The sequence below is a fragment of the Archocentrus centrarchus genome, chromosome 11, assembly GCF_007364275.1.
Source record: "Archocentrus centrarchus isolate MPI-CPG fArcCen1 chromosome 11, fArcCen1, whole genome shotgun sequence".
Lineage (NCBI taxonomy): Eukaryota > Metazoa > Chordata > Actinopteri > Cichliformes > Cichlidae > Archocentrus > Archocentrus centrarchus.
Window position 1 is genome coordinate 13,361,851 of NC_044356.1, and position 71,556 is coordinate 13,433,406.

At 42.3% G+C, this 71,556-nt stretch overlaps 4 protein-coding genes and 1 long non-coding RNA gene across 5 annotated transcripts in view; 2 read left to right on the forward strand and 3 right to left on the reverse strand.

Annotated features, from left to right (window-relative positions):
- Window positions 1–717, forward strand: part of chrna11 (cholinergic receptor, nicotinic, alpha 11) — a 16,043-nt gene extending 15,326 nt beyond the window's left edge. The window contains 5 exon segments of the mRNA XM_030741331.1: window positions 1–20; window positions 23–72; window positions 74–295; window positions 297–350; window positions 352–717. The exon segment at window positions 1–20 is cut by the window's left edge and continues 26 nt beyond it. Coding sequence (XP_030597191.1) covers window positions 1–20; window positions 23–72; window positions 74–295; window positions 297–350; window positions 352–717 — 712 coding nt within the window.
- A 16,314-nt stretch (window positions 718–17,031) lies between these two features.
- On the reverse strand, window positions 17,032–36,381 carry snx27a (sorting nexin 27a). The gene is made up of 13 exons (XM_030741592.1): window positions 35,866–36,381; window positions 32,882–33,107; window positions 32,412–32,604; window positions 32,104–32,168; window positions 23,731–23,835; window positions 23,524–23,602; window positions 23,084–23,247; window positions 21,454–21,543; window positions 20,542–20,691; window positions 20,206–20,334; window positions 19,878–19,937; window positions 19,666–19,714; window positions 17,032–19,063 (listed from the first exon to the last, which is right to left on the reverse strand). Exons 1-13 carry the CDS (start codon window positions 36,174–36,176, stop codon window positions 18,969–18,971), a joined length of 1,716 nt encoding a protein of 571 aa, XP_030597452.1. The 5' UTR covers window positions 36,177–36,381; the 3' UTR covers window positions 17,032–18,968.
- Window positions 36,382–40,284: 3,903 nt separating this feature from the next.
- LOC115788833 (ictacalcin-like) lies at window positions 40,285–42,350 on the reverse strand. Its single transcript, XM_030742006.1, has 3 exons — window positions 42,239–42,350; window positions 40,806–40,951; window positions 40,285–40,600 (listed from the first exon to the last, which is right to left on the reverse strand). Exons 2-3 carry the CDS (start codon window positions 40,941–40,943, stop codon window positions 40,457–40,459), a joined length of 282 nt encoding a protein of 93 aa, XP_030597866.1. The 5' UTR covers window positions 40,944–40,951; window positions 42,239–42,350; the 3' UTR covers window positions 40,285–40,456.
- Window positions 42,351–47,214: 4,864 nt separating this feature from the next.
- LOC115788149 (protein S100-A10-like) lies at window positions 47,215–49,039 on the reverse strand. The gene is made up of 3 exons (XM_030741089.1): window positions 48,911–49,039; window positions 47,594–47,743; window positions 47,215–47,471 (listed from the first exon to the last, which is right to left on the reverse strand). The coding sequence occupies exons 2-3, from the start codon at window positions 47,720–47,722 to the stop codon at window positions 47,310–47,312; spliced, it is 291 nt and encodes a 96-aa protein (XP_030596949.1). The 5' UTR covers window positions 47,723–47,743; window positions 48,911–49,039; the 3' UTR covers window positions 47,215–47,309.
- Window positions 49,040–60,756: 11,717 nt separating this feature from the next.
- LOC115788480 (uncharacterized) lies at window positions 60,757–61,625 on the forward strand. The gene is made up of 3 exons (XR_004020589.1): window positions 60,757–60,892; window positions 61,049–61,191; window positions 61,550–61,625. It is a non-coding gene; the product is annotated as an uncharacterized LOC115788480 (long non-coding RNA).
- The last annotated feature ends 9,931 nt before the right edge of the window (window positions 61,626–71,556 follow it).

Sequence of the window (71,556 nt, forward strand, 5' to 3'; positions counted from 1 at the left end):
AGCATGGTTCCTGCGGATGAAGCGCCCGGGGAGAGTGACGACCCAGAGCGGCCACCTTGTGCCCCCCACCTGCCGCCGCTGCTCCTCGGGCTCACAGAGTGGAAGCATCCCTAATCCTCCGGACCCCACCCTCCACCCGTTGCACCCGCAAAACTGGCTCCTCTCCAAACAGGGCCGCTTCATGCGGGGCACCCTCAACCTCCTCCAGACTCAGACCAGTGCTAACAACAATGGAAATCTTCTTTATATGGGTTTTCAGAGCATGGATGACCCTTCAGTGCTCCCGGACACTGTCCCAGAGAAATAACATCTCCACAGGGCCTCCACGAGTAGCGGGAAGCCCACCTCCAGCACCTGCCGTCACAGTTCTGCAGCTCCCCTCCGCCTCCTACTCCTAATATAGATACTGTAGGGTGTCCCAGCACTGTCTCCAGTGGTGGGGGCTTTGGAGGGGGAGCAGGAGGTCTTGGAGGGTGCTCCACCGTAGGGATGGGAGACCCTCAGCTGCAGGCCATCCTGGAGGAGGTGCGTTACATGGCAGACCGTTTCCGGGAGCAGGATGAGAACGAAAGCATGGCAGAGCAGTGGAAATTTGCAGGCGCCGTGATTGACCGCCTGTGTCTGGTAGCATTTAGCGTCTTCAACATCATATGCACCATCTCAATCCTCATGTCTGCTCCCAACTTTGTGGAGGCCGTTTCAAAGGATTTTGTCTGAAAACAAAGAAGAAAAAAAAAAAAAAAGAGGAGGAGAAGTGTGAAGGAAAGGATGAAAGGAACTAAATATGGGATAAAAGATGGAGTGGGCCCCAATCCAAGGAAACCCAATTTCCAGTGGACTGTAGGCTCGATGATTTGTGATTGCAAGGAAATGTGAACAGAAAAAAAGGGGGGTTTTCTTGCAGTACATTCTGTTTTGGAACTGAAATAAAAGAAGAAACAGATGAAGAAGGGGATGGAGAGTGGAGTCAAAATGAGATTACAGTGAGCAGGGTGCTTTATCAGATTCTTGAAAAGGTGAAATGGATTCTTGTGGTTAATTCAAAGACTTTCCTCCAAATTAAGGAGAGCACTGAGTCAGAAAGGGATAAAGAAAGGGAGGATTATCAGTCTAATGCAACCTGAAGTAGAAAGCTCTTAGAGCAAGAGAGAGATTGAAAGAATAGAGAGAGACGAGAGAGGCAGATAGATAGGGATAGATAAATGAGAGACATTTTACTGTTTATTTCTTGAAGAGAGAAGACAGCCCCAGACTCCCACATGTTGAGAAAATACTGCATCATTCAGAGTGATGTGAAGACGAGAGGGCGGGGAGAGGAGACAGAGACTTTTACAAGGACAGACAACAAAGAGCCGTCGTGAAGGAACGAGACTGCCTCTCCATGACACTGGCACAGTTAGGCGCAGTAAGCGGCTTGATGCTGGATATACAAAAGTGGACCGAGGATCAAGAAAGCACAGAGGAACAGAACAGGATCTCATCTATTATTCAATCACACCCATCTAATGACCGTCAAATTGAAAGACCTCAGATAATTTTCAAGACTAATAAGCTTTTAAAAGATGAAGCCCCTCCACTACTCGCGAGCCACTTTAAATTTTTGAGGCCTTATCTCTTTGAGACGATTGCCAATCTGCCAACAATCAGCAGAGATCAAAGCTCCTCAGCAGTGTGCACAGTGTGCGGTGCTAATCATGAACGGGAAACTGAATTAACTGGTCATCAGCGATGCAGTGGCCGTTAGCTGCACCGCGGCAGAGACCTGAACCGATAATAACTTACGAGGCAGTCATCTAAGTGGATCTGGCAGCTCGTAATAGACCAGCGAAACTCATTGGATTTCATATTAAAAGGTTAATAACTCAGAGGGGAGATCAGGTTTTTAAAAGAACACGAGAGGCAGAAAAATAGGATGAGACCATTCAAAATAAAAAAAAAAAAAATATTATGCAGAAGAAACATCCCATCAAATTTCTGTATGATCTCTTGAGAGGTTTACAACCTCCTCAGTGATCTAAAATGAGATAAGAGAATTTAATAGGATCACATTTTCATGAAATACACTGCGGTGGCGATTTGAAGGTTCAAAGCCAAAACACAAACTACACTATATGGACAAAAGTAATGCGGCACACCTCTTAATCTTTGAATTCAGGTGTTTTCAGTCAGACACCGGCAGACAGTCCCGTTTGTGAAATTCTTCCCTCCTAGATATTCCATGATCAACTAAGCATAGTTACTTTCAGCTGCTCCCAAGGGTTCACTACAAACGGGGAGCTCCGTGTTTTACGCCAGATACCCTTCATAATGCAGCCCCAAAGGGGATTTGCATGTCTGGCTGGAATCAACTATAAGTTGTATTATTGCAGGGTGGAAGTGTTCAGGAAACACAGCAACTCAGACCGCATACAGTTACAGGGGGGGGGCTGATGAATGCTGAAACACAGTGTGCAAAAGTCACCAACGCTCTGCAGAGCGGCAAATGTCCTTTGGCATTAACATCAGCACATAAACTGCATGCCAGGAGCTTCATGGGATTGGTTTACGTGGCCTAGCAGCTCCTGTAGGTGTAATGTACCAGTACTTTTGTCCATACAGTGTGTATCTGGTCAGATAACAAATGACTTGTCTCCATAGAGCACATATAAAAGATTAACATAGTCACCAAGACATCATCCATTGGTTAGCAAAGTCCCATTCTGATCCAGAGCCTGAGCTGAGCATGCTGGCTGTTGCCATCTTGACATTTTGATACTGGAAGTAATGAGGAAGGTTGATGCAAACGAGAAACTGAGGGATACTGCATGCTCATAGGGTAGCAACTTGTCAATCACAAGGTAGGCACGCCCCAATGCAACACCCTGCTTTATATACCTTAAAGACAGTAATGTGGATCATATTTTACAAAATAAACACCACACTGTATTAACCAAGACTAGAAAGTAGCAATCATGACCATAATGTCATCAAAAGAGTGTTCACTGAGATCACAGATAAAGTGAGTTGGGTGTTTTCCCCTCATAGACTTCGATACAATCAAATTTTAATTGTTTTATTTTTTATTTTTGCAACCAGGTGAAGCCCATTGCTGGCTAACAGTAACAATGCCGGTCTGAGACAGTTATACACTGGCTGCATTTTTTTAGACTCTGTAGCTATATATGCTTTATGTTTGGGTGTCTGCTGGCAGTTTGAATGTATGAAGAATGCAAAGCTAGTTTAACATAGCCCAGTTTACAAATGTCTGTAGATTAATGTAGCTTCTCCTCTCCGGTCTCGTCAAAGAAAGAGCTGAAGTATTCCTCAGCAATTTACAGTAAAAAGAGAAAAAATATATAAAATGTTCCATTGTACTTCAGTTCTACTTGCACAGGATATATCTAAAAGTGTTCCCTCTTTGTTATATAATACAACACGAGTGCACTTAACAAGTCCCAGAACTGAATGGCAATGTAACATTGTGAAAAATATTAAAGTTGTGTGACTCTACACTTAGTCACTGACAGTGTAGATGGAAAAGGATAATTCATAAGTGTCTGAGATCTCAATTTGCTGCTCACTATGGAGTAAGCTATAGCAAAATAATTGGAGTTTAATGATGCAGGGATTTTGAGCACAGCCAAAGATTACAAGAGAAGGATGAGTCATTCAAACAGCTAGGAGCGACAGGAATCAAGCTGCAAGTACAGCCCACCTTTAACAATTCAGAGTCTGCCAGTATTTCACAGATGCTATTATCTAAGCATTTCAATGTGAAATTTTATGCGACTTCAATTGTAGTACACAGAAATATGTCAGAAAAAAATAGTTGAAAACTCCCCCACAACTCTGAATTGGATAAGTGGTTAAGAGAATGGATGGATGAATGGAAATTGTTCAAACTAGTCTGTGTTATCTTTTGAAAAAGATAGTAATAGTGCAAGTCCGTAATTTGTTGGTCAAGACACAGTTTTTGTAGTTTTGCCTCTATATGCTACTACAGTGGATTTCAAACCAAACCATCAAGATGTGACAGCCATTGTAATAAATATTCCCCCATTTTTGGAGGTTCAAGACAAACTGGACCTGTAAAAAAATTCTTTGGACAGATGAAACCAAGATGGGCAGAGAAAAGCATGGAAAAGGAGAGAAACGGCTCATGATCTGAAGCATACCATATTATCTGTCAAAACATGGTGGAGTTCTTCACAGTGCATATAGATGATGACCCCAAGCATACTGCAAAAGCAACCCAAGAGATTCTCAAGGCAAAGAAAATGAATATTCTTCACTGACAAAGTCAGTCGCCTCATCTCAACACAACAGAGCATGCTTTTCATTTATTAAATACAAATCTGAAGGAAGTGAGATGTCTCAAGAGAGGAAATTCAGCATGGGTTATAGACTCAAGGCAGTCACTGACTGCAAATATTTTTAAAAAAAAAATTCTGTTAATAATTCCAGTTAATTTGAGCCTCTAAAAAAAACAGGCGACTATAGATGAAAATGGCTGTAATTCCTGAACAGTAATTCAAGTAATACTTGAATTAAAACTGCCTGTGGTGGTGTACAGAGGCAAAATATGGATCACTGTCCAAACACTTAAGGATTTCACCGTAGAAGTGCTGAGCCTTAAATCGCCCACAGAGTAAACTATGGATAAATTGTGTTTTCCTGCAACTGAGGGGCAGGTGTTGGATCCCACCAAGCTCACTATTCAAGCATACGTTCAAACTGTAAGCAGAGATATAAATGATTTTCATTCAGTTGACCTGACTGTTGTGTAGGAGAAAATCCTCAGAAACTAAATAACCCACTGATGGATGAGAGCAGAGTTTCTCTGTATTTTTTTTTTTAGTACTGCCAACAAATCCCAAGGTTAAAGTTTTTTTTTCTTTTTCATTTGATTTGAAAAACAGCTAAGCAGTGTGCTTTCTAGCAAACATTTTACCCTGTCAGCATCAGATTAATGCACATTTGATGCTGTTTTTTGCAGCAGCAGAAATAATGTTTGTGGGATTTGCCCAGATAAAACAGCGCCTGTGTTTCTCGCAACACACAAACATGATGCCCAGTGCGAAGTGTGGCTCATTTATGCACTTCTTAAAATTTTATAACACAAAGGGAAGGTAGGAATTGGCCGATCAGGCAATAACTTCAGTAGAATTTTTTTTTTTTTTTTTAAATAGGAATTGGTGACAATACAACACATTCTACTTTATTCTTCTAGGATGAAATATGTTTACTGCATTACATTCCTGACCAGAACTGTCTGTCTCTAGTGGCAATGCACATGTATTTTCTCACTGTGAACTGCTAAGAGTGTAGACACAGTTTGTACAAGTTCTTTATAACTTCTCTCTACTTGCCTTCATCTTTTTGTCTCCTCTCTCTTCCTCTTTAATGTGAAGTCTTCTAGCAGGCAGAAAGTAAACTTCCTGCCAGAGGGTTTGCGAAAGGATGTTCTCCTTCGAGCACATACTGACACCTGAAACACTCACATCTCTGTACAGAGCGTTTTCTCATCCTGAAAATAAAACACTCTTTTTTTTTTTTCCAACTGCCTTTGGTCTGGTCTGCTCCCTATCCTTCCGTGTTGACAGTGGCTGGCCGACACCTGAAAAGAAGATAAAAATGACGGCAAGGGATAAGAGGAGGAGAGAAAGGGCTGACACACACTGAGCGCTGGACAGGGCCTTAATTGATCACTCGTTCAGGAAGGAGAGAAGGGGGGGAGGGGAGGGTTAATGGAGGAAAGAGGGAGCATGCTGGGTAATTCATTGGATTTATGATGGATAGCGGCAGGGGAAATAGGCCCACAGACAAGTATAGCCCAGGTCACAGACATCAAATGAAAGGCCACTGCGCTATATCACACCGCAAGGAAAAATATATACATATTTAAAAAGAAAAATGTGTGAACCCTTTGGAATTACCAGGATGATTTCAATAGACACACGCATTACATTGATTACAGGCAAACACAATCTCACTAAACTAACTGGACATAAACAGGTGCAGTTTTAATGTCTTCATTGACACTCTTGAGTAATCGCTCTCAGTAGAAATAAACTTACTAAAAAGTAAGGAAATTTGTTTTGGGTCGATTATTTCTTTGTTTCTTTGTAACAATGTTTCTTGGTAATAAATCATATGCTGTTGGAAAGCCTTTGCATTTCCTCTTAAGAAGTGCCTTATTTGTAAGGAAAATGCATTTGTGGGTTGAGCAGCAGAATTGAGTATGTGGGCTCCGCCCGTGAAAAACTTGCCAATCTTCTTTGCCGATGCAGCTCATTCTGCTACTGACTCTTATTTTGAGTTGTTTATTGGATTGGATGATTGAACTCTGAAGAAACAAGACCTTTGGCAGTTAAAATTGTATTCGCTCAGCAAACAGGGGACAGAGAGCCATACGCATTGTCATCTTAAGAGGAAAAAAATAGAGTTCAGTCCATAATGTGGAGAATACCGTGATTGCCAGTGGTGGCAGAATCTCCAATGCTCGGTTGTCTTCTCTGCAGTGTGACTGCCTCCAGTGATGACAAGCCTTTGTCATCATTGTACCAGAAGCTAAAAACAAGATTCAAGTTATTCATGGGTGCAACTTGCATACTCAACTCTGCTGCTCAACTCACAAATGGCATTTTTTCCTTACAAATAAGGCAACATTTAAAGGGGAAATAAACAGGCTTTCCAAAGGTATACGATTTATTGCCAAGAACCATCATTACAACAAAGAAAAAAAAAGACCAAACAAATTTCCTTACTTTTTGTGCTAAGTTTATTAATTGGATGTTTTTACCAATGACCTCTAGGAGAATACTACTACTCAGGAGTTCCAAAAAAGTATCTGTTGCAGAGGTGTCCCTCCTTAAAGTCTGGTCTACTCCTGAAAGACTATTTTGGTGTGAAACAAATCTCTATCACAACGGCTTGCATGGGATCTTAGAAGAAGCATTATTGAGATGAACAAAGCAGGAAATCCTACAGATGGAGGTCTCTGGAGCTTGAAAAAGGCGACTGACTTCTTTTGTTTCTGAAGACGTTTTCAACCTCTCATCCGAAAGGCTTCTTCAGTTCTCAACCAAATGGTGGAGAGACCCAGGTATTTAAACCCCTGTGGGCGTAGTCCACAGGGGTTTAAACAGGGGGTATTTAAACAGGGGTTTAAATACCTGGGTCTCTCCACCATTTGGTTGAGAACTGAAGAAGCCTTTCGGATGAGAGGTGAAACGTCTTCAAGAAACAAAAAGAAGTCCAGTCGCCTTTTTCAAGCTCCAGAGACTACTATGACCTGGATGACTGAGAATCTACACAGACCTACAGATGGAGGAAATTCCGAACAGTTGATGCACTCCCTAGGAGCAGGCGTCCTGCAAAGATCACACCAGGACCATATGCAATCCTCTCACCCATCAATAAACAAAAACACTTGTAGAAATCTCTAAACTCACGTGGTCCACCATGTGTCAAGCTTGCAAAAGACCACCTAGATGTTACACAATGATGTGTGGAGAGATTTGATTATTGGCAAAATAGTCCATGAGGAAAAGGGCCACTGCGCCCAACAACCAAATCTTCATCACGACTGATGAGTACGGAGGAAGGAGCATCAAATAAATGACCTGAAGCACACAATAATAAGAAATCAAACCAGAACGAGAAAAATGAAAAAAAATTCATGTTTCGTATAGGCAAGCCAGATTCCTGACTTTACCACCCCCCAGTTCTGATGTTGTGGCATGACCCTAAGGCTGCTGTTTAATCAATACATCCTCAAAATATTGGTGAAATGAAACAGTTTTGCTGGGAGAATTGTCAAATATTCCTCCTCACCTTCTCCTATGTCTCATTAAGCAGCTGCAGGGCAGCTACAGGGAATGCCTGCTAAATGAGATCACAAGTTGCTGAATTCTGTCTGGGTTTGGGTGTTTGAGTCAGTCCACTCCACCAGGTTAATGATTCATCTGGCATCCTGACATAAAACAGAGGTTTTTTAATCAAAAGAATTAATTGGTCCAGTGAGCCACAGCAGGAAGACTAGGAATCAGCGCCATGGGTGGGATTACCATCATTATCAAACTGTGGTCAAAGTATGGTCTGTGACAGGTATCTTTTAAACTGCTAGCAGCCCCCTGAGGCATTGTTCCTGAATGACAAATGAAGGAACATGCTGAACACTTTTTACTTTCTCTCTGCTACACTTTTAAAACCCTGGTAAAACCACTATTTTGGCATATCAGTGCATGAGTGTCGACTTAAAATGATCTTAAATTCAGGCAAATGTGTTTATTCTCTTGTAATTATTTGGGAAAAATCGAATCCCAGCCATTATGGAAATAAGCTGTAGTGGAGGCAATCTGAACAAATGTTTTGCAGAAATCCTGACAATTCAAAGGGTACTGTGCTTAAAAAAAATAACTGGCATGTATTTTTAATGCATCTCTACACTCATCAAAAGGGACTCTGATGTGTGCTTGTGTGAGGCCTTCAGTGTCACTCACTCAGTGTGTCAGACCTAGTAAAGAGTCAGGGGTGTATTTATAGTAGTATGCTGGACCTTATTCAGCCCAGGCAAGGCTCCTTGCTTGATGAGCCAACTTGAGGGTCGAAAAATGTGCAGCGCTAGCAATCTGGCGGCACTTAGATTTACTGTGTTCACTCAGATGGAATAAAAGAAGAGCGAGTGTGCGAGGACTGTGTGTCCATGGGGAAGATGAGCCTCGGGGTTCGGGTACAGAATCAATCGTTTTTTTCTTTTTGTTTTTTTTTCTCTCCTGATTCTCATTTAATAAGGGCACAAAGACCTAAAGGTTTCTCTCAGGCTTCAGATTTTACCAAATGGATGATTCAACTAAACCTCACTAGAGGCACATTTGCCCTCGCACAAGCTCTGTGACTGGATATGTAAGCTAAAAAAGATGCAATTACTGCCATGTTTGCAAATCAAACAGAAAGAAAACAAGTTAACCCAATTAAAAAAAAAAGAGACTTAAAGCAGAATATCTTGCATGAGCCAAAAACTCGCTGCACAGAAACGATTGAAATTTACATGAGCGCAATGTGGAAACACATGCAAATGCACCCACGCATGAGCATGCACACCTGTTCTTTCCGAGTGTCCCACTGTGCTGTGCTGCACGACTGCATCCCAACTTGCAGCTGAAGCCAATCAATGCCTTTTAATTAGCAAGGGCCCAAAGCACTGGTCGATACAGTGGACGAGAAGCAGAGAGAGAGAGAGAGAAAGATGCTCCAGACTTTGATTGATGCTCACTCTTCCCAGTGAGCCTACCTACAGATGTGTCGGTAGACTTGATTAATCCTGCCAAGCCACATTCACTCACTTTACAGACCGCCATTTAACCAGCCGGGCTGCCTGCGGTCACAAGATTAAGTGGACATGAGGTGTCTGCATGAGCAACACAGACCTCCTAACAAATAAGTCAGTGGTGGCTGATTGCTCTTTATAGTACTGGCTAGCTGCCTGTTATCCTCTAATTCTAAGCGCACTGACTGGTGGGAGATGCATTCAGCATGCCGAACCCAAAATCCCTCCCAGCAAATTTTTACTCAGTGATTATAAAGCACTGAGAAAGACATGAATCCTTGGAAGTTTTACTGCTCTTTAAAACAGGAGTTAGTTATCTTTGAATAATGGACTAAGACTATCTCCTTAAGTCATCTTTTTAAAGGTGTTCTCCACTGATGTGACATTTCACTCTGATGAAGTTGGGAAACCAATAAAGAAAAAAGAAATCTAAACTTAAAGCAGCAGAAGCAAAGTAAACAACTCTTGTCTTTTAAATCTCATATGAAAAAACTGTAATGCAGGCTCCTGTTGAAAATATCCTGTATTCAAGCCTCGGGTCAAGGTTTGGAAACCTCTGTTCAGAAAGCCACAGAAAGCATTAGCCACCTCTAGAGAAAGACCTTTTTTGGGACAGGTAAAGTAAATATGCTGATAGTGAAATTAAAAAAGTCCAAATAACTCACAAGCTGAGCTTTAATGCACTTTAATATCATGTGATGGGTGATAAAATGCAGTGAGGCAGGTATTCTGACTTGTGGTGAAGCATACCTGTCAAGAACTGTAATTTGATGCTACACTAGAAAATCTTTTTAAGGTAGCAACAAGCATAAAATTGCATCTAAATCTCATGGTACACTCCTGCAATTTGTGGGATATATTTATATCTATAACAAACTGTCTTATGTTTAGTTGCTGCTCTCTGGAGAATGCTGCAGTTCACTGCAAACTGAAATAGGTTTACTAAAAGAGGAGAGACAAACACAGAACTTCTTTGGGGTGATTTGAAATTCTTATTGCTTTGGATTATACATTTCATTATTATATAACCTTAAAAAAAAAAAAAGGTATGTCAAACTCCAAAATAAGAAGAACACTTAGATTCAAAAAAGCTATTTATGTCGCACATTGGGAAACACACACACACACACACACACACACACACACACACACACACACACACACACCACACACACACCACACACACACACACACACACACACCACACACCAGAACAGACACAATAAAGAATCAATCAAAGAGTAAAGACCTCTGCAGATGGCTCTGTGTTAAACTGAGATTGGCACATTGAAAAGACTCCCACACGTTTCACTGAAGCTTCAACACAAGTGGACATTAAGTGGACTGAACACATTTTCCCTCAGGTGTGACCACAAGATAAGCAGCCACTCTGCGGGTCTGAGGACATTATTCCAACCTGACAGCTAAAGTGGCTCGACTGTTCAGCAGCACAGGCACTCAACAAGAGGGTTCCTCCTCCTCACCACATGCGATTGATCAAACCATAGCGCCGGCTCAGCCCTCAACTCTGGCCTGACTTTAGTCTGTTCAGACTGCTTATTGATTGGTGAATTTCAGTACGTGGTGGTGGAAGAAATCCTTTACGTGAGTATCAGTGGTCAATCAATGGTTTAAAAATGTTGCACTACAAAAGGTCCACTGCTAGTCTTTTATTAAATATACTTAAAGAAGACTCTGACTTCTGCTAAACAGGAGTAACAGCACTCTTCCTCTTTCAGCTGCTCCCTCTTCGTCTCTGTCACACAAACTCTCTACATGTCCTCCTTCACTACCTTATCTGTGGTCTTCCTCTTTTCCTCCTGCCAGACAGCTCAATCTTCACATCCATTGTCCACTATCCCTCCTCTGCACATGATCAAAACCATTTCAGCCTTGCCTCTCTAACTCTGCCTCCAACCTGAGCTCTCCCTCTGATGTACTCATTTCTTATCTTGTCCATTCTGGTCACTCCCAATTTAAATTTTTACATCATCAGCGCCAACTTCTGTCTTCCCGTCAGTGCCACCGTCCCCAAACCATACATCATAGCAGGTCTCACCACCATCTTGTAAACCTTCCTTTCACTCTTGCTGACACTCGTCTCCACTCACTTTCACTCTTTTCTTCTTCTGATGCTTTGGATGGTTGACCTCAGGTATTTAAATCCACCTCTACTCCTTACATCTTCACTGCTACACCTGCCTCCCTCTTATTCACACACATGTATTCTATTCTGCGTCGACTGACTTTTACTCTTCTCTCCAGAGCGTGCCACCACCTGCTCCCTACTCTCATTACAGATCACAATGTTGTCTGTGAACATCATAGTCATGTCGATCCTTACCTGTCCTCATCTCTTAACCTGTCCATCACCACTGCAAACAGCAGCAACTGCACGCAATTATAATTATCAATACTAACTTACAGTTTAGCAGAAGCCATGATTATGTGCGTGAGTGACTCATTATTGTCATCTATACTTAAATTTCACAAACCCAAGTCTGTATGAAAGACACTCTTGAGCGTATGGAATTGGGAAAACTGTGTTTTACGATTTATTGATTCAACTTTTAAAAGGAGGACTATAATGATTTTCCTTATTCCTTATTCCTTATTTCCTTGTTCATATTAAATTTGGCCAAAGTTTCAAATAATGAGGTCAGCATATATACAGGTAATCACTGTGAGCCAAAAGTTTAGTTTCAGACAGTTTTTTCAGCTCTTGGCACTGTATGTCATCAGTAAAAGCAGAACACCCAAACCCATCAGCTGTTCAAACCTTCTGTTTGTGCGGGGCAGCCAATCAGAAGAAAGATGGCTTTATGGGAGAGGAGCTAAACAGCTTATTTCAGACAGTGGATGAAATTAAGGGCCGCACAAGGCCCAGTACATGACAAATAATGATGGGCTGTGAATAAAGCAAAGCTACTCTATCAGAGTCCAAGAGAAAATAAAAATATAGAACTGGATCAATCAAAGTGGTCCACTTTAATACCTCACACTCTTTAGGGCTTTTGTTAAGTTTAAGTGCAGTAAATACAGCCCTGTGCTTATTTGTATCAAATTAATAATTAAAATGACTAATATTTTAAATAACTAGCCACATATGTCTATGTGTTTCAGTACAGCAATATAGAAACGAGGCATCAGCAGAATAATATTAATACAGTACAAATTTGTACTCACTTATAGTCCTTGAGTACATGTTCTTTCCTCTAAGTGCCAAACTGGGACTTTTCAGTACAAAATACTAAATTTAAATTTTGCCAAGTTTGTTTTTAAGAAATTTTCACCATCGCTAACTTCTACCCAATTCATGTACCACATACATGCCTTGACAAATGTTGACCCTCAAATCCTCATAACAGTGCCTGCTGAGAGTCACTTCCAACATTTAATTAATTATCAGATAAGGCCTATAATAAAGACAAAGTCAATTATTGAGGTTAGAAGAAAGAATATTAAGTTATGGAGCAAAATGACATCCCAGTTGTTAATTTTGGCTGCACATAATCATCTGTTTAAGTATTAAATATCTTGTGTAAACTGCCAGTAGCAGTTCATATAATCTTAATTAGGATTAATGGCAGGCCAGCATTAAAATGCGATAGATAACGAGCATTGCCACTGGGGAGGTGGACACAAGAAAAAATGAAGTTGTGAGGGCAGGTGGTAAAGTAGGGGTGACAGCCTGCAGTCAGCACGTAGCGCCCTCATGAGATGGTTCTAATGAGATGAATATTTTCACCTCAGCAGTGCCAATACACACAACATTTTATGGGCTCCGTTCCACGGGGTGCATTAAGAGACCTTGTATTTTGGTCTGAATAATGCCTCACCTCAAGTCTCCCCCTGCCTCCCAACGACCTCGACAGCTCCTGTTGAGCACAGTGAACAACATTAAGATCTGAGCAGCATGTGACCATCAAAATGTCACTGTGCTCGTTTCTCTGCCAGAGTATGTGCCTGTGGACTTGTTAGTGGCTGCCTTGGGACTTGTAACATGCTGCACAGGCCCTCTCCTGTTCCTACAAACCCAGGGCTAATTTGGAGGCAGGCCTTTTTTTTTTTTTTTTTTTTAAATATGAGTACAAAAAAAACAAACAAGCCCTGCAACACAGACATTTGTTTAAAAATCCAAAAAGTGTGACATTGTACTTACTATTCATCGGAGACCTCCTCATGTTTCCTGCCAAAAAACTGTCACATTTGTTCCTCATCATGACAGGCCTCCTTCACTTCATATCCACTGCAGAATATATAGACAAAAGTTGCTGTCAGATCAGCTTCAGCCCCTTAACTCAGTCATTCTGGCGCCGAACTATTTTGCTCTGAACGTACCATTTACAATCAGCGGCTCAGTTTGGACTGAAGTTGCATAAATGCCACCCACACATGCATTGAAATTACAGGTTTCATTCCTCCGAATGGGGCAGTTAATGTAAGCCTGAGAGATGAATAAAAGGAAACTCACCTGAACATCAGCGGCTGGGCGCTCATGGAAAAAGAAACACTTATAGATGTCTTTAACATATATCTTGAATAATATTTTGACCAATCTAAATGTGAAGAAATTTAAAAGCCTCTCAGCAGCCTCATTTTTTCCCTTCAACAGGATAAGGCCTGAGACGAGTACTGCTGTTGCGTTTGTTTTTATAGCTGGACGGTCCTCGACATTAGCGAGTCTTACTGAACAGGAAGAGTTCATACATAAAAGCAGCCTGAGAGCCATTTTATTTATCATCAGTGAAAGTCCTCCTGGAAGCTACTTCAGCCACATAAAATAAAACATGTTCATGCTCTCACAAGCCACTTCATAGGTACATCACACTACTCTTTAATGCAAACTTTTAAATCAGCCAATCACACCGGCAGCAACTCAATTCATTTAAGCATGCACCTAGCACCTTATTTAATCTACCCACAATGAATTAAAGAAGCTGAGAAGGAAAAATGGGTCCAACTCAGTGTTAGCAAGATTGCCTAATAAAGTAACCGGAGTGTGTATGTGTGTGTGTGTGTGTGTGTGTGGGGGGGGGGGGGGGGGGGGTGGGTGGGGGTGGGGGGTGGGGGGGTGGGGGGGTGGGGGGGGGGGGGGGGGGGGGGGGGGGGGGGGGGGGGGGGGGGGGGGGGGGGGGGGGGGGGGGGAGGGGGGGGGGGGGTGGGGTGGGGGGGGGGGGGGGGGGGGGGGGGGGGGGGGGGGGGGGGGGTGGGGTGGGGGGGGGTGGGGGGGGGGGAATCCAGAACAAAGCATAATGTTTCCCAATATATAGCTTATTTTTAAAATAGTGTTACCAATTTATTACTCTACACAACATTTTCAAAACTTTTTTTTTTGTTTCCCTTTTCTTACACTGGTTAGTAAAACCTTCATTGATAATTTTAGAGTATAAAACGCTCCATTTTTTTTTTTTTTTTTTAGAGCCTCAGGTGGTTAATGATGTCGTTACACACTTAGTAAATGAGACACCACTTCTCTTTTAAACACTTTTTCTCCTTGTGTGTTTCACAGCTGTTCCCCCTCCCCCGGCACACACACAACAATGAATGATCAATGGTGGCTCTAAAATTGTACACTATAATTTCCCCAATCTTTTATAGTTTCTTTTTTGTTTTTTTTAAATAAATAAAAGTTCTGAGTTGGAGAAATAAGAGTGCATTTTTTTTTTTTTGTCAAAGGATATTCTTTTCTTTTAAAACAGCTATTTACAGATTATGCTGGGAGATAAACAAGGCTTATGTTTGTAATCAATGTCGGTGTCTGCTTGCAACGAGAACCCCCACCCCCCCCCACATCTTTCAAAGCAATGAATAGAAATTAAATCACACAAAGGCGAACACTTTCTGAACAGCACTACATCCACCCTTCAGATTAGTCATAGGGAGGACACATCAGCTAAAAAAAAACAGACAAGCCTGCAGCCAGATGTTCGTTCCAAAAGGTCCAAAGACAGCCATGTTTACATAAAAATGCTGCTGATGACTCCAACATAGAGGCTCTGAATGAAGCCACGGCATCAAAAAAAGAAGAGAGAAAGAATAAAATCAAACTTCAGACAGACATTCACTGAGTGAAATGCTGCAGAGTTCAAACAAGCAGAAAGGCCTTCATAAAATATCTGCCACTAGATGTTATGAAAATCAGCACTGATTTGGCACACAAGACCCAGAAAACGGATGTGTTACTATAGCAACAGTATCATGTAGATGAGCGTTTCAGTGCTGGTTAGTGACGAAGACAAACTTTCAGTCCTCATGGACAATTTTTTTTTTAAATTCTGCCGTCACCACGGTTTCATTCACGTCATCTGTTAACCTCTCACAACCCACCAGGTTTCTGCTGACCCATGTAGGGTTGGGATCAGGGGCCACAGCCACTGAAATGGAAAAATCTTATAGCAGAGAACTCTGAGGGGCAAAAATTAATGTATGAGGATCAATTTGAATGTTAATGGTTTTGCAAATGTGCTCGTTAGCATGCAACTAAAGTGCAACCAGGTCCCCGGTGACCTGCTGGATGCGAAAAGCTCAAGTCCTGTGTGAAGAAATTTCATCTTATCTTCATAATTAATCGCTCACCTTCAAGCACAGGTACAAATACACTGACAAACAGAAGCTGACAAGACACAGACCAACTGTACGAAGACATGCTTCTTAACATTCCTGTCATCTCTCAGCTGTCATCTACACACCGCTACTATGACATTTAGCTCACAGAAGAAACGGCTGAAATGAACAACTCACAGGGTGCACACCTGCCTGTGACTGAGTTTAAGATGGCACCTGGCGCAGACAAGACAAACTGAACTAGAGAGGAAAAAACTAAACAGAAAGAAAAAAATAAAATGAAATTTAAAAAAAAAAAAAAAAAAAAAACCCAGCAGCTTTCTAAAAGCTTATTCACAGCAGCACGAGCCACGGGGACGGAGAACAAACATCAAACAGTAAAAAAAACACCGCTTTGAATACATTATTGGGAGATTGAGTCAGTTGGCTGACAGGAATAAAGAAACAGAGGCTGCACTGAGCGTGTGGAGACAACGTGGTGCTGCCACGGCAACCGCAGCTCCTCCGCTGATGGGAGACCAACCTGGAGAGAGTACGAGCAGCGGACAGACAACCCGCACACACAATCTGGGTACCCCTCCACAGCTTTATAAGAGCAAAACAAAAAACAAACATAAAAACACCCAAAACATGGCTGAATAGCTTTGATTCTTGTCATCCATCTCTAAATTGGACTATACTCTGCTGTCAAAATGGACCATCCTGCATTGCAGTCCCCCCCCCCCACACAATTGAGCTACTTGGTGATGTGTTGTAAAAAACACACAACATGCTACTCTACACTGTTATGTATTGCTATAAACTCCTGAATAACCGAAGCCTGTGCTCAGAAAGCACAATTGGGACTATAATTAAAATATTTTGTGATGCTGCACTTAACAGTTTTGTGAGAGTAGCAGGAGATGGGGGGGGGATGTGCATTATGCGTAAAAAGGATGTGAGCGGCAGGAATGTTAGCTAGACAATAGGAGACTGTTCCCCATTTGTCTCTATCTGTCTCTTGCTGTCATACAGATATAAAACCCCCCCCCCCCCCCCCGACCCCCCCCCCCCCCCCCCCCCAATCTTCATTTGCTGGCTCTGACAACCGCAGCTCATCAGACCGTCCAATCACAGCCTAAAATCTTATCAGCAATGTCAATGATAACACAGAGGACAACACCAGTGCACAGCACACGAACATGCCCCAAGGTACCGACTGAAAGAAAAGTGTGTGACTAACCTAGTGTAAAAATGAACATTTATTTTAGCTGAAAACCTAAGCTCAACTATTCAGTCTGAGTAAAGCAAAACTTGGACCCGTGCTAGAAAAATTAGTGTCAAGTTCAATTAGAATGCCCCCCCCGCCCCCAATGCCAAAGCACAACATTGAATCAGTACGAAGTTTGCCAAGTGCAATTGGTGAGATAAACAAAACTTAAATCAATACATATATTCACAGTGTATGCATTCAGAGGGTTTTGTCAACAAGGTAGCAAGCATGCTTTCCACACATTTCAGGTGGGAGAAAAAGGTTAAACCAAACTTCTACAGAGATAAAGAGACACACAAATAAACCCCACGCGTGAGAAACGTAGATAACTGTAAAATAATCATGAAATTATATGCTATGTGCATACACACACACAAACTAATACTGTATTCATTTAAGTGCAGAAGGAAGGAGAGCAATGACTGCACCATGTATGCTGATGGCTGTGGCTACAGCCACACAACTTATGCACCATCTACTTTCTGCAGCACAAACACACACACGCAACTATCCTCTTGACTCTTGGTTAATGGACAAACTGCAGTGGAGTGATACTTTTGGGTGAGTTACAGAGCCAGAGGGATCAGTTTTTAAGAACCTCTGAGAAGATTTCTAGAGCTCCTCATACGTGTGCTCTGCTGCTCCCTGCTGCCTGTTCAGGAAACTGCAGGCATTACACTCAAAATTCCCTCCCAACCTTCACAATCTGTCGGCAAGACAACCCACATATAAGGTGTGAAATTTCAAAAAGGCTTTGGCCCCGTCAACCTTTTGTTCCAGAAATTACTCCTGCACAGTAGCTAAAAATGGGAAAACGCCTCTTCTGCTGAGCTCTAAAGCTCTGCAAAATTCACCACAACAAAATACTTGGAGGGGAATAAATATCCATACTAACATTAAAGGATGACTGCCAACAGATGTTGCTCTGTAGCCCAGGTTTAGACCAGAAGACAAGGTGAAAAATGGAGATTAGTTTAGAGCATCTCGAACGAAATTCAGTTAGTGTTTCACTGTGTTAGATCAAGAAACCAATTATTACAGCTCTTATATTAATCTATATTTTATCAGAAGCAAGACTGTTAAACATACAAATAATTACAAACACATTCTCAAAACATCGTAGTTCCATTTGTGCCGCTTATGATTTCCGACAAGCAGAGGATACTTACGACCCCAGAGACAGAAAACAATTTCTGTGTTAATGTCCAGCATTGGTGTAAAGCATGATTTTACTTTCCTTTATCACAAGCGTGAAAGAAGTAGAAAGCAGAAACCACCCCCTTTTTTCTTTTTTGTTTCCCTCCCTTCTTATTTTCATCCCAGCTCAGTTCAGCAGACAAGGTCACCGCTGCGGGATCTGGACCGGATGGGTCCTGTTGGAAAAAACAAAAAACGAAAAAACAAACAAAAAAAAAAAAAAAACCGAACGTCACAATCACGTCCCCGGACTTCAGCTCTCTCGACAAGCGGCGTTTCACTGAGGTTCGCTGTGGTGACCCTGACCAATCGTGCGCTGTGGTGAGAATTCTCTCATGTCTTGCCTCACATCACAGGGCAGACGCATGGAGGAAAACAACAGTTACACTATGGGGATCTAGTAAATGACATGAAGTTGGCTTTTGTTTATCTTCCTTCATTTCTCTTCCTACTGTGTGCTGCGTGTGTGTATCTTGTGTGTGTCCCTGGGTTCGGTTGAGTGTGAATAATCCAATTTCCAAGTCGGTCACTTCCAGTTTGTTTTTGGGGCAGGGTTCGCCTCAAGTCTGTCACTCAGTGCTGTGTTTGTCGATGGGCGCTCTCTGGGGGTGGCTGTGATGATGCAAGTGGTCCAGTTTTAGTTCAAGTGATGACAACTGATGATTTTAGGAAGTTGCAATCTCCCCCCCCTAGGTGGCGCCATCCCTTCTGCTGTGTCTCCAGAGGAGGCAGAAACTCTGCAACACAGATAAGATGATTCAGAATAGGAGGAAGTTTGAAGACACAGTGAAATAATTACTGATAATCACAACAGCCCTCGCCTCTTATCTGGATATCCTCAACTTTCTCAGTCCTCGGTGGTTGCTATGTGCACAACTCCAAAACTTTCTCATCCACACATTCGCATCGCTCGACTGCATGCAAGCATCCGCTCTGATTTATTCCTGCATGCACAAACATGCCAGTGTATGTCTCCTTACTTTCTGCTTTGTAAAACTACAAAGCAGAAAGATTTTTAATAATCTATACGAGCATGTCTTTTAAATCTGCAGGTACTTATTCAGCTTCACATGGATTTTTACCATAATGCAAAAAAATTATATACTTGAAATCCTTTCCCTGCCCTTGACATTTAAGCTTTTATCATATAGGGATTTTTTTTGTGTGTGTGCATAATTCATGCTGCCTGATAGGTGCCATCAATCAAAGCAGGATTCTGTACCAGATCTGAATACAAATTTCTTTATGATTTGCCTCTGATAAAACTTGAGCCTCCAATCTTTCGGTGCTGCCGTTCATCTCTTTGAATTCAGGGCAAACACACACAGCACATGCTTACCGTTGTTGCTGCAGTTTTTGTTGTCTGTATCAGATGCCTCTTCTTCAACCTGAGAGTAAAGAAATCAATACACCACAAATGTAAGACTAATCATTTTAAAGAAAAGGCCGTTAGATTTAAACAGAATGCAAGAATAGGCTATGTTTAGAAAATCAAAACTGGCATAGAGTTGCATGCTTCCCAGAATGAAAGAGGAAAGGAGTGGTCCTTACCTGTTTCCTCCACTTCAGCTCACAAAAGACCCGCTCAAAGCACTCGTGCATGTAGTTAAACTGGGAGGAAAAAGCAGTTGTTATTGTTATTCAAGCCTCCACTGCACTACAATTAGTAGAATCACTCTGTAAAAGTCATGTTTCTGTTGGCTTTTTTTTTGCTTCTTATTACTAAAGACTTGATTACATGTCAAGGAAAATGTGTTGATAAATCATGTATCTACCTGTTTATTAATAAGTGTTAGTTCTTATCAAAATATGTCACTTTAAAAGCCATAACACAATTTTTAAAAAAGTCAGAAAACAGTGCAGCTGACTGTACACTTACATATGGCGTGAAGATCTTGACCCAGCGAGGTTTCTTTTCTCCTCTGGCATACTCAAAGCAGAAAGCCATCCCCTCCTCGTCAGTGTCCCAGCGCTGCATCTCCCCCCACTCAAAAGCTATTACCTGGTTCTAAGAGAGCAAGAAACGCATGACAGAAGTTAAACTCCATGCATATCAACACTGTTTTGATCCAGTGGTTGGAAATTTATTTGTTGGAAAAAATTAGACATTAGAAAACTAGTCATATATTTATATAAAACATGTTGTCTTAAAGAGTGCAAAGCTGCATCCTCTTTTTTGGACCGTATATTAAATTAATCACAGGCAAATGCTCACCTCCAGCGTGCCGTCCTCGGTGCAAGCATGCAGCTTGAAGTGATTGATGCTAATCGCTGTGATGACGTGTCCCTTCCTTCTGGAGTCGCAGGAGCAGTGGGGGAAAACCAATTCGTTGTAGCCCTCACACGTCCGCAATAGGCTCAGGTACTACGGTATAATAGAGGATTAATAACTAAGGGAAAGTTTGTTTCTCCACAAACAAATGAACTTGCAGTTTGGGCTGTTCTCACTTTTCCCAAACTATATAACAGTACACACTATGGAAAAAAGTTGACCTAAAAGAAATCTCATTATTGATGTGCCAGTGCTGTTTTTTTGTTTTATTGTTAACACATTTGGGGTGATGGAGCAGCAAGTGATCACACTGTGTCTCAGGAGGGCTTACAGTTGGAATCCAGAGCTGTAAAGACCGAGCCACAATTTGGATGAACTATACTGCTGAAGTATTGCTGCACTCACTTCCCTGTTGTTTGTTAAACCATTATTTCTGACTATTTCCACATAGGTTGAGGAAAAGCACAATGTGCCCTCTTCGGTTGAGCATTTCCAAAACTAATAGAACTATTAGACTGCTTGCAAACATGTAAATTAATGAATAAATAAACCTTTTTTCCATTTAAAGCTCCCCTTCAAAACCCTGGAAATGCTGTATGCAAAGTGGATACATAGCTGCACGTGTCATCTGAATTTACACACACGCCACTTTCAGTTAATCTTTTACAAATATTAAAATAAACCCAATCCCTTTATCTCTCTTTACGCTACAGAGGGGCTGTATTCTGAAGCGTGAAAGGCTTTGAGACTGTTCATTTTTATTTGGTAGTGTTTTGGCGATAGCACTGGTCAGCAGGCACAAAGTGTAGTTATTCCGATCTCCGTCCTGAACAAAGACTGGTCTGTGGTACTGACCGTAGCCATCTTGCGCTGCTCTGCCAGTTTCTGCAGCTGGTAGGATTTGTCCTCTGTTTTTATGAATCCCTTCTTCACATCATCCAGTGCCTACAGAGACAGGGAGAGGGGATGGGGCGGCATGAAGAGATAAATATTCTAATAAGTAAATATTAAGGTCACAAATATAAACATATATACACTAAAGTCATTCACCATGAAGGCAGTCTTCCCCATGTGAGAAAATTCAAACAATGACAGTAATAATTACTTCTGTGCATTTTAACCAGTTCAAATCCATACATATAATTTTTTTTATTGACTGAGTTTTCTGCCCGCTGTTCAGCTTTCTAGCCCATCATTTATTGCTGTGGTTCACTCTCACTCATCTCACGGTGTAATTTTTGGCTGCAGCAGGCAGCAGTGTACTAACTGTTGAGCTTCCCTCTCAGCTGTCTTCTGAGACAGGGAATATTAGAGTTCTATTTGTCAGGTATCCATAAAGAAAATGCAAATAAATGACAGGATTGCTTTATAATTTGTTCAATAAATAACAACGACTACCTTACCTACTTAGCAGGTGATATGCCACTGCTGTGTTCACAACTTTGCCCCATTGACAAACCCCACAAAGGTTATGGAGTTATTGCAGTTCCGGTTAGGTTTGTTTTCATGTGCTGAGGCACTCTTTAAATGGGTCACTGCAGAACTTTACACGCTTATCACGCTTCAGGTAGTGACCTTTACTGGTCAGTGGGCAGCCTGTAGTGGGCTGCTGAAGCTAATTTTTAGTGAATTTAAATAAGGAATAGTTTTCCAAGTTCACCTCTTCTACTTCTACTGCAAGAATATCAGTGTTCTCTGGTTTTGGCTGATTACACACAGTAAGCGGTGACATCTCAAAAGTGTTACACCACTTGTTTTGCATTTTTTGTTAAGAAGTTACATGACTGGTTTGGTTAGTCTGTTTGTTTTGAATGTATCTGCATGAAAACTGACCCGAGGTGGGGGCTTTGACCAAACAAACAATTATTAAGTTTTGGAGGGTGACCCAGATCTGGATGTCGAAACTTTCAACAACATTACGCGACACGGCAAATTTGGACATTTCACGTTGTATCTCTGGAAATGCATATCAGACTGGAAGAAGAATAACTGTATGCCAAAGGCTACTGCAGGGGCATGGGTTCAAGCCCGCCCCAGACCATTTCCTGCATGCATTATTGTTTAGGGAACCTGGATAACACAAGAAATATGTAGTACTGCTGGTAAGTAAACTGGCATTAAAAACCAGTAGCAGAACTGGAATACTCTGAGACCAGTATTAACAAGAAGCTACTTTTGACTGCTCCCTTACCAGAGCAGGTAGCTCCACATGTTTGATTTGACAGACAACCCCAAAGATATTTGTCTCTCCTCCTGGGATTGGACCATTTTGCATGTTAGGCAAATGTGTAAACCACTGCACTACAGAGCCACTGAGATCAGTATGAACAGTTTATTGTAAATCAGCGGAGTAATCGAGCAACTTTCCCTCAGTATGATCCAATATGTTTAGGCATTTTCAGCTCAGAAGAACAAACTCTGAATCAAATTATTGTGTCGAGCTCCCAGAAATCCACAGCAAGTGGGATTCAATTACTGTTATTACCTGGTGAAAGCAGTAGTGCAGAGCCAGCGGATTGTCTCTGAGCAACTCCTCCTCCTGGAAGCTGAACAACCATTTGCGGAGTGCTAAGCAGGTCCCCGGCACGGCCGACGTGTAATTCTGCACATATAGCTTGTGGGGAAACTCATTAGGTGCCAACTTCCGCACTGCAACAAAACCAGGCAAAAGATGATGGGTGATGAACGAGGTTTTTTATAAAAACATTAATAGTAACCTATACGGAATTACCCGCCCTTGCTGCCCATGATTACTCATAAAGCCAGAGGCCCAGTGATTTAAATTCACAAGTGGGATAACAAAAAGGTTTAATTTAGAAAACCAGCAGTCATGTGACCCTCCAAAAAGAGGACTTGTAAATTAAACAGGAGAGAAAAGGTCAGAGACATTTCCATGTGAGGCACAGAAGCACATGCAGGTCTTACCAAAGGAGTGGTTGATGACTTCAAAGAGAGCAAAGTAACTCGCCATGATGCTGTCCATCCCAACCTTTATCACTAATGCCTAGAGAAGAGCAATACAGTATCAGCCATTTACCAGAACACACAATTTGACACATAACAGGAAAGGAATTGATGGCAAATACTGTACAATCTAGCTGTACAACAGACTCGCCCCAGGGGTGGTCTTACCTGGTACACCTGATCTGTGGTACTGTTCTTACGGACCCTGACAGAGATGGTTGTTTTGTCTGGGAGGGCTATCCGCAGTTCTACATCTGTCACTCCGTTGTAGTTCTGTACAGCGAAGCCAAACAGAATTAGAACAACTGTGTTTACTCCTGCGGATTAACAAGGGTTTGCACGTGCTTGTTTGAATATGCAGGTCCATGTTTGTTCTAAGTTACCGCTAAGTACTTGTGGATTAAAAAAAAAACAAAAACCAACAAGCCATAACCAAACAAGAATTACAATCTGTAAGAAGTCTTAATCCTCCAAATTGTGCTTCTTTAAATGTGGGATTACATCAGGGCAATGGTATTTGCTTTGCTGCTGCACCTTCTTAAAACATTAGCGAGGTAACCAACCTGCCAGACTGGCCAACACAGCTCACAAACAGCTCCCGTCAGCTATTGAAACCTAAATCTCACTGTGCATTCTGTATAATGACAATAAAGGCATTCTATTCTAAATGATACTAAAAATGATGCTAGTTTTGAGAGGATTATAGACCTATATAGTATTCTCAAACTGGACCAGAACAGTTTAAATACAACTTAGAGTCAGACCATAAAAGACAGTTTCTGTAAATACCTAATATAACCAATAAGTACTTCAGAAATTAAATAACTAAGGAGAGAGTATCAGATAATACAGTGATCCCTCATCTATCATGGGGGTTACATACCAGAGCCCTCCCGTGAAAGGTAGTAGTGGCATTATTTTTATTATATATTTATTTTATTATTTATATATATTTTAAGACTTTATAAACCCTTCCCACACTCCTACCCACTCTCTTACTACAACTTGAATTAAAACCGCAAGCGGTGATATCGGGCCCTCGCACTCCGCGCGCGTCGACCTGTGGCGCTCGTCGACCCGTGCCGCACTCGGAGGTTTTGTGATCGTGATGGGTCTCTAGAAAGTTGAATTCTTTTATAGGAAAAGGTATCTTTTGCTCTCGGCATAGACGCAATGGAATATTTGGGGGTGTGGTCACGGCTCCAGCATGCAAAATAGGGCATGGGTCTGATTGACTTTTTTGATGGGCTGTTTGTCTAGATGATGTGGAGCCAATTTGGTCTCACTGGGTGAATGCCCTAGGAGGAGTTCATTCAAATAGCAGGCCTGAAAATGGCAAAATTGACACGTTCAATTGAAGATGCTGGACTTCCTGTAGGGTTTGGAGTATGGCTCCAAGAGACTTTTTTGTATGTCTTAGGATGTTACATGAGTGTGCAAAATTTCAGAGCTGTAGATAAAATGTAACTCAGGGGCTAGCTAAAAAACATGGTATATTATGATATTTAAAGCTGCCAGTAGGGGGCGCTCTAACGTTATGGACTTTATGCATATCAATGTGTTCAGGGCAGGAGGCTTATCAAATAGATGAGGATTTTGTAAGGAATGGTGAAAGATATTTCATGTATTTCAGAGCAAAACTAATTCTGTGGACGGTCATACAAATTTTCATTTGCTTCTGTAGGGGGCGCTATTGCGCCTACAGTCTTGAATCTGTAGTTATGGATTCAGCCTGGGTGTGTACATGAGTGATTAAATTTTCAGCCTGATCAGACAAAGCATGTGCGAACAAGTGCACAAACAATTTTGGTGGTGAGGGAGAAAAACAAAGGCCAAATTTAATGGCCTGGTGTGACAAGGCCGTTTAATATTTTGTAAAGATTTCCACAATATTTGATGGGCTACTTGTGTAGATGATCTGGAGCCAATTTGGTGTCAGTGGGTGAAATGCCCCTAGGACGAGTTCGTTCAAATAGCAGGCGTGGAAATCGCAAAAATTGACACCTTCAATTGAAGATGGCCGACTTCCTGTAGGGTTTGGGGTATGGGTCCAAGAGACTTTTTTGTACGTCTTAGTATGTTACATGAGCCTGTACATTTTCATACATGTAGATAAACGTAGCTCCGGGGCTACTCAAAAAACATGCTATTTTAAGATATTCCGAGCTGCCACTAGGCGGCGCTCTAACGTTTATGGACTTTATGCATATGAATGTGTTCAGGGCAGCATGCTTATCACACCACTGAAGTTTGAGCCAGATTGGGCAAGTTGGCTTAGAGTTACAGCCATTTTTGTGTTCATGGCGAATCATCGAACTTTGCCGTCCCATAAGGGTCACGCCCTTTTGTCAAAAAGTCACAGTTTTGAAAACACAGTAAGTCCAACTTCTTAAGGCTTTCCAGGTGAAATTTGAGATGGTTCTGCTAAACCACCTTGGAGCTGGACCTCCAAGTGTAAAATATGACATTTCCTGTTCCCACTAGGTGGCGCTGCGACTGATATTAAATATTGTCATATGTATGTGTTCAGGGGGGCACCCTCATCCTACTGGAGAAGTTTGATGCACATTGGATCATGTAGGTATGAATGAGAGGCAATCAAAATTTCATGGCGAATGATCAAAGTTCAAAGGGGCATAAGGACCCCTCCCCCTTGGCAAAAACTCACCATTTCAAGATTTAGATTCCCCTGGGGGTGTAGGTTAGACAAACCAAATATGAAGATGATAACGTCTAAAACCTCTGAGTTATTAGAAAAAGTGTGAGGGCTGCAAATCGCCAAATTTGCATAATTAATTCAAAATGGCGGACTTCCTGTTGGGTTAGGGCATGGCTCCAAGAGGATTTTTTGTGCGCCTGGACATGATATACATGTGTATGAAGTTTCATTCATGTACGTGAAACACAGCGGTGGGGCTCCAGTTTAGGGGGCGCTAGCGAGCCATTTGGGCGCGCCCTTGCCCGAGCCCATTAAAATACTTAAATTTTCACCAGGTGTGACGCATGTGCAAAGTTTCATGAGTTTTTGAATATGATAAAGCCCCCAAAAAGCCAATTCATTTGCCTGAATAATAAAAAAAAAAAAAAAAAAAAAAAAAAATAATAATAATAATAATAATTAAAGCCGCAAGCGGCGATGAGCGGGCCCTCGCACCCGGCGCGCGTCGACCCCTGGCGCGCTCCAGCCAAGCCGCGCGTCGACCCGTGGCACGCTCCAGCCGAACCGCGCTCGGAGGTTCTCGCAGACGAGAGAGTAGCTGGCTCACCCGGCTGCTGACGGCTCAGCAGGCTAGCCGTACTTCGCGTCGATCGTCTCCCGCTTCCAGTAGGTGGCGTCGGTGAGTGCCCACTAATTAATATGTCACAATGCTCTATGTAATGCCTGCAGCCATCAATGAACTGTAATGACCATAGGATGATGAGTATCAGTGTCCTACTGATTTCCTGTTGCCACTAGGTGGCGTTATGAGTGTGAAACAAAGCTGATAGAGGGGTGTGTCCGGTCTCCCTTACCCTCCCATTAAGCCTGTGAAGTTTGAGGCAGATCGGACAATGTATGTCAGAGATGTAACAATTTGGTGCACTGTGGTATATGAGTAAAATCCCACATTTAGAGGGTTGCTACGGCAACACCGTTCAATATTCTACAAAACCATGAATATCTTTTGATGGGCTACTTGTGTAGATGATCTGGAGCCATTTTGGTGTGACTGGATGAAAAGCTGTAGTAGAAGATGATTCAAATAGCAGGCCTGAAAAATGTGAAAATGCTGCAAAAATGACACCTTAATTAGAACATGTCAGGCTTCCTGTTGGATTTCGGCTATCGGTCCAAGAGACTTTTTTGTACGTCTTAGGATGTTACTTCAGCATGCACGATTTCAGGTACACAGACCAAGCACTGCCCTGGGGCTGATGTTTAGAACCTATCTGGGCCTGAAATGGAAAAAAAGTCCAAATTCAGAGGGTTGCTACGGCAACAGCGTTCAATATTCTACAAAACCATGAATATGTTTTGATGGGCTACTTGTGTGGATGATCTGGAGCCATTTTGGTCTCACTGGGTCAAATGCCCTAGGAGGAGTTGAGGCAAAAAGGCCTGAAAAAGGCGAAAAATGCTGCAAAAATGACACTTTAAAGTGAACGTGGCTGACTTCCTGTTGGGTTTCGGCTATCGGTCCAAGAGACTTTTTTGTAGATGTTAGCATCTTACATCAGCAGGCACATTTTCAGATACACAGAGAAAGCACAGCCCAGGGGCTGATGTTTAGAATGTCTGTGAATTTGAAATTGAAAAAAGTCCAAATTCAGAGGGTTGCCATGGAAACACCGTTCAATATTCTACAAAACCATGAATAACTTTTGATGGGCTACTTGTGTAGATGATCTGGAGCCAATTTGGTGTCAGTGGGTGAAATGCCCTAGGACAAGTTCGTTCAAATAGCAGGCGTGGAAATCGCAAAAATTGACACCTTCAAGTGAAGATGGCCGACTTCCTGTAGGGTTTGGGGTATGGGTCCAAGAGACTTTTTTGTACGTCTTAGTATGTTACATGAGCATGTACATTTTCATACATGTAGATAAAACGTAGCTCCGGGGCTACTCAAAAACTTGCTATTTTAAGATATTCCGAGCTGCCACTAGGCGGCGCTCTACCGTTTTGGACTTTATGCATATGAGTGTGTTCCGGACAGGGCGCTTATCACACCACTGAAGTTTGAGCCAAATTGGGCAAGTTGGGTTTGAGTTACAGCCATTTTTGTGTTCATGGCGAATCATCGAACTTTGCCGTCCCATAAGGGTCACGCCCTTTTGTCAAAAACTCACAGTTTTGAAAACACAGTAAGTCCAACTTCTTAAGGCTTTCCAGGTGAAATTTGAGATAGTTCTGCTAAACCACCTTGGAGCTGGACCTCCAAGTGTAAAATATGACATTTCCTGTTCCCACTAGGTGGCGCTGCGACTGATATTAAATATTGTCATATGTATGTGTTCAGGGGGGCACCCTCATCCTACTGGAGAAGTTTGATGCACATTGGTTCATGTAGGTATGAATGAGAGGCAATCAAAATTTCATGGCGAATGATCAAAGTTCAAAGGGGCATAAGGACCCCTCCCCCTTGGCAAAAACTCACCATTTTCGAGATTTTGATTCCCCTGGGGGTGTAGGTTAGACAAACCAAATATGAAGATGATAACGTCTAAAACCTCTGAGTTATTAGAAAAAGTGTGAGGGCTGCAAATCGCCAAATTTGCATAATTAATTCAAAATGGCGGACTTCCTGTTGGGTTTAGGGCATGGCTCCAAGAGGATTTTTTGTGCGCCTGGACATGATATACATGTGTATGAAGTTTCATTCATGTACGTGAAACACAGCGGTGGGGCTCCAGTTTAGGGGGCGCTAGCGAGCCATTTGGGCGCGCCCTTGCCCGAGCCCATTAAAATACTTAAATTTTCACCAGGTGTGACGCATGTGCAAAGTTTCATGAGTTTTTGAATATGATAAAGCCCCCAAAAAGCCAATTCATTTGCCTGAATAATAATAAAAAAAAAAAAAAAAAAATAATAATAATTAAAACCGCAAGCGGTGATATCGGGCCCTCGCACTCCCTGCGCGTCGACCCGTGGCGCTCGTCGACCCGTGCCGCACTCGGAGGTCTTTTGATCGTGATGGTGTACAGAAGGTCTGAAGAAAGTTGAATTCTTTTATAGGAAAAGATATCTTTTGCTCTCGGCATAGACGCAATGGAATATTTGGGGGTGGGGTCACGGCTCCAGCATGCAAAATAGGGCATGGGTCTGATAGACTGTTTTGATCAGGATGATGTCAAGAATGTTGAAACACATTTTCATACATTTCCGAGAAACTAAGTTTGTGGATGCTATACAAAATTTCATTTGCTTCTGTAGGGGGCGCTCTTGCAGCTACGTATAGCCTTGAATCCATAGTTATGGGTTCAGAGTGGCTGTGTACATGAGTGATTACATTTTCAGGCAGATCGGGCAAAGCATGTACGAACACGTGCCCAAACAATTTTGGTCGCCATTGAGAAAAATGAAAGCCAACTTCAAGGGCCTGGTGTGACAACACCGTTTAATATTTTGTCAAGATTTCCACAATATTTGATGGGCTGTTTGTCTAGATGATGTGGAGCCAATTTGGTCTCACTGGGTGAAATGCCCTAGGAGGAGTTCATTCAAATAGCAGGCCTGAAAATGGCAAAAATTGACAAAATTGACACTTTCAATTGAAGATGCTGGACTTCCTGTAGGGTTTGGAGTATGGCTCCAAGAGACTTTTTTGTATGTCTTAGGATGTTACATGAGTGTGCAAAATTTCAGAGCTGTAGATAAAATGTAACTCAGGGGCTAGCTAAAAAACATGGTATATTATGATATTTAAAGCTGCCAGTAGGGGGCGCTCTAACGTTTATGGACTTTATGCATATCAATGTGTTCAGGGCAGGAGGCTTATCAAATAGATGAGGATTTTGTAAGGAATGGTGAAAGATATTTCATGTATTTCAGAGCAAAACTAATTCTGTGGACGGTCATACAAATTTTCATTTGCTTCTGTAGGGGGCGCTATTGCGCCTACAGTCTTGAATCTGTAGTTATGGATTCAGCCTGGGTGTGTACATGAGTGATTAAATTTTCAGCCTGATCAGACAAAGCATGTGCGAACAAGTGCACAAACAATTTTGGTGGTGAGGGAGAAAAACAAAGGCCAAATTTAATGGCCTGGTGTGACAAGGCCGTTTAATATTTTTTAAAGATTTCCACAATATTTGATGGGCTACTTGTGTAGATGATCTGGAGCCAATTTGGTGTCACTGGGTGAAATGCCCTAGGACAAGTTCGTTCAAATAGCAGGCGTGGAAATCGCAAAAATTGACACCTTCAATTGAAGATGGCCGACTTCCTGTAGGGTTTGGGGTATGGGTCCAAGAGACTTTTTTGTACGTCTTAGTATGTTACATGAGCATGTACATTTTCATACATGTAGATAAAACGTAGCTCCGGGGCTACTCAAAAAACTTGCTATTTTAAGATATTCCGAGCTGCCAGTAGGCGGCGCTCTAACGTTTATGGACTTTATGCATATCAGTGTGTTCAGGACAGGGTGCTTATCAGACCACTGAAGTTTGAGCCAGATTGGGCAAGTTGGCTTTGAGTTACAGCCATTTTTGTGTTCATGGCGAATCATCGAACTTGGCCGTCCCATAAGGGTCACGCCCTTTTGTCAAAAAGTCACAGTTTTGAAAACACAGTAAGTCCAACTTCTTAAGGCTTTCCAGGTGAAATTTGAGATGGTTCTGCTAAACCACCTTGGAGCTGGACCTCCAAGTGTAAAATATGACATTTCCTGTTCCCACTAGGTGGCGCTGCGACTGATATTAAATATTGTCATATGTATGTGTTCAGGGGGGCACCCTCATCCTACTGGAGAAGTTTGATGCACATTGGATCATGTAGGTATGAATGAGAGGCAATCAAAATTTCATGGCGAATGATCAAAGTTCAAAGGGGCATAAGGACCCCTCCCCCTTGGCAAAAACTCACCATTTTCGAGATTTACATTCCCCTGGGGGTGTAGGTTAGACAAACCAAATATGAAGATGATAACGTCTAAAACCTCTGAGTTATTAGAAAAAGTGTGAGGGCTGCAAATCGCCAAATTTGCATAATTAATTCAAAATAGCGGACTTCCTGTTGGGTTTAGGGCATGGCTCCAAGAGGATTTTTTGTGCGCCTGGACATGATATACATGTGTATGAAGTTTCATTCATGTACGTGAAACACAGCGGTGGGGCTCCAGTTTAGGGGGCGCTAGCGAGCCATTTGGGCGCGCCCTTGCCCAAGCCCATTAAAATACTTAAATTTTCACCAGGTGTGACGCATGTGCCAAGTTTCATGAGTTTTTGAATATGATAAAGCCCCCAAAAAGCCAATTCATTTGCCTGAATAATAAAAAAAAAAAAAAAAAAAAAAAAAAAAAAATAATAATAATAATAAACGAAGCAATTACAATAGGGCCTTCGCACAGTTCGTGCTCGGGCCCTAATAATAAACGAAGCAATTACAATAGGGCCTTCGCACAGTTCGTGCTCGGGCCCTAATGATGAAGATGACGAATTATGTAGCTGTGCAGTACTATCTTCGCCCTCAGCCGTTACTTCTATTTCTGCTAAAGGCGTAGGCCTAACTTATCTCTTTGTCCGAGTGATGAACATAGTTATGGGGAGTTACCCCATAATATACCTATATACCGCAAAATCCCACAATATACTGAAAACTCCGCAAAACTGAATTAGTAATTTTTTTTTTTTAAATCCACAATACAGTGAAGCCGCAATAAGTGAACTGCAATATAGCGAGGGACTATTTTATAACATAAAATGTAGCGCCGAGCACTTGGAAAAGTTTGCAGGGAAAAGAAAATTCAACCTGCGATATTTCAATACCCAGCATAAAAAAAAAAAAAAAAAAAAAAAAAAAAAAAAAAAAAAAGATCACATTGCTACAACACTGATGCATACCTCATCTGATTCAGAGAGAAACTCTTGCATGATGTCACTCTCCCCGATCACCCGCACAGAGCACACTAGAGACAAACAGAGAGAAAAATGGAGAGCAATAGATTAGATCAGGGTAAATGAAATAAACAAATGGCAGCTAAGCTTCACTATGAATCGGATTTACAGTATTTACTGTGTACTTTACAAAACTAATGACAGTTGGTGCATAGTTTACTTTCCATCTTAACTACATATCCAGTCTTCAAATGGACTCGGGGCAGCAGTTGCTCTTGAACAGAACAGCTAGTGATATTTCCAAATTTTCTTACCTCGCTCGAGATATTCCTCCAAGCCTCTACGCCGCGCATCCAGCTGCTGCTCAGAAAGGGAGAAGGGCCATTTACCCGGAAGCTTTGGGAAGTTGAAGTTAGAAAATTCCCTCTTCAGGTTCTGGTGCAGGATGGCAAACTCACGATAGCGTTTTGAACACAGCTGTCTCCCTGACATATACACATTATATACCTACGGCCATAAAAAAAAAAACAAGTGAAGACAGACAGAAAGAAAAGTTTGCATCAGAGAGTTACAAGTTTCTTATATCCACACAACTAAAAACCAACAAAAAAAGCATGTTTAGAGCAGTCACAGGAAGCCGTTATTCCATTTAAAACTGAAGATAGACAAGTGATGACCACAAGTATTTTACAATCAGGCAAACACACCCATGGCTACCCTCCTCACCCTTCCACAGAAGCTTAGTCCCCAGGGAAAACATGTCAAATGCCAAATCAGCACTTACCACAAACCTCTCGGAGTGCTGTTCTACATGCTTGTATGTGGGAATAGAAATGGGCACGGCCTGCTTGTCACTGTAGTCGTAGTTGGGCTGGACATCCTCTCCACCTTCCAAACCGTCAGCCTCCTGAGGTGGAACAGACAGCACAGCCAGAACCAGCTCCTTCTCCCCAGCACGGATCAGGTCCACCACCTGCTTATGGGTTGCGCCTTCCACATTCACCCCGTTACTAGAAGAGAGTGAGTGCAGGAGAAAGATGAAGGAATGAGGAGGAAGAGGCATAAAGGACGACACTAATCTGAATTGTTCTCATGTGTTCAATCTATATTTGAAAATGGCAGGTCATTCAGCGCTCTACAAAAAAGGGAACGTCAAGGCATCTCAGCAGAAGAGGGCACAAATACAGATATAATTTAAAGTATTTCAAGAGACATCTAGTGTGAATAATAATATACCGGTTTAACTCCCTCCTGATCCCAGTTTCTATATGTCAAATCAAAAGATCTTCCAAAAGAAAATCACGATCTGTCATTTTTACTCAAGCTAAACCTAAAGCCTGGCTCTAAATAAATAAATAACTTCCATTGTCCTGCTGTGACTGAAGGGAGATGTAAGAAAAGATGTAACAGCTGATAACTGATGCACTTAACAGTCACTACTGCCACCAATACAGATCAATGTGCCCAGGAATACAATAATCCCTCTATTTAAAAAAAAAGAAAAAAAAAAAAAAAAGGTTCTGTTTCAGCTGTCAATATGTCTCCTGTACACTCTCTTAATATACTGTCTGGTAATATCAGCCCATTGTCTTCCATTTACTAACACAATGCTGTGAGGTTTAAGTAACCAGGCTGGCTCTAATGTCCTTTTCCCCTGGTGCTCCCTTCTCGACTTTGCTGAGAGCAGATGGCACAAGCATCAGGTGTCTTTGCTAATCTTCCAATGAGAAACTGTGGGACAGACACAGAAAAGGAGGGGAGAAGGAAAAGTGTGGGCATAGGCCTGCCCATTGATTGTCATGTCTCTGTTTGCCATGACATTTATCTGTGTAGTATCAGTGACTTAAGCTCACTGTTCAGGTGAAAAGACAAATGGGGGGTAGGAGTGAAACAAAAGGGTGAAAGAGTCCTCATGAATACAATGTCAATTTGGCAAAGGCAGAAATAACCCCACATAAAATATTAATATATATATATTAAAAAAAAAGATATGCAAGCAAATCATCATATCTTGCTGGCTAAAGCAGCTTTATCAACTTATATTTTATCAGCCATTTCATTTGTTACTGTAAAAAAACAAAAATGCCTTTATCAAAACTGATAAAGGCTCATTGATTAACAGTCAACTGATCAGTGTAAACCACTGACGGTGGCTCAGCGGTTTACACTGTTGCCTCACAGAAAGAATCATGGGTTCAAACCTATGTGACGTTTTCATGTTCTGCCCATATTTCTGTTCGTCTGGTAACGCCCACCTCAGCAAAACATGCCAGGTTAATGGTGCTTATGTGGGCCCAGGATGATTTTGAAAAGAGATTCTTGATCTGGATTTTCACTTCCTGCTTATATAAAGTTTTAAAAGCTGACGCCTTATAGAACACAGCAGTATTGTCTAAAAAACACACACACACACACAAGGGCAAAACAAGGTCATTATTTTGTTTCCCCTTTTTTGTATGTTTTAAGGAATTTGTGAAAAAAAATCCTATGTGAGTACTGTGATCACTCAGGGAGAACTGATAGAGTCAGACAAGAAACACTACATGAGCTGCTTACTGTAAATAAAGTACATTGCTGGCTTTCTTTGTTTGCTAAGCCTTTGAAGTAAAATGCTGACAACTGACATATTTAACAGGCTAAAACCTTTCTGTGAGTTGTTGCAAAAAGGTCAAACTAGTTTACAGGTCACATGATAAGTATTGGTCCCGTCATAAGACAGCAGAGAGAAATAATGTTTTTTTAAAAAACAAAGAAAAAAACAACAACAATGTCTCAGCAAATGGAAGTAAGGGCAGTGTTCCTTCTTTTCGGTTTCTGTTCTTCCTCATTTTAAGTTTAGTCTTGTTGCTCCACTGTCAAGTGACAGCACCACTGCTTTTCAATTTGAATAGAAACACTGTGTAAGAACTGCCCTATTACCATTAACACTTTAGGTTTTATTGAACGCCAAGGCTTACATTACTGCTGGTAGATTTACTCACAGTGGCTGACATTATTGTATCTTCTGTGTGTGGACACGTTTCCCTTTTTCATTTAAATACCAGCTATGACTGAAAGGCAAAAATTGTTTCACCTAAGTAAATGGAAAGCCTGAAAGCACATTTGCCTCCTGTTTACCCTGGCGCGATAGACAAGAGTGTTATCAAACATGAAATCACTCCTAAAAAAAAAAAAAAAGTCTCCACGTATATCAAACTCACTAAAGGTCATTCATAGCAAAATCAACTAAAATTTCCCATGTAAACAGCATGGCTGGTGTGAATGCTAGTCAGTGAAAATAACAAGACCCCACACTCCCACCATATGATGCTGAATTTGAGTGACAACACCGCCATCCTCTGTCATTACACAGGTTAAGATCACATTAAATCATTATTATGTATATAACAATGCAGTGGAAAGTGGACTGGCCTCTAAATTTCGTCCTTAAGTTCACGCTGGAGCTGACACTACGCAAGGAGCTAGCCAAACACATTAGCTACCTGGCTCGCTAGCGAGCTACAGCTAATCAACATGCACAGGCTGTAGTCTAACTTATGTAAGCTGGTTAGCTTTCTAGTTAACTCAGCAGAGCTATAGCCTTAAATATTTACTCAGGTCCAAATGCTCCCAAGCTGAATAATTAACAAACTAGTGGGTTACTTGTAAGGCCACAAGTGGCGAACCTCGAAGACAGAATAACACATGCTTGAAACTGGATCCACACAGGCTAAACTGGGCAGCTAGCTCCAATTGCTAACTCGTCCTAACCGGAGGGGATGGACTTACACCTCCAGGATCCTGTCACCCTTCACTATCCCGGCTCGGTCCGCAGCACCTCCGGGCAAAACGGCGCTGACATGCTGGAGAGGTGCGTACAGCTCCCCGTTGATGCTCCGAAGCTGTCCTCCTTCGCTCACTTGACCGCGAACGTTGAACCCGTAGCCGGATTCCGACTTGACGATCCTCACTATCCGCGGACCCGATGTGACCGTGGCTGCGCCGTGGCCCGCGGTGCCCGCTGACGAACCGACAACCGGACCGTTACGGGATGCCGAAGGGAGAACGGGCCGAGTTTCATCGCCTCCTACATCCGCCATCTTATTCGCAGGGACTACCACTCTCCAAGTCGGTGTTTTCCAGCAAATTCAAAACAACGCTCGGGGTCCGTCCCTCTCTGTGAGGTTAGCTCCACAGACCGACTCTGTTGTTAATAACCCGCCCCCCTGGCAGCGTCACGGGACACGGCCGCGCAACGTGACCTGCCGGAGGCGTCACCGAAAGTCTGCTGTTTACTCTCACTTCCATTCAGTGCAAGGCTGCTGATTACTTTAACACTGCTGATGTTACAATGCAAGCATCTTAATCTCTTTATTCCAGTGGTTCACAAAGTCAAGAGTGCTGTGGCTCATAAAAATCACAAAATCCCATTTTTCCAAATTTGTCACACTTACATGCTTTAGATCAAGCAAATTTTAATATCAGACAAATATAACCCAATTAAATACAAAATGCAGGTTAAAGGAAAAATGCTTCCTGGCCTTAAGTGAAAAAGTAACTGTCCCCTTAAACCTAATAACTGGTTGTGCCACCTTTGGCAGCAAGAACTGCAATCATGGATTTGCAATAACTGGCAATGAGTCTTTCACATCACTGTGGAGCAATTTTGGCCCACTTTGCAGAATAGTTTTAATTCAGCCACATTGGAGGGTTTTCAGCCTGTTTAAAGTTGTCACAGCATTTCAATCAGATTTAAGTCTGGACTTTGACTAGGCCACTCCAAAACCTGCTTTTTTTTTTTTTTTTTTTTGAGCCATTCAGAGGTGGACTTGCTGGTGTGTTTCAGATCATAGTCCTGCTGCATAACCCAAGTGTGTTTGAGCTTCAGGGCATGAACTGATGGCCCGACATTCTCCTTCAGGATTTTTCTGGTAGAGAGCAGAATTCATGGTTCTATCAATTACAGCAAGTCGTCCAGGTCCTGAAAGCGGCAAAGCAGCCCCAGACCATCACACCACAGCCACCATGTTTGACTGTTTGTATGATGTTCTCTTCATGAAATGCTGTTAGTTTCATGCCAGATGTAACGGGACTCAAACCTTCCAAAAAGTTAATTTTTTCTTGTCAGTCCACAGAATATTTTCCCATCATCAAGATAAATTTTAGCAAACGTGACACAAGCGTTTGTGTTCTTTTTGGTCAGCAGTAGTTTTCTCCTTGGAACATTTTTGTCCAGTCTCTTTCTTATCCTTGAATCATGAACTCTGACTTTAACTGAGACAAGTGAGGCCTGCAGTTCTTTAGATGTTGTTCTGGGTTCTTTTGCGACCTCCTGAGCGAGTCATTGATGCGCTCTTGTAATAATTTTGGTAGGCTGGCCACTCTTGGGAAGGTTGACCACTGTTCCAAGTTTCCTCCATTTGTGGATTAACGGCTCTCAACGTGGTCCACTGGAGTCCCAGTGGGTTTGAGTTTCCAGACTGATAGATGTCAATAACTTTGTTTCTCAGCTGTTTCTTTAGATCATGGCATGGTGTGTTGCTTTTTTGAGAACTTAGCCTGCTTTACTTTGTTACACAGGTTCTATTTAGATGATTTCTTGATTCAACAGGTGTGGCAGTAATCAGGCCTTGGTATGGCTACTAAAAATTGGACTTTGATTTCCAAAAATTGTGGTTAATCAGGGTTAATTCATGATTTAACAAGAGAGGACAAATACTTTTTCACACAGGGCCAGATAGGTTTGGACAGCTTTTTTCCCTTGAGAAATGAAATCATTATTTAAAAACTGCATTTTGTATTTACTCTGGTTATCTTTGTCTAATATTAAAAATTTGTTTGATAAAACATTTAAGTGTGACAAAAGAAAAGAAAGAAAGAGCAAAGAAATGAAGAAGTGGGCTAATACTTTTTCACAGCACTGAACATGTTTTATTACTCAACATTTCTTTCTCATTTATGTCAAACAGCAGATTGTTTTATGTTATCTTACGTAAGTCTGGTAAAACAGTATTGCACAACACAAGTGCTGATTCCTTGTTTTAGAGTAGAGAGGGAGAGGTAATCTGTGAAATTACTTCCTCTTGTATTTGATTGGAATGAAAACCTGCAGGTTGTAAACTACTGTGGCACGTGACTTCTCTTTATTGCCAAGAAAGCATTACATTAGAAGAATAGGCAATCATGTAAAACCTGTGAAAAGTCCAGCCTTGCTGCTTCTATAGGAACTAGGAGGTTAAGTAGCAGCCAGATGCTACTTAATGCCAAATGCACTTGATTATTGATTATCAGCAAGTGTGAGCACTTCCATAAAAGCAGAAGTTTTGGCAGTATGCTGATCTGGCGCATTCAGGTGTGCGTTATCACAATGCCACAATCTTGCCAGGAGTTGACATCGCAGCACATTCTCCCCAAAATCAGACCGTGAAATGCTCAGAGAAACTTCTTCCTAGACTCTACAGGCCTCAATTAGCATGTTAAATATTAAAGTTCATGATAGTACAATTAGAAAAAGACTCAACAAGTATGGCTTATTTGGCAAGGTTTCCAGGAGAAAGCCTCTTCTTTCTACATTTAACATGGCAGCATGGCTTAGGTTTGCAAAGTTACATCTGAACAAACCACAAGACTTCTGAAACAATGTCCTTTGGACAAATGAGACCAAAGTAGAGATGACCATAATTCACAGCACCACATTTTGGTGGAAACCACAATCACAACCTTAGCAAAAACATACCAAACATCTGCAAACATGCCAACTCTCAGGCACAGTGGAGGAGAGGTGAGGATTTGGGCTTGTTTTGCAGCCACAGCGCCTGGGCACGTTGCAGTTGTTGAGTCAGCCATGAACTCCTCTGTGTACCAAAGTATTCTAGAGTGAAATTTGAGGCCATCTGTCTGACAGCTAAAGTCTGGCTGAAACTGAGTCATGCCACAGGACAATGACAAAACAGCTACAACAGAATGGCTAAAAAAGAAAAAATCAAGGGGTTGCAATGGCTCAGTCAAAGTTCAAACCTCAACTCAAATGAAATGTTGTGGTAGGATCTTACAGTTTTTCCTCAATCGATTTGGCACAATTCTTACAGCAGGAAAGTCATTCTCACTAGTCTTAATGCAGTTCTCAGAACAGTAACGCATTTCTTCACCCACATTAGCCTAATGTTTCTACCCATGCTTCATTACGAATGATATGTTACTGTGTTGATTCACCTTTCCCTTGAATCTTACACGTCTTAAAAACAGTTTAAACTTTTGTCATTCACAGCTCTAGATCTTAAATGAAATTAGCTGGGATAGTGCATATATATATATATATATATATATATATATATATATATTGTGTTCCTGATGCTCAGTTTGAACTACAGCAGGCTGCCTTGAATGCTTTGAATAACGAGCATAATGAGCAATTGAACAGGTGTACTTAATGAAGTGGCTGCTGAATGTATGTAACGTGACTTTACTGGATGTTACTTTAAATATTTTCTTTCTCTGATGCATATAGTTACAGGAGTATCATTTTGCTTTTCCCCATTTCAGCAATTTTGTAACATTAAAAATAAATTCTTCACATTTCATTTTTGATATTTTGGCATATGTGAAAAAGTTTTTGACTGTTGTCTTTTGCACATATGAGACTGTGTTATGAAAAATGCCTTAATAGATTTGACAACTGCATTAAGAGTGGTGAGAATGGCATTCCTGGTGTGAGAAATGTGCCAAAGCTATTGAGAAAAACTGTAACAGGCCTTGGGAGTATCAAAGCTTTAAAAAACAAATAAATAAAGTTGCCAGTGATAATGGCACTTCATGCAACACACCCAGAGTGTGTTGAACGTAAGGATGCATTGCTTTGAAATTAATATAAAGAAATGAATATTTTATTTGTAAGATCAGGGTTGTATTATTGCTTCTTTCAAAAGTTATTTTAGTGCTACTTGAAAAAGCATGCCCTGGTACATACTTTCAGTTCTATCATCTCTGTCAGCATCAGTGACATCCTTCCTGTCGCAGTCTGCAGTGCTACTGCTCCTCTCTTGAAATCAGTTTAGTTACAAAGCATGAAGTCCAGTGTCAGCAAAATTTGGTATTTGGGGCAAGCATAACTAATATCATAAGCTCATCAAAGATTCTGCAACTGCCCAATACTGGCACAAATAGTTCTCCCAGTTTGTGTAAGAAGACATAAAATGCACAACTCTAGTCTTTCAGAGAGAGAGAGAAAGAAAAAAGGTTTATTTCATTTTGCATTGCAGTATAATTTTTACTTCATTGTCATATGTTTATATTTAAATCTCCTTCAAAACAGCTGTCAGGGGACACACCCTGTCCCAGAAGGGCAGCTCTCTTAGCTGGCCCCAAGGTGGCGCTCGGATCCTTATTTTTTGGAGACGAAGTACTCGTGGCACATCTGAGTGAGGCAGCAGACCATCTTGACAAACTCACCAAAATCCACACTGTTGCTCTTATCTGTGTCCAAGTCCTTGAAGATGCGGTCTATTGCTGCCCTGTCATTGGCTTTCTGTAGTTGAGAAAAGTGTTAGGTTACATGTACAAACTAAGTGATCATAAAACAAAGAACTGTTCAGCCTACATATGCACAAATAGTTGCACGAACCACAATGGAATTTCTGTGTATTTTCCATTCTCTCTCTGCTCAGTAAGCCAGTGTGTCCATGCAACTGACTGGGTGTGCATGAGATAGAGGGAGGACAGAGATTACTCACACAAAGCATTTCTCCAAACTCATTCTGAAGAAGGTCCTTCAGCTCATCCTTGCTTAGGGTGTTTTTGTCTCCCTCCTTGCCAGAGTATTTATCGAAGCTGCTGATGAGCAGGGCCATGGCTTTCTGGATGTCAGACATGGTGATGACTAGTTTAAGGAAACACAAAGAAAAGAAAATGTTACATTCCTGCATTTGTACCCCAGGCAGACAAGGTATTTGTTTTATGCAGCAGATCCAAACTGATTAAAGAAAGATGGCTCTCATGAACCACTTTTTCATATAATTCTTCTACGACCCATTATCTGGTGCAGATTAGGCTGAATCATGTGATGCCGTGGTCAAATCTTAACAAAGGACATCATTGATATTCAGAACATGTGGAATTGTTTAGAGGAAAATGAAAAAGGGAATAGGTAGGCCCTGTTTGGTAAAACCACAATTAGAAAGATTTAGTCACTGAACCTTGTGAGGCCCATTTTAGGTTTGCCTTCTTCTGAGAAATGCCTGTTGAGGTTTTTTGGCTTTTCAGGGAAAAAAAATTCTAATAAATATAAAAAAACCAAACAGTAAGCTATACAGTATGCAATAAAACATGTGCATACGGGACTGCACACTATTCTAATTCAAATGATTAAGAGGTCATAAGCAAAATCAGTGGTTGGCATTGTGTTTGTCTATGCCAAGGTTTTCTCTGGATTCTCTGTGGAGCCTGATAAAAATAAACTCAAGGTTTCCACCAGGGCCCCACCATTTTTATTTCCTCTTTTCAGCGGTCTCTAGTGCAGCGTCTCTGCCGAGTGACATAGGACATTGTTATGGCAACAGCAGAAGTAGATAAAGAAGCAGGTTAAGACTTGATTAAAGTCCCCAAAGCAATGTAAGATGTTCTCTTAAGGTGGTATATCTAAATTATGTGTTCTTTCCACTTGACTGTATAAACCCAAGAGAGTGGGTTATGGTTACGTAGTGACTAACACTGTGCTCCTCCCTCTCTGGGATACAGTAAGCCGAGGAAACTGTGGCATCAGAGAGTTCTGAAACAGATGGGAATTGCAAAGAAAGAGAGCATAAAACAGCACCACATCATTGCTCAGGTTTAATTTGGTTGCAGTTAAAGATGAGAATCGTCGCTTGCTGCTAACCAAAAAAAAAAAACCTCTAATGCATCCATAAAAATAACTTTCCAGAAAAATAAGTGGGATTCAAGCAAAACGAGCTCAGTCTTTTGCAACATCAAGTTTCACAAACAAGAAGAGACGCTACAGCATCAAAATGCAAATGATATAAAGGACTTTGCAGTTCATGAATACTTTTCTGCTAATGTTTAAGGTGCATTCAAATAAAACTAACTGTAACTTTAATGAGCATTGCTGGGTTTAAAACAAACAAATAAAAAAACAAACAAACAAACATTTGTGGGATTTTCTACTCACCAGTACTGAGGAGTTTGAGGAGTTTAAGGAAATTGGAGGCTAAAGTCGATCTCAGTGGAGCTGTTGTGATGAACCAATGGGTGGCAAAGATGCTTTATACATCACCACACCCTGCATCCCTCCTCCCTCCCTCTTACAATGCTCCTTTCATCTCCAACCACTCCTCCTTCCTTCATTTTAAAACTTATTCTTTAAGAAACACAGCACTCGTGTGCTATCACAGTTAATGCTTGCATTCAAGTATTTGCAGAGTTCTAAAAAAAATGTATCACTTTTTTACAAAATGTTTCCAATGTTAGGATCTCAGGACTGCATTTCAATCTCAAATTAGTGCAGAGCAGCATAATAAAAGCATGTGGAATGTAAACCGTGGGGTGCTGTGTCTTTAAGAGGACTTCATGCATGTGACAATTAAAGTAAATTAGACAAAGAATGATCATGTAACAGTCTCACAAAATGCCTTTTTTGCTGTGATGGATCAAAGGCTGTAAAAACTTTATGTTTAATGTTGATTTACTGTTTTTATTTCCCCATTTGATTTGATTTGCTGATGAAAGGAGGGAACCAGCATTCACATGTGAAGTGAATCATGTTTTGTGCTCCATTTGAAGGTCACTTTTGTTAATTCTTTAAAAGAAAGTTCACAATTTGTGTTGTACATTTCAGTCTCCCACAAACAAATTTCTTAAAACAGTTGGTGCTGGAAGAGGATTTCACTCCAAATGTGTAATTTTAATCTTTAAAATATGGTTCCATGTTCCTCTTGTTTCTCTTGTGTTATTCTGTTTAAGTTATTGTGCTACTAATGCATCCGAACTCTTTTTGTCTTTTCAAAACATATTTCCTCTTTTAAAAACTTACTGCTTAGAACAATGGGACAGCTACATACAGTATGTTTTAAGCAAAATTTGCATTTTTTTTTTTTCTGTCCACTTGTGCATCACAGGAACCTTTAATTGTATGTTGCACCACCTAATTTCTAGTGGGGTTTTTTTTGTATGTAATTAACTATTTTTATTGACTTGCTTGAGATGCACATGATTCTAAAGTAAAAACATCGGGACAATGACTCACTTAGTACTGATTGTTATGATTGTGAGTGGATCCACTCTTCGTTACAATTTTGCAGAGAGGCTATGACTCATAGTCATGCCCCAAAAGCTCAAATCACTGAGTCTAAAAAAAAAAGAAAAAAAGAGAGAAAAGAAAAAAAAAATCAGCACTGTGGCAACTCTGTTTGCATGTTTGTTTCTCTCTCTGTGCGTGTGGCCTGTTGCATAACTTTGAATTAGATATTTCTGGCGTTGGTCTGGGTATTGTTTTGGCCTGTAATTAACAACTTCAAAGTTTGAAAACAGATGATAGGTTAGAATTCACTGTCACCATCATTCATAGCATTTTTTTTTACATTGTGCCATCCTTCTTCACTGTGTGGAAATCATGAGTCACACATCTTCCTGTCGCCTCTTTCTCGATCTTACTCACTCGTATGTACCAAATAATGGAGGGAGTATCCATGGTCACCGTATCCTGTTTTATATCCAGCTGTGATTCATACAAAACTGTTTGCTCAAAGCAGCTGGAGTGGATTTAACAGCATTCACTCTGGCCAGCTGCTAACATTGTAATTACAGTTACATAGTTTAGTTTAGTTTAGTTTATTAAGATCCCCATTAGCTGCAGCAATGCAGCAGCTATTCTTCTTAGGATCTCCAAATCTTTACCTTTTGACATTGCACTATAAAACACACATACACAACACAACACAACACAAAACAAAACACACATGCAAACTACAAAAACAGCTCCTTTCAGTTCAAATTATGCCTTATTTTAGGGTCAGCGTTGATAAATGAACATTTACATAGCATAGGATTTAACTAACCATCATTACTACAGCCCACAAACAAGAATTCAAGTTCATATTAACATTTTCTAACTGTAGTTGAAAGTCATACTAAATAAATATTGTTTTAAAAGTTTCTTTAATCCAGTTTTTACTTTCTTGTGTGATCTGCCATCTAGTGGTCACAGACAGTGAAAGACATTTTTAATGTCTACTGCAGCCATGTGTACTGTAATGTAGGTTTCTTCAGAAACAGATACCCCATGCAAATGCCTCATAGTGAACATTCACCTTGGATTTTGTAGCTAGTGATTTAGAAATAATAAAGTCATGAATCTACAGCATGTACCTATAAAAGGAAGCTGCTTTGGAGGGCTGCAGCATAAAGAGCTGAAGACAGAAATCACAGGAAATGATCGGAGGAAGCATTCATGAGCTTTATTTAGGTAAAGCTACTAATAACACACTCTAAAAAAAAAATCCTCACTGTTATTATTCATACTTGACATTGTTGCAGCTGGTTGAGTTGTAAATCATATATGAATGTTTGATTTTCATTACAGACTATCTGGTTGTTATTCTCTTGCTCAATCAGTTTAGTGCTTCATTTTCATGCATTAATTTTCTGCTAACACGAAAACTGGAAATCCCTACCTTAAAGACATGTTTTTGGGGGCATTTATGCATTAAAAATAACTGTCGATGTGCATTAAAAAGTACAGTATTTTCTCTTGAATGTAGTGTCGCTGAAGTATAAAGCATCACAAATAAAAAATTGCAAGTTCTTCAAAATGTACTTGACTATAAGTACTTGGTTACGTTCAGTCATTGTCTAATGTAAGCAGTTTGCATTTATGCACCTAAACCTTTAGGCCATAGACTCTGATTTTTCAAAAACTGTTTCCCAGTCAATTTCTGTCACTCTGATTTCCCACTAAATGGTGGTTGAAAGCACGCTATCGATAAAAGGACAGAAGAAAAACTGAACCACCAGGATCTGCTTATAAAATTCACAGAACAACAACAACATTAAAACCACTGACAGGTGAAGTGCATTGACCCTGTCTTTTCGATGTAATGTTCTACCCCCATTGCATTTGCACTCCCTGCAGGCAGCGTCTCAGAATAAGCCACTGCAAAACACAAAATTGGAGCAGTTGGAGGAGCACAGCAAAGTGCCCAAAGCATTTCCAGACTCCAAAACCTAGATTGCAATCCAGCCTGAACTGTGAAATGTGACTCATTGAAGCCCAGCCCTGCACTGGATGCTTTGTCTCCTGTGGGCTGCAGGGCTGGGTTTCAATGAATCAAGCAGGACACAAAGTTTCCGCTCCCAAAGACTCAGGTTCTGTGTCCTTGTCCAATGGGTCAGAGCTGTGTTGGCAGCTTGAGAATGTTGTGGCTGATGTGCCAAGTGTAGGTTTTAAATTGTAGAAGGTAAACTTCCATCAGGTTTCTAAACCTCACAACTGTCAAGAAAACCTCTGGTATCTAGTAAAAAAAAACCCACACATATCCTAGTGAATGTAACTGTGAATAGTATTAACACCAGCTCCACACTATTGAGAGCAAAATAGTTTGATGTTATTGCCCATGGCAACACCTAGGCTGCAAACCGGATGCTGGGGAGGGTTGCTATGCTCTCAATATTAATTCTATTGTTGAACAAGTTTCCACAGAGAGGGGCTTTTGTTGCTCGTGTGTCCGAAATGGGAGTGGCATGCCACAGCAAATATTTGGTAATCCCTGAACTCCCACCACAGAACGCCCCCACCAGGAATGACTTGAGCAACTGTAAAACCAAAAAGTATGCAGGATTATTTCAGTTAGAAAATGTTGTGACAAACTTAATAATTTCTATATTAGAAAACCTGTCTAAAGAGACAAAACCTGACATGTGCAGTGGTGTCACTGCACTGATCACTGTCTAGTAACGTGCCTCATGCTCGAAGAGTAGAGCATATAGACAAATGACGGGTGTTTTTTTTTAGTCTTTTAGTCCACATGATAAACACATAGCCTGCAGGAGGCACTAAATACCAGAAATTATGCCAGTGACAGTTAATACTGAAAAAGCAGCAGTGTTGGAATTCCCAGCTCAAAACTCAGCTGCGGGTCACATGGGTGTGGTGCTTGTGTAAACCAAGTGATGACTACAAACCCTAGCCACACACACACACACACACACACACACACACACACACACACACACACACACACACACACACACACACACACACACACACACACAGAGGATAGTCACATAGCAACTTCAGTGTTTGGCCAGTAACCATGAATGCTCCTAGACTAAATGTTAGGGCCTGCCCAAAGGGGTGTGTGCACAGAGCTCAAGAAGACTTCTTCCTCCCGAGTTTAGACTTTCAGGCAGGCTTTTCTCAGGCAGTGAAGGCTTTGATGACTTCATTGGGAGTGACAGACCATCATGGCAAACTGTGGTTTATAGTCTATCTGCTCATCAATAAATAAAAGATAGATGGAAAGATAGATTGGTGGAATGCGACTAAGAATCAGGGCAGCCTAGAAGTCTTGATTTTAGAGCAAAAATGTTCAGGGAGAATCATGAGGGGTGGGAGGCGAAGGGGTTGTCCTGTTCCCCTCTCTCTGGTGTTATTTGGCTTTAACCATACATGAAATACAATGAGATTTTTGTGCACAAGAACAGTGATGTGCTGTTCTTTTGGGGGGCTTGCATAATAAAAATGTAATTGACTAAGTAGTTTTATCACCTGCTTTATTCAGAGTTGCAACATCATCTGAGCATTTATGCCTCACAGAGAAAGGTGTGTTCATGTCTAGAACACTCAGCAGATTCCTCAGAGCAGTGATAAGCAGGACTTTGTCAGAGAGGGAGTGGCTCCTCTGCCCTTTAATACTCAGGAAAGCACGAATTACTCACTCGCACTGCAATAACGATCATTTTGTTGTGTGCCTTGTGTGCACAATGACAGTGAGTTGAATCTAACATCTAAATAAGCTTTACCAGCTTATGAAATAATAACGGCTTTGGTGTTTGCTAAAAAAACCCATCTATAATAAGTTGAAGGTGGTTTCATGGGCAAAATGTGTCTGATTTACACATGCACGCTCAGGAAACACAAAACACAAGAGGTTTGATGGGATTCAGCATATTTAATGGACAAAACTATCTTTACAAAAAATCTTTGATGCTTTCTTTGGTCGCTTCTCTTCCACTGTTGCACTTCTTTACTTCTTTCCAGTCTTCTTCATGTGCACTTGATAGCATTGCTCACAGGCAATAGAAAGTCCAACAACCAGAGAAACAAACTCCTCAAAGTTCACCAGACCATCACCATTGGCGTCCAAGTCTTTCATGATCTTGTCCACAGCAGCAGGATCCTTTTGAGACTGTTAAAAAAAAAAAGGGGTGTGTGGATTCATCAGCAACAGTAAGGTTGCACAATACTAGATTACACTATATGAATTCTGTGCAGTGTGATTGTGTACTTTACATTTTGGTCTCATCTCACCTTAAGGAAGTTGGAAAGCTCACCCTCCATTAACTGTCTGAGGTTTTGCCGGGTGAGCGAACCGTCCTTGGCGTAACGGTGGAAGACCCTGATAAGGCCTTCCATGCAGTTTTCCAGTTCTGAAGGCATGGTTGCTGGAATGTGTTCAGACTGAAAAACAATGTTCAGATACAGCAGAAAATGTTGAATAGGATCACTGATAGAATACCGTTTAACTTCAGTTCAAAATTTCTAAATAAGTCATCAGAGAACTTTGGTGAAACCTGCTTCAGCTTGTGATGCTGTCCATCATTTAAATGAGTGTGGAGGTATTCAATGAACCGATTATGTGTGAATAGTAGGCCACCCTAGTGTAAAACAGTTGTTGGTTTGACAGGATCAACAATCTGTCACCTCTCAGCAAGATCTATCTGAATTTGCTTAATGAGCTGTCTGTCTTTTAGAGAAAACACAGTGAAATTTTGGTAATATGTCATCCAGCAAAACAAGACTGGTTCATTGCACTGTAGTAGCATTTAGTGTAATCATAGAGGAGACACATTTGGTCTTTGCTGCACCTCCCACTGATCCCACTGATGAGTAATGCTGATGAGAAGACAGCAAAGGTATGTTATTAAAATGCAAGCACCACTGTGAAAAGTGAAAAGACAGAAAAAAATCACAAAACTCGAGCTGCAGTCATTGTAGCTGTAAGAGTTAAAAAAAAAAAAAAGGACAAGAAGGAAGTGGGAGGGAAGTCTTACGGGGTGTTATCTGTGTGAGAGGGAATGGAAAAGTTGAATGCTGAAAAATGCCAGACCCAGAATGGTGGTTTTCAGTGCAAAGAAAGAGAGGGGACACAAAAGCAGCAAGCACATGTGTGTACATGCCCACAGTTCAACCACACCCTATTAGCCTTTATGGAGACCCAGTTAAATATACAGTATATACAAAATGCATAAAATGAGTCACTGCTGAAGAACTACAGCTAGTTATAAAATAACTATATAGTTAAAGTGTATTTAAAGTACAGAAAGGAACACAATTAACTAATTGAAAGTTGTAGTCTAGCCTAATTAACAGCAAGGGAAATAAACGAATCCGTTAGACACCGTTAGGAATTAGGAAAGCCAGAGTTTCAATAAAGAAAAAACTATTCTTGGCAGCAGATCAAAGTAGGCCAAACAATATAAAACATTTTTTCAAACCCAGAGGTTCTGTCTATATGTGTTAGCATCTAAAGTTATTTTTTATTTTTTCTGTTTTTTTTTTATTATTATTATTTTTTTAAAGCCACACCTGTAAGACAAGAGCAGAAAGTTTGCCTTTGTTTCTTACCGTGCAGTTGCTGGGACGCGGTCGGCAGAGCAGAGGTGCAAACGTTCAGACGTCTGCAGCAGACGCAGCAGAGATTTTATAGTCAGGCGCCGCCCTGGCTGTGCGCACAGTGAGTCACCAGAACCTTATGGGCAGTTATCACACTGCTGGGCAGAAGGATAGGTTTGTAATATTTGAATTGTTTATTTGAATAAATAAACTTATTGATACTAAAAAAGTATCCTCCCATATCCTACCGAGAATCGGGCAAAAATTATCTTTCAAGTTAACTTTGCTTTGTGACCGCTACAGAGGACATAAGGTCTCAGGAGGACATGCCCAAGATTTTCTGTATGATATTTTTAAGAAAAAGAAAAAGAATAACAATAACAATAAATAACGGGGTGGAAGAAATGGGAAACTGTGCTGCTGACCACAACAGATGGCAAATCAGCAAAAAAAGATCATCAGTAGCGTTCTGCTGAGTACAAGATCAATTCTGCAAACGAGAGCTATCATCCACAGATACAATCAAGTCAGTGGGATTCAAGTACTGCTTTGTCTTATACAACGGGCATATATATATATATTGCTACCTGAAATTTTCTTTTATTGTTGTGAAACGTTTTTATATGACAGCTAGATGGATGAAGTGTGCCACGTTGTGGTGTGAACAGGGTATTGCATATGGAAAGCTTTGGAGGCCTGTGTTAAAAGTACACTATTGAAAATGGTATTCGCTCAGCTGCCTTCACATGCATATGAACTTGAGTGACATCCTATTCTTAATCCATACGATTTAATCTGATGTTGGCCCACTGTTTGCAGCTATAAGAGCTTCAACTCTTCGGGGAAGGTTTTCCACATGGTTTAGGATTGTGTTTACTGGAATTTTTGGCCATTCTTCCAGAAGTGCATTTATGAGGTCAGACATTTAAATTAGATGAGAAGGCTTGACTCGCAGTCTCCACTCTAATTCATCCCAAAGGTGTTCCATCAGGTTGAGGTCAGGACTCTGTGCAAGTCAGTCAAGGTCTTCCACACAAAACTCGCGCATCCATGCCTTTATGGACCTTGTATGTGCAATGGTGCCCAGTCATGTTGGAAGAAACTGTTCCCACAAATTGGGAGCATAAAATGCCTTGGTATGCTGAAGCATTAAGAGTTCCTTTCATTGGTACTAAGGGGCTAAGTCCAACTCCTGAAAAACAACACCACACTGCAATCCTCCCCTCCACCAAACTTTACACTTGGCACAATGCAGTCAGACAAGGATCGCTCTCTGGGCAACCACCAAACCCAGACTCACCCATAAGATTGCCAGATGGAGAAGTGTGACTCACCGCTCCAGAGAACACATCTCCACTGCTCTAGAGTCCGGTGTCAGCGTGCTTTACATCACTGCATCTGATGCTTTGCATTGTGCTTGCTGATGTAAGGCTTGGTTGCAGCTGCTTGGCACAGAAAACCCATTCCATGAAGCTCTCTACGTACTGTTGCGGAGCTAATCTGAAGGCCACATGAAGTTTTGAGATCTATAGTGAGTGACTCTGCAGAAAGTTGGCCTCTGTGTACTATGCACCTGAGCTTCTGCTGACCCTGCTCTGTGATTTTACATTGCCTACCACTTTGTGGCTGTATTGCTGTCATTCTCACTTTGTTGTAATACCACTAACAGTTGACTGTGGCAGAGGTGGGAAGTAACGAAGTACAAATACTTCGTTACTGTACTTAAGTAGATTTTTCAGGTATCTGTACTTTACTTAAGTATTTATTTTTCTGACTACTTTTTACTTTTACTCCCTACATTTTTACACAAGTATCGGTACTTTCTACTTCTTACATTTTCAAACAGACTCGTTACTTTTTAACACGTCAGAGAGAAGTTTTTATTTCCGGTCAGTGCGCCTTCAAACATCAAATGATCTGAGCCTAAACGGAGGAATAATAACACATAAGAGACAATCGTACTGCGTATCCTCCATCACCGGGGCTTATCTCGTACAAAGGGATTAAATACGCAAACCCATATAATTAATGTATCATTTATAGCGCTAAAATCGGGCCGGACCGAGTCCGTAAGTTGCGCTGCGGCACATAAACAGCTTAGCTAGCGCTACTGAAGAGGAGCGAGCATGAAGGGAGTAACGTGTGGCAGGTAAATGCAACGTTTCTGAATGCTCAACAAATATCAGCAAACACACAAAGTGTGTGCAGTTTGTCACACAGTGTGTCTGCTAGCTAAAAGAAGAGCTGCTGTATTTCAGGGAGAGCAAAGAGAGAGAAGTTCACTCAGAGATGGAGAAAGAGGACAGGAGAGGAAGAAGAGAGGTTAGAATTAAAGGTAAGGACTGGAAAATAAACTGAAGTATGCTGACTTTGTGTAATTCAAAGATTCTATGAAAATACTGCAGTTTAGTGTGTGATAAACAGGTCAGCTTGTTGTACTGTATTTACAGTAAAGCTCTGTGGTGGACTGGAGTACAGTGTTTGTGTTCATGGTCAGAGTTACAGGTTACATCAGTGCAGCAGAGATGAGTTTGAATCAAAGCTGCTGATGCTGAGATTCATTCACTGAATCCAACATTTCTACAGCCTGTATGCTGTCAGTGTAGGGGATGGAGATCAGCTCAGAGAGCTGTGAAATACTGGGTTACATCTTTGTGAGTTCAGTTCATCCACACAGAGCAGTAAACCTCAGAGCAGCAGCAGCATGTCAGCTGATCACAGCCTGCACACCAACATCATTTACTGCAGCTCACAATAGAAAGCTGTGATTCTTCTCCCCATGCAGAGCCACTACAGCTGATCTTAGGGTTCCTCCACCTTCTGAATCCCACTGTAACCCCTGAGGCACAGTCACCCTCTACTATGGAGGACACAGAGAATAGAGCTGTGTTTAAATTCCCTTTCACAGTTTGTGTCCTACATAACAGATTGAAGCTGAGTGCATTCATTAGGATTAAAATTTAGATTGGAATAACGTTTGTATTCTCATGTACTATTTTATATTATTACAATAATAGATAATGAGGTTCAGTTAGTTTTACACAAAAATAGCAGGTAGAAACATCCTCCAAAGAACTACTTTTACTTTCTTACTTTGAGTACATTTCAGAGCCTGTACTTTTTTACTTTTACTTAAGTAGAGAAGTTGAACCAGTACTTCGACTTTTACTAAAGTATTTTTTAACACAAGTACTTGTACTTCTACTTAAGTACAGAATGTCAGTACTTTTGCCACCTCTGACTGTGGAAATGTTTAGCAGCGAGAAAATTTCATGACATCATAGGTAGCATCCTATCATTGTACCACACTTGAATTCACTGAGCTCCTGAGAGCAACTCATTCATTAACAAATGTTTTCAGAAGCAGTCTGCATGTCTAGGTGCTTGTTTTCTTTTATACCTATGGCCATTGAATTGATTGGAACATCTGAATTGAATGATTTGGGTGTGCAAATTAATATTTTTGGCAACAAAGTCTATATTTGAATGAGAAATTGACTTGTTTTATCCTTTTTTAAGGAGGTTTATGTTTCTTTTGTTAACATAGGATAAAACAACATGATTCAGTGTAAAAATCTCCAAAATAACTTATTACAGATGTTCCTGCATTTGTCTAATTTCTCAGATGTTTTATCTGATATTTCAGATAAAATAATTATAGTGGGTGATTTTAACATCCATGCAGATGCTGAAAATGACAGCCTCAACACTGCATTTAATCTATTATTAGATTCAGTTTGAGCATCTCTCAAAATGTAAATGAGCCCACCCACCACTGTGACCACACTCTGAATCGTGTTTTTACATATGGCATAGAAACTGAAGACTTAACAGTATTTCCTGAAAGCCTCCTCCTGTCTGATCATTCCTTAATAACATTTACATTTACTTTAATGGATTACACAGCAGTGGGGAGTATGTTTTACTATAGTAGAAGTCTTTCTAAAAGCGCTGTAAAAAGTTCTAGGATATAATTCCTCCATTATTATGCTCTTCACTGCCATATGCCAACACAGAGCAGCTACCTAAACTCTGCTCCCACATTGATTGATTATCCAATCAATATTTTTACATCCTCACTGCGTACGACTCTGGCTCCTCTGAAAAGGAAAGCCTCAAATCAGAAGTGTCTGACTCCCTGGTATAATGCACAAACATGCAGCTTAAAGCAGATAAACCGTAAGCTGGAGAGAAAATGGAGTCTCACTAATTTAGAAAAAGAGTTTGCAGCTCTATGAAAAAAAAGCCCTCCATAAAGCTAGGACATCTTACTATTCATCACTGATTGAAGAAAACAAAAACAACCCCAGTTCTTTCTTTTCAGCTCTTTCTCTCTGATTGAGCTTTCTGAGTTAACTTCAATAGTCACTTCCTCCACACCATCAATGCTCCTTTTAGATCCCATTCCCACAAGACTGCTCACATAAGTCTATTAATTAATGCTTCAGTCTTAGATATGATCAATCTGCCTTTGTTAGTTGGCTATGTACCACAGGCTTTAAGATGACAGTAATTAAACCTTTACTTAAAAAGCCATCGCTTGACCCGGCTGTCTTAGCTAATTATAGGCCAATTTACAACCTTCCCTTTTCTCTCAAAAATTCCTGAAAGAGTAGTTGTAAACCAGCTAACTGATCATCTGCAGAGAAATGGTTAATTTGAAGACTTTCAGTCAGAATTCATTCATCACAGTACAGAAACAGCATTAGTGAAGGTTACAAATGATCTTCTGACAGTGGACTCATGCCTGTACTTGTCCTGCTAGATAAGCTGTCCAGCTGTCATAGGGCGAGAGACGGGGTATACCCTGTACAGGTCGCCAGTCCTGGGTAGCCAGCCTCGCAGCCTCTGCGGTCTCCTCCTGTGGACACTGATGTAAGGGCTGAGCACACCACTGCAGTTTCCCCAGCAGCAGGAGATGCGTGCAAGACCAGGTCCAACCAGGACGGTCTTTGCTTGGTGAGTGAAGAGGCGGAGCTCTGAGATGTCATCGTGCTGACAGGTGAGGAGAGCAAACCGTTAGTTTTGCTGGAGGCTGCAGAGGAGGAAGGAGGAGGAAGGGTACCCTGAAATACAAATACACTTCATTTAAGAGTCTTTTTTTTTCACCATCAATTCATCACATTTTGCTAAGCACTTAATTTTATTTATTTGGAAAGAAATATGTAGTTTATCTTTAAAACTAAACCGAATAATAAAACAGGCAAAAAGACCAGTGTTACTGTTAGAACTGAGACTTTTAAAATCTGAAATTATGAGCTCATTTTGAATTTGATGGCAGCAACACGGTTCAGAAATGTTTGGTCTGTGCACATTTGCCCACTGTGTTGCATCAGCATTATTTAACCAACACCCTGAGCTCGCGGGAACCAAATGTTTTAGCTGTGAAAGCAAAAATTCTTTACTACTTGTGTTTAGCAGCAAAGTTTTGAGCGTGTCTAAGTCCTGGACTGCATTCAGGCCAGTTAGCACCTTTTTACAGAGTCATGCTAATGTGCTAAGGGTAGGCGGGCAATCTTATTGCTGAAATGAGCAAGGCCTGTCCTGAAAGAGCAGCACGTGTTGCTCGAAAACCTGTCCAGGCTTCCTTATGCATTCACAGATGTGCATGCTATATGTCCTGGATGCTGGCTTTGGAACGTTTTCTTCTCTGTGTGGTGGAGTTTTTATGTAATAATGACAAACTGTGCTCGCTGGAAACATAAAATGCTCTTGAGCCCACGCAGTGTTATTAAGGACAGACTGTGCCTGTGGTCACTGTGAGCTTACATTTAAATCAATGAATAAATGTTAACTCTTTGGAGTGGATGCGTATCCAGCCAGAAACCTTACTGACGTGATGTGCGCTACCAGGTGGCCCGGAGGTATCCACAGGGTCCCGCCGGGTCTGTTCAGAGTACTGGGGGTGTGTGTCTGTGGTTTCAGCTTCTTCGTGATCACTGGCTTCACTGTAACACTCTGAACATCCATGTTTGTGCGAGGAGACACACAAGAAGCAAAAATTCATAACCTGAAACATGCTTTAACATCAGCAAACATGCCTGCACTCGCCCACAGTGGGTAGCTGGAGGTGAACTGGAGGGCTGTGTGAGCGGGGCAAACCCACATTTATCTTATGAGGGCCCCAAGAGCCCACACAGACCCCACAGCAGATTTGCAGTTTGGGGCCCACATATGGGTCTTCTGTGGGCGAGCCAACTGTGAGCTTGCCCACAGAAAACCCATGTGGGGCCCATGTAGGCTCGTCCATATGGACCCCACAGCAGTTTTGCTCTTGTTGGGTCCCCAAGAGGGAATCGTGTGGGGAACTCTCAGTGGTGCTGGCCATATAAAACGCATACAGGGACTCCATAGGGCAAACTGCTGTGGGCCCTGTGCTGACACACCTACTTAAGGACCATGTAAGAAAAGTGTGCATTTGCCCTGCCCACACAGTCCCACACTTACCCACTGTGGGCCCCTCATGGACGCCACAATGAGGGGCGACCATCATGGATTTTTTTCCTCAACAATGGTCACCGGTGTCTAATATGGAAAAAAAATTTAGGCTTTCATGCTGGCTACATTCTTCAGCGCTGGAAACTATCTGTGGTCGAGAATGGAAATAGGTGTTGTATACATCAGTGTGTGTCACAGCTGATGAAAACCACTGCTCCATCTGGGATGCCTCATGACATCCTGACAGAAAGACTAGAAATGAAAGTCTCTGAAAAATTTCACACGATACACCGCGATACAAACAAATACCAACTAAAGCCTCGCTCTGCTCCTTCAACAGTAACGGTCCATCTTCATGTTGCAGGTCGTGTCTGTTGTTTCCTGTCTGCAGGTCTGTCAGATAATGTGTCATGAATACCTAAACACATGATGAGTGGCTCTTAATGTGATAACATGTAGGCAGGACACAACACCGTGTCTCTTAAGGATCCCTCCAGAAAAATGAGATGCTGCAGCTTGAGGAGCTATCAATTCAATTCAATTCAATTCAATTCAATTCAATTCAATTCAATTCAATTCAATTCAATTCAATTCAATTCAATTCAATTCAATTCAATTTAATTTATATAGCACCAAATCACAACAGTCGCCTTAAGGCGCTTTATATTCTAAAGCCTTGGAATATAAAGCGCCTTAAGGTGACTGTTACCTTAGAATCTAAGGTAAAGACCCTGCAATAATAAATTATTCAAATTTGGGGCCTGACAGTTTAAGTTCAGGACACCAGCCTTTAACATAAGTCCTCCAATGATGTATTTCTTTGTCCTGTTTGCACTCTAAAGGAACTGTTGTTCTCTTGGTGTCTCTGTGCCTTTTGTTACCTGTGAATAACACCTGTTTCCCCTTCCCTCAGCAGCTCTCCCAGCTCTCCCAGCTCCCCCAAAGCACTGAAAGTGGAGCAGGAGGATGGGGTGGAGAGAGTTACAAAGAGATAAGAGAATCCCTAACCAGCTTAGGTAGGAGTATGGTTGTTTCACAAGGAAGATGGAAGAAGACTAAAATAATTTAAACTGAATTTATCCCCACACACCCAGAGATGCACAGCCTTTGCTGTTCTGGCTGTCTTGTGTTGGTTGATGTTGGCTTTGAACTCTTTGTTTTGAAAGTTGAAGGTGGAGTCTTGTTCATTTTCTTCAGGAGTTATTTGATGATAATATTTGTGTTGGGTCTAGTTAAAGTCAATTTTCTGTGTTGCTTAATTTTATATATACAATGAAAATACTGGAGTGGCTGTGGCTCACGGGGTAGAGCAGGTCATCTACCAATCGGAAGGTTGGTGGCTAAAGACAAAAAGGACTGGACTGCTGCTGAGTGCTCCAAAGTTATGTTCTCTGATCAAAGTACATTTTGCACTTCCTTTGGAAATCAAGGTCCCAGAGTCTGGAGGAACAGAGGAGAGGCACAGAATCCACGTTGCTTGAGGTCCAGTGTAAAGTTTCCACAGTCAGTGATGGTTTGGGGTGCCATGTCATCTGCTGGTGTTGCTCCACTGAGTTTTCTGAGGTCCAAGGTCAACGCGGCCGTCTACCAGGACGTTTTAGAGCACTTCATGCTTCCTGCTGCTGACCAACTTTATGGAGATGCAGATTTCATTTTCCAACAGGACTTGGCACCTGCACACAGTGCCAAAGGTACCAGTACCTGCTTTAAGGACCATGGTATCCCTGTTCTTAACTGGCCAGCAAACTCACCTGACCTTAACTCCATAGAAAATCTATGAGCTACTGTGAAGAGGAAGATGCGATACGCCAGACCCAACAATTCAGAAGAGCTGAAGGCCACTATCAGAGCAATCTGGGCTCTCATAACACCTGAGCAGTGCCACAGACTGATCGACTCCATGCCACGCCACATTGTGTGTTGTACATGCTCATACTTTTCATGTCAGCAAAAAAGTCAGTCTGCAGTGAAGCAAACGTCACCAAAGTGCTTCTTCCTGAGTCAGATAACAAAATAAGTAAACAGACTGAATGAACAAACTTCCATCCTTCAGTCAGCAGGATTTCAGCCAGCTCAGTAAATCCATAGACATAAACGCTGACGTATCACATCAACAGACCCACCTGGGGCCTATTCCAGGAAGCAGGTTCAACAAACTCTGAGTTTAAAAACATACCCTGAGTTGACCAACTCTGAGATCGGCAACTCTGAGTTTCCTGTTCCAGAACAGCTGATCAGAGTCAGTTCAATCAACTCTGAGTATGATAACGCTGATTTAGCACGTGCGTGAGTAAGGAAATTTTAATCCGACGGATGGAGGATCGCACGTGTCAGTGTGGAGCATGACGAGTCACTTTAATCAGCCTGACCCACTCTGACATCATCATAGACAGAATAAAAGTTTGTTATCAAATTTATCATTTCTTTATAATGTCTGCACTCATCACTTGAATCTCCATCAGATGAAGCTGAATCTTAATTTCATATTCGATTTATAAAATCTAATTATTCAGCCTGACGGACAAACTGCAGGAGACAGAAAGTGAAGATAAAAATGTGGAGAAACAGCTCAGACTGAGTTTACTGACCGACCTGTGTGTTAGAGACTGAGACAGCAGCAGACCCCGGAGGGAGCTGACCTCAGGCCAGTTTGTTACTTAATAAAAAGCTTTTCTGCTGCAGTTTATGACAGTTCATGTTATGGTTATTTGTTTAAATAATTGCACAGTAAAAAATGGAATCTATTGATGGAATAGCAACCTCACTTTATTTTAATTGAGAATTTAATTATTTCTGCCATTACTGGATAAAAATGAGATTGACAGAAAAACTACTTTAATGTTTCCAGTTTAACCAATCTGATCTAGGATCAGCTAAAGTTGATCAAAGCTCAGCTTCACTGAGAGATGGCAGTGCTCTGACAGCCACAGCAGAGATGTTTCACCAAGTTACTGTTAAAGGTCAGAGTTCAGTCATAGCTTCATATTTAGCTGAAAGCATTCAGAGCAGCTTTCCAAGTCTGCAATGAATGTAAAGTTTCACCAGTAAACCCTTACGAAAATTCACTATGGTTTACTATGGGTTTTTTTGTAGTAACCATGGTTTTACAATTATACCTCATTGGTATTACAAGTACTATGGTCCTACCCATAGCACTACCATGGTTTAGTCATAGTACTTCATGGTAACTGTGGTATTACCATGGTTTACATATAGGACTTCATCGTAACTATGGGACTAGTACTATGGTTTTAACAAAAGATGCCGTATCCATGCTTTTGTCCAGCACAGTAAATGCTACCATAGTTTTTGTATTCTACCTACTATGGAATGATGATGTTTGCTACGATCCAACAGAAAGCTGGGATAATCCATTTATCTACAAACTTATATCCTACATACATTTTTGTGCTTGACGTTTTACATAGTTCTTACCCATTTCTTACTTGATAGCATATATTGCATCAGGAAACCATGTATATATCCTTGCAGAAATCCTTTGCTAAAAACTTGATACAAACCTAATTATGTGGCGTTAAACGAACTGACACATCGTTGATACACTGTACATTATTTTACTGTAATTTATTGCATAAAAAATATTTGTAAATGTAAAAATGAAAAAAAAAAAGGTATTCCTCCAGCACTCACCCTAAACCCACAAAAACAAAAGGCAAAAGTGATATAAATTTTCATACATAAATATTTAATGATTACTGTACTGGTGTTGCAGAACACTATTACAATGACTTTTATTTGTAATGTAGAATATTTCGGTGGACTGTACATTGGCTGTAGAATTTATTATTTTAAAGTAAAAAAGAAAAGAAAATAATACAGTACAAAAACAAGTGTTACACTGAAAAGAAATAGTTCTAACATCTATAATAGACTAGGTGTTATACAAATAGAAGTCATTCGGTCATGGAAAACTTCTATTATAGTAATAGTAAATTTTATTTTCCGCAAATTAAAGACTATCTAACACTTATATCACAACAGTTACATGTCTATAAATTGATCATTTACTTTCCTTCTAAATAAAGTATCTCTACCTATTTAACAAATGTACAAGTCCGGACAACACATTTATCCATGTAGTTAAATACACACCCCTATAACAAGAAAACATTAAATAGTTTTAATAGTGAGTGTGTGTATGTTAATTGTCCATCTGTATCAGTCACTATGGTGTAGGAAATTGTTTGCCTAATATTCGAAAAGAAATGAGTTGTTAACCGGAACCAGAACTGAATCAATTTATACTTAAAAACGGCGTGTTTGTGTGTTACTGTAATTTGTGTGTCTACTAGTCACTACAGGTATAGGGAATTGTTGTGTGATGGTGCACAGCCACCCTGGTTCTTGTTCATGTTGTTTTGGTGACTGCCTGTGAATGAGTCTAGTTATTCAGTGTTGTGGTCAAATTAGAGGTCTGGGGGGTTCAAAGTCACGTGTCATGACAGCTCTCTCTTCTTCCTACAGGTGTTGGGGGTGGGATGGCTAACCGTGAGGTCTTCAGAGGCATGTCAGGTTTCACAAGGTTTGGATGACCGCCTATGTGAGTACTGCCAGAGATGGGTGAAGCCCTACCATGTGGTTCTCCACAGGACAGGAGAGGTACGGTAGTAGAAGGATGAGAGAGAGACACCCATGTGCACCAAGTGCATGGGCAGGCCTCCTAAAGGTAAGGAGACTGTGACAGGGTGCTTCCCATCGTGATTGGGGATGTACACTGACAGTGATGCCAAGTACACTGGTGCTTTGGCATTGCTATTGCTGGGTGCACAGTAAGTTCCTGCATAGTTTCAGCGCGATTTCACATTTGTCTCAAATCATGAACATCTCCCCTTGATCCGCTTGCTTCCCGCCTCCTTAAAACATTGTGAAATAGCCCGGTTTTGGGTGTCCACACGGGGGCTGTAAATGTCAAACAAACAATACGCACAGTCTGTGTACCACAATACAAACCCACAGTAGTGTTTGTTAGACGTTAAGGCAAACATGCTGTAAGAGCCATTTTCTTTTATTTTGGTGTTATGTGTTCGAACACTAGGGGGCACTTAGTTTATGAGTTGTTGTATTTATATGGGAAGGGTTAGCTCATTTGGTTGGCGTCAATGGTGGAAGCATAACAGTTTTTGACCGTGCAACATGTTAATCAGGTATGCCAGCATTTTCACTGTTTAGTTAGGGTGCATATGCTGTTCAATGATAGAGACGAGCGCTACCTGTTGTCGGTCACTGTAGACAGTTGTGTTAATGCACTGTTTTGATTACATGGTGTTGCCGTACAAGTCAGTCCCGCGATATCTCCCCTAAATCTCATACATGTTCCAAAAAAGCAGTGAGTAAAGTTTTCAAGATATGGTTGAATGTAATATTCCATAAATTATTAACTTTTTCTTTTTCTGTCCTTTTTTTTTTTTTTTTTTTTAACAGATGCACCCATCTGTTATTTGCAAAGGAGGCAGGCTGGAGAGTGTAACCTCACATCCTCTGAGCATGGATGTCAATTATGTCCCAGATTCACAATGAGGAGAGCATAGGACTGCTGTGGGTTTAAAAGTTAACTAAACTGAAATTTGGACTTGTCAGTGTTTTTGAGATGATATAAGATGCCTCATATACACAGGCAGCCACAACACAGTTCAAGGATAACTTTTGGGCAGTGTGTCTAATTTCAAACAGAAAATGTATTTTATGTTGCAGACTCTTATACCCAGATGAAACACTGGAATGGGTCCAGTGTCATGTGTGCAAAGGCTGGCTGCATACAGACTGTGCATGGATAAACCAGGAGCATCTGAGAGAGGAGTTAACTGTGGACGCAGAGATTCAAATGAAAACACGAGGTACTATGGCATTTACTAGTTAAATATGTATATGAAGTGTCACACAAAGAGAATACAGATAAACTCAAACATTTGACTGACATACTTGCATTTACTTATACCCACATTTCTTTAAGAATTGCTTAGCAGTTTAAACATTTTGGGGGGAAAAATGCCAGCTTGGAGCAAAAAAATCAAACCTCAATATGAGCTGTTCTCTTAGGTAGTGTGGAAAATTGTGACTGTCTAAAACTGGAGGCTGTAAAGAGTAACAGTTTTGTTTTTGTGCTTGCTTGGCTGCAAAACAAATGTCCCTTTAGAGACTATGAAAGTGAAGTTGTGAGTGCCACAAGGCATGACTGGATTATTTATTTTTCAGGTCATCATCAAGTTCTTGGCAATGCAAGGTCTGACCCGGCTACAGGCAGAGGTGGTGATGGCCAGCAGGAGTCGGTTTTAACTCTTGTTTGTTGTGGTTTCTTGTTCATTCTTTAAATTGTTTCAGTTTGTGTGTTATGTGATCATAAATAAATATTTAGAAAGAAGCAACACTTGTCGAACTATTTATCAATCATCAAGAACAGGATAAGAAGTAACAGCTGTGGTTCAGAGTCAAGGAGATGGAATACTGTGGATTAATGTACATTACCATGTGATTATTATCCTTGTTCTGTTTTTGGCTGAAATGTCTCAAAGTGCACAAAAGAGTAATGCAATAGTGGCAAGAATGTCATGACAGAGGCTAAGTGCTATGGTGTTTGGCATCAGCTGTTCACAAGATTGCACAGTTACTTTGTTTTCACATTGTAATCGCTAAGTTTAATTTAAAAATCATTTTAAATATTAAAGGGATTTAAAGGCAACATTCAAAAGACTTCATTTAACTTTAGAAAAAAATACAGTCTGATGATTTATAGCTTGTGAAATCTCCATACTACACAAAGTTGTTAACCATACTGTTATGTTAGGGGTCAGCAGTTTGACCCATTTTACAGTTTGAAGTTTGTTTTTTTAGATCAAGTAATTTTTGCTGTTTTTACGTTGGAGGTTAAAGGGGTCTGAAGTGTGAAATACTATTTGTTACTTTTCAAGTGTGAGACACACTATACTGCCAAAAGTACTCGCTCAAATGCCTTCACTCACATGTGAACCTGAGTAACATCCCATTCTCAATAGGATGTTATGATGTTGATCCACCCTTTGCAGCTTTAACAGCTTCAACTCTTCTGGGAAGGCTTTCCACAAGGATTAGGAGAGTTTATGAAAATTTCTGACCATTCTTCCAGAAGCACATTTGTGAGTTCAGACACTGATGTTGGAGAGAAGGGCAGGCTCGCAGTCTCCACTCTAATTCATTTCAAAGGTGTTTTAGTGTTGGAGTTCACTGAGCTCCTAAGAGCGTCCCCTTTGAGGGGTGAGTGAATACTTTAGCAACATGTCTTTTTAATAGCAGCGCCTCCAGAAGGGGGGCAGCATGGCCACAGTTCACCTATCTCCCCATGTTTGTTCTGTTTGTCTTCTTGGATGGGTGTTCTGTTAACTGTAATTTCCCCATTGTGGGATCAATAAAGTATCATCATCAGTGTATGTGAGATAAAACTATCTGCAGAAAACATAATGAAGACAGTGGCAGTGGGTCATGCCCAACTCAATACAGAAAATACTTTTTGAAATGACTAATAGGGAAGGAAGATGTGTTTTGCTCAAAAAGTAATAAATAAATTAATGTTCATTTCAGGCTAAAAAAAGAAGTGCTTAAACAAATTGTATTTTCAAAAATCCAATCATCTGTATGGCTCATTTGTCTGGATTTTAAGTCACAGGGTCAATTTGACCCTGAACAAAAGAGGTGTCTCATGTTAATTTATAAAAATCACTCCATAGGGGAAAAAAAAAAAAAATTATGTCATGTACATGCTCACTGAACTGAGCTGCAAAGAACACCACTGATCTAAATATTGATTGAAATGGTCAGTAATGAAATTGATAATCAGACCCAAATAATATTTATTGGAAATGTTTGATTTCTGACACTTTTGGATAAATAAAACTGGCCCTAGGTCAAAGTGACTCAGGAACTCATTACTGAGAATTTATTAAGAAACGAACATAAAGTTAAACGACCTGAAAATGTAAATTAACGAATGGTAAAAATAAAATAAAGCCGACGAATTGTTTCAAACCAACCGGCTACATCACGGGGAATAAGCACACGAAGAAGACCCACTTCCGCCGTAAAAGTCACATGACTTCCGGTTTAGAACAACAACTTCCTGTGGAGGTCCGGAATAAAGTTGAGGTATGGCGGCGCCCTTTTGCCTGCAGCCAGGTACTCTTGTCTGGAATAGGACCCTGCTCAATGCGGCGCATCCACTGGCCGCATCACGAGGACCCACTTTCGCTATTAAAGTCACGTGACTTACGGTACATAATGTAGCGATTCTCTTGGTTGGGGGGCGTGTTGATGTTGTGGGATTTCGGACTGTTCGGGAGGTTCGTGAAGGCAGCATGGAGAGAGAAAAGACCGAGAGCTTGCCTGTGTGTGTGTGTTGCTGTTCCGTTGTTGTAGTTGTGGTTGGCGTGGCTGTGGCCTACAGCAGCCGTTTTTCTGGTAATAAAGACGACCTTTGTTGTGAACATCGCCGACTGTGGAAGTGTGTTTACAACGTTACATTGGTGTCAGAAGTCAAACTGCTAACCGTCGGCTAGCCCTGCTTCGGCTACCTCAGTTGACAGCCTGCGCTAACTATGGCAGCGCAGCGAGATGTGGCCGGGGCCCGCCCGAAGATCAAGAGAGAGGCTATGGACAGTGACTTTGGGGGCACGCTGGCTCCTGAGGGAGCGGACAGTGCCGGAGAGCGTTTGGCCCGCCTCAGATGGACTGCCGGAGGCCTGGCGGCCACCGCTGGCTTTAGCCCATCGACTGCAGGAATATACGCGGGCGCGGAGACGCCCGCCCCGAACAGCGCGGGGCCCGTGCTTGGCGATAGTGGCGCCCGGCCCTGCCAGGCAAATGTGAAAACCCCCAAGTACTCCGGTAAGGCTGACTGGGAGGCCTTCCATGCTCAATTTGAACTGTTAGCGCATGCTGCGGCCTGGTCCACAGACACTAAAGCACTCCAGCTAGCCTTGTGCCTCACTGACGACGCTTTGGCATGCCTGCTGCTGCTTAGCCCAGCGGAGAGGGGTGACTACAGGGCTCTGGTTGGTGCTCTGCAGCGGCGGTTTGGGCAGTGTGGCCAGCCTGCTGTCCTGCGGTCCGAACTGACGAGTAGACGGAGACAACCGGGTGAGCCGCTTCGCGCTTTGGCTAATGACATTGAGATGCTAGCGAAGAAAGCATATGCCCACATGCCCATCGACGTGCAGAACGAGCTGGCCAGAGACCAGTTCATCCGCGCCATTATCCCTGGTGAGCTGCGCATCCAGACTCAACTTTCCCACCCCCGCAATCTGCACGAGGCCCTGGAGATGGCCTTGGAGAGGGAGGCCGTGGTGGCTTCTGCGGGGTGCGACCATAGCGAGTATGACCCGGTGGTGAGGGCTGCGGTGCCGGAGGCCCCGGGCCAGGGGGTGCCAGCTTGGGCGGCCGAATTGACCGAACTGGTTCGAGGCGTGTCTCTACAATCTTCACGCCGCGGTGCTCGTCCTCGCCGAGACCCTCCTGTTTGCTGGACGTGCGGACAGCTGGGCCACATCAGCGTGCGATGCCCAGACCGTGCCGGTGTTCAGGGAAACGCCTCAGGGCCTGCGTAGGCGGGACGGCGCAGGCCCCTTCTTCTGTGTCCCAATCCGCCGGGGCGCCGGTGGACAGAGCCCAATGGTACAGCTGGGGGTGCGGGGCTCAGCTCCCCCCAGAAGCAGACGACAGCACAGAGTCCGCGAGGGTGGTGGGCTGGACGCGTGCAGGGGATTTTTGTCACATCCCCATCACCCTGGCAGGGGCTCCGTGCACAGCTCTGGTCGACACTGGCTCCACTGCGACCTTGATGAGACCTGACGTGGTGCCGGTGGGAACCCAGTTGGAACCAACTACAGTAAAACTGCGTACAGTGACTGGTGAGTTAGCCCCGATGTTGGGAAAAGGACTGGTCCCTATTCAGGTGGGGGGCCTGGGAGTGAACTTGGAGGTGTGGGTGGCAGCGGTGCAGGACGTTTGCATATTAGGCCTGGACTTTCTGCGGGCCTCACAGAGTCTTAGACCTGGGGAATAACACGCTGACCTTTCCAGGGGGCCCCATGGTTGACCTGGTGCGCCCCGCACAGGCCCCGAACCTACACCCGCCAAAGTCGAGAGCAGCGGGGGTGCACCATGAGGCACACCTTCCGCCCCCGATCTACCCCCCTGCACCCCTGTCCCCTGACCCTGATTTAGCCACCGTGGTGGGTTCTCCTGCCTCAGACCAGCACACTGTAATGGGGGAGGGGGATAGACTGGCAGTAGTGAGGGACATATGGACACGTAGCTGCCAAGATTTAGATCATCCACAGCGGGAGGAGCTGTGGCAGGTGCTGCTGGAGTTCAAGGACATTTTTGCTCTGTCAGAAGACGAGGTAGGCTTAACTCACCTCCTGCAGCACGACATTGACACGGGAGATGCACGGCCTGTGAAGTCACGCCCTCGCCGCCTCCCCCTGGCGCATCAGGCTGCGGCTGATAGTGCGATCGGGGAGATGCTCAGGGCTGGCGTCATTGAACCCTCCGACAGCCCCTGGGCCTCGGGGGTTGTGATGGTTAAAAAGAAGAAGAGCCCCAAAATGAGATTCTGTGTCGATTTTAGGCCGTTGAACAGTGTGACTAAGAAAGACTCATACCCGCTGCCCCGCATCGATGAGTGCCTGGATTTGGTTTCCGGCTCTTCCTGGTTCTCCTCGCTGGACCTGCGTAGCGGGTATTGGCAAGTGCCCCTCAGCCCCGCAGCCAGACCAAAGACTGCTTTCAGCACAGGCAGGGGGCTGTGGCAATTCCGTGTTCTCTGCTTCGGCCTATGCAATGCGCCGGCCACGTTTGAAAGGTTGATGGAAAAGGTGCTGGCCGATATTCCCCGACAGGAATGTTTGGTCTACTTGGACGACATCCTGGTCCACGGAAGTTCCTTCGAGGCAGCTCTGGCATCCCTGCGGCAGATTCTACAGCGGATAGCGGCAGCGGGCCTGAAACTCCACCCTGATAAGTGCTGCTTTATGAGGAAAGAGCTGGAGTTCCTGGGACACAAAATCGGGGGTGAGGGTATCAGTACGCTGGAGGAGAAAGTGCAGGCGGTGAAGGACTGGCCAACCCCCACAAACTTGAAGGACTTAAAGAGCTTCCTTGGTCTGGCATCCTACTACAGGCGGTTTGTAAGGGGGTTCTCCTGTATTGCTGCGCCCCTGTTCCGCCTGCAGAAAAAGGATAGTGACTTTGACTGGTCAGCAGGATGTGAACAGGCTTTTGAGCGGCTGAAAAACGCCCTAACAGAATCTCCCACCCTCGCCACCCCGGACCCCAGTCTGCCGTTTATTCTAGACACAGATGCCAGCGATGTCGGAATGGGGGCAGTGTTGAGCCAGGTGGGGCCAGCGGGGGAGAGAGTGGTGGCGTACTTCAGCAGAACCTTCAATAAGGCTGAACGACGCTACTGTGTGACGCGAAGGGAGCTCCTGGCCATAGTACGGGCAATAAGTCACTTCAGGTACTACCTTTGTGGCCTGCCCTTCACTGTCCGGTCAGACCATTCAGCCTTGCAGTGGCTAATGGCGTTTAAGGAGCCAGAGGGGCAGATTGCACGCTGGCTGGAGGAATTAGCGCCATACGTCTTCGAAGTGAAGTACCGAGCGGGGGCTCACCACGCCAACGCAGATGCCATGTCCCGCCGCCCCTGTGCTCCAGCTGGTTGCCGGTACTGCGAAAAGCGGGAAGCCCGGGAGGAGGAGCTCCGGGCTGGGGGAGAGCATGATTCCGGGTGTAGCGGAGGTGAGCTGGCCTGCAGATTGGCACAGGTGATTGACCCGCTCGAGTGGAGAGCGCAACAGGAGCAGGATGTTGACCTCCGGCCAGTGCTACAATGGGTGGAGTCTGGTCAAAGACCGCAGTGGAGCGGAGTGGCTGGATACTCACCTGCAACTAAAGGACTGTTTGTGAAATTTTCAGCTCTCCGAGTAAAGGACGGAGTGCTGCAGAGAGCCTGGAAGGAGCCAGCTACGGGGGAGGAGAGGTGGCAGGTGGTGGTCCCCAGGGCCCTGAGGGAGGCAGTTTTGAAGGCCTCCCACGGAACCGCCGGGGTGGGGCATTTTGGAGTTTCCAAAACCCTTCGGCGGCTCCGGCAGAGTTTCTACTGGGGGCAGCTCAGGAGGGATGTTGAGGACTTTTGCCGCCGGTGTGACCTCTGTGCAGCGCACAAGGGTCCCTCAGACCAGTCCCGGGCCCAGCTACAGCAGTTAGCAGTGGGAGCCCCGATGGAGAGAGTAGCAGTGGACGTGATGGGGCCTTTTCCACGCACAGACAGAGGAAATCGTTATGTCTTAGTTGCCATGGACTACTTCACAAAATGGCCGGAGGCATATGCCATACCCGACCAGGAGGCGGAGACGGTGGTCGACAGGCTGGTGGAGGGCATGTTTGCCAGGTTCGGGATGGCAGAAACCATTCACAGTGACCAGGGAAGGAACTTTGAGTCGGCTGTTTTCTCTGTCATGTGTGAGCGCTTAGGGATGCGAAAGACCCGGACGACACCGTTACACCCGCAGAGTGATGGGCTCGTCGAGCGCTTCAACAGGACCCTGGCGAAACAGCTGGCCATCCTCACTGCAGAGCACCAGCGTGATTGGGACATGCATCTCCCCCTTGTTTTGTTGGCGTATAGGTCCGCTGTGCAGGATTCCACCTTGTGTACGCCTGCCCTGCTCATGCTGGGGCGAGAGCTACGGATGCCAGCGGAGATGGCACTGGGGAGGCCTCCGGACGCTCCGGTAGTCGTACCGGGTCCGGAATACGCCAGGAGACTGCAGGACCGGCTGGAGTCGGCCCATGCTTTTGCCCGTGATCAGCTGGAGAAAGCGGGAATGAGACAGAAAAGGAATTATGACTTGAGGGTAAAAGGGAAAGACTTCAGGGCCGGTGACCTTGTGTGGGTGTACAGCCCGAGGAGGAAGAAAGGCCGGTGCCCTAAGCTGGACTGCCACTGGGTGGGGCCTTGTGTAGTGGTAGAGAAGCTGGGGGAAGTGGTGTACAGGGTTCAGCTGCCGACTAGGGGGAGACGAGTGGCCCTTCATAGAGACAGGCTGGCTCCATATAAGGGTGATGTGCGCCCGGTCCAGTCGACCCCCCTGAGAAATGAAACAGCCACAGCCCCAGACTCACTGACTGTGCCCCCTTCTACTGCCCCACAGCTTCCTCCACTTTTGCACCCCATCCCAGATCAAAAGCAGGGTGCTGCAGGACAGCAGACACAGCCCCAAGTGTCGTCTACAAGGGGGCTGCAGAGGCAGAGAAGACCCCCAGGTCACCTCAGAGACTTTGTACGGGATCCCTCGGGGCGAGGGATTTAGTGAGGGGGGGCAATGTAGCGATTCTCTTGGTTGGGGGGCGTGTTGATGTTGTGGGATTTCGGACTGTTCGGGAGGTTCGTGAAGGCAGCATGGAGAGAGAGAAAAGACCGAGAGCTTGCCTGTGTGTGTGTGTTGCTGTTCCGTTGTTGTAGTTGTGGTTGGCGTGGCTGTGGCCTACAGCAGCCGTTTTTCTGGTAATAAAGACGACCTTTGTTGTGAACATCGCCGACTGTGGAAGTGTGTTTACAACGTTACAATACCAACAGCCAGGTACTCTCGGGGGTGCGGGCGATGTCAGTGTCTGAACGGACCAGTACGAAGGCTGTATGCACAGAAAACACGGCGATAGCGGAGGATTTCAGGTTAACAAAAAACTCTCCAAAAGTTGCCGACATCAGGTCTGAAAAGCTGCTAAATCTAGCGGTAAAGTCGGTAAGTTGGCAACACTGGTCACACCCTGCGTTTATTTACAATAAAATGAACACATGTCATGTGACAATCTAATTTGCATATGGAATGTTTACCTTTGAAACGCTGTTACTCTCTTACGTCATAAGAATCTTCACCTTCAAGTCACTTCACCTGTAAGTAAACAAGACAAACTTGAAGCGAACATTTTCAGTCTAGAAGTGAGTTTATTCCCAGTATTCAAACATTTGAGTCAAGGTTACAACATGTCTCAGAACCTACATGATGATGAAACCCACAGCTGTTCATATGATTATAATATGCAGGACGTGATGTCTCAGCAGAAGGAAAACAGAGAGATAGGAGTTCAAACTGATCAGTCAGGAGAAATTTTCAATCAACTTCTAATTAATGCAGAAAAAGAAGTTGAACAATGGAAGGCCGAAAGTGATTTGTATGAAAACCGATATGCTGAAATAAAGGAGGACATGTTTAGAATGCAGAAAGATTACAGCGAGCAGACAGATAGGTTCTTCCGAGAGGTCAGGGCAGCAAACAAAAGAATTGAAGGGTTGTCTGCATTCCTTAAAGACATCATGGTAAAAGCAACAAATGTGTTTCTAGAAAAGGATATACTGCAAGGTAAATACACAGAGTTGCAGGGGGAGCTCCGTGAATTGGAAGCGGCACACAGAGAGGTGCAGTGCAAACTTCACGACTCAGAGGACAAAAATGAAACCTTGGAAGCAAGGCTTGCTGAAGCCCTGCTAAAAAATGAAATGCTTACAGAAAAGAAAGAAAAGGAGGCTAAAGACACAGAATTGCAGTGCAAACTCCATGAACTGGAAGCGACACACAGAGAGGTGCAGTGCAAATATCACGACACTGAGAAAAAAAATGAAAGCTCACAAGCAAGGATTGATGAAGCCCTGCAGAAACATGGAGAAATGCAGGACATGAAGGAACAACTAAAAGAAATGCGGACAAACATGCAGCATATTGTCCAAGACTCTGAGAGAAAAAAGACAGAATTTAAAGTATTTTATCACAAGTGCAATAAAATGGAGGAAGACGAGAAAGATTTGGAGAAGACATGTGCAGATATGCAATGCAAGATCCAAGAAATGGTTAAAGTCATGCACGAGGCACAGAAAGTACAGAAAGAGAAATATAAAAAACTGAAAGAAAAGCATGAAGAAAAGCACCAAGAATTAAAAGAACTTGAGAAAAAGTGCAAGAAACTTGAGGAGCAGAATGCAGAAAATATCAGCAAACTGAAAAAACTTACATTAGAGAACGAAGAACTGCAAGAACGCTGCCAGAAAAAGAAAAAGTGGTTCAGGTTTTGCTGGAATAAATCTACTGCAGAGATGCAATGCAAGATCCAAGAAATGGTGAAAGACATGTGTGCTGTCCTCACAACATGTGAGCCAGTATGCTGCTAGACAGCCAGCGAACAAAATGAAGATAGCTCCACACAAGGCTTGCTTTTCTTGTAACTAATGGAGGTTCTCTTTTAATATCTTTCTTTTTTCTTTCTTTCTTTCTTCATGTTTTTTTTTGTAACTAAAAATACAGAAATAAGAAGAACAATGAATTACAAACTGTTACAAATATATAGTGCTACATTCGGAAACACTTCATAAACTAAAAACACACATAGAAATTCTATTTTATAATTATTTCGGCATATAAACTTAAATTGATGTGCTAAAACATTCACGAATACTCACAAAGACAAACGTTTTCCAAGGAAACAAGCGTAAAGAGCACATTTAACACAAAGTCGGAGATTTGCCGTTTCTCAGCCAAGAAAGCTGGCTTGATTTTTTACCGTTGGAGAAAAGACGTTAAAGATGTACTATTGTAACGAGAGCACTACTCCTACTCCAACAGTCACCACAAAGAAAAAGAAACATACAGATATCTCACTCTGATAATTTCTCGGAACACTTCTTAAAACTGATTTACAATGAATTAAACCTATTTATTAATTAACTATGAACTGATTTCTTAACTTAATAATGTCTTTACATTAAAGACATCACACTCCCCGCTTGATATAATCACATTATATCACAACAAACATCAATACAACATATTTAAACACTTTTTTGCTCTTGCTTCAAGCATACTCATTGAGTCTCTGAAAGCAGAACCACAATCTCTGAGATTGGTCTTAGGTAAACCTTGGGAGTCCCTTCTTTCACAATCCGTACTTCTACTTTGCGGACCTTCATGTCGTTGCTGTGAAAGGCTTTTGTAACTAGTCCCATAGGCCATTCGTTCCTGTTAACTTGGGCATCCTTTAACAGGACTACGTCTCCTTCTTTCACATTTGGCCTGTTTTCAGTCCCTTTTGCACGACTCTATAAGGTGGACAAATATTCTCCTTTCCACCTTTTCCAAAAAGTGTCGGCAAGGTGTTGCACCCGTTTCCATTGCTTCCCA

Bases quoted from the DNA above. Each gene is read 5' to 3' on its own strand.
- LOC115788149 (XM_030741089.1), bottom strand. From the start codon at position 47,722: ATGCCTTCAGAACTGGAAAACTGCATGGAAGGCCTTATCAGGGTCTTC. The intron at 47,472-47,593 runs GTGAGATGAGAC...TTTTTTTAACAG, and splicing joins AGCTTTCCAACTTCCTTAAG to TCTCAAAAGGATCCTGCTGC.
- snx27a (XM_030741592.1), bottom strand. From the start codon at position 36,176: ATGGCGGATGTAGGAGGCGATGAAACTCGGCCCGTTCTCCCTTCGGCA. The intron at 33,108-35,865 runs GTAAGTCCATCC...ACTCTCTTCTAG, and splicing joins GGTGACAGGATCCTGGAGGT to TAACGGGGTGAATGTGGAAG. The intron at 19,064-19,665 runs GTAAGCATGTGC...TCTGTGTTGCAG, and splicing joins CAAAAACTGCAGCAACAACG to AGTTTCTGCCTCCTCTGGAG.
- LOC115788833 (XM_030742006.1), bottom strand. From the start codon at position 40,943: ATGTCTGACATCCAGAAAGCCATGGCCCTGCTCATCAGCAGCTTCGAT. The intron at 40,601-40,805 runs GTGAGTAATCTC...TCTCAACTACAG, and splicing joins AGTTTGGAGAAATGCTTTGT to AAAGCCAATGACAGGGCAGC.